Source organism: Vicugna pacos, chromosome 2 (genome assembly GCF_048564905.1).
Source record: "Vicugna pacos chromosome 2, VicPac4, whole genome shotgun sequence".
NCBI classification, from domain to species: domain Eukaryota; kingdom Metazoa; phylum Chordata; class Mammalia; order Artiodactyla; family Camelidae; genus Vicugna; species Vicugna pacos.
The window spans coordinates 53,528,538-53,600,626 of record NC_132988.1 but is presented as its reverse complement, the minus strand read 5'-3'; the positions used below and the strand labels follow the sequence as shown (position 1 = coordinate 53,600,626).

The following is a 72,089-nucleotide window of genomic DNA, read 5'->3' as shown; positions in this document are numbered from 1 at the left end:
GAACATTTATCTCATAACTTAAAAAGAAACCCAGATGGTTCAATATGTTATCAAGTATCAAGCTCCTTCCACTGGTCTGTTCAACCGTGTCTCCCCTTATGATCAAAAGATGGCCCAAACCTAAAATCCATCAGTGACAAAAGGGAGCAGAATTTCCATGATGGCGTTGGGCCAGTCATGGTCTGTTCATCTGTATTAGGGAGTAGTCTGGTCCTTGTGCCTTTTACTGCCTGAACTCTAGAGAAAATCCAGGATCTGTTAGGCAGGAAAAGAAGGAAATATTTGTTGTGAGGCCTTCAACAGGTCTGCTATAGGGAACTTACAAAGAACTGTCAATATTTACCTTGGACTTGATACATGCAGGACCTACCAATCCATTAGGCACAAAAGGTATAGTGCTAGGACCCACAATGTACTGAAGGCCAAGAAAATACTTTAATTTTAAGTCAGAAAAAAAATTTAGAAAGAGGAAAATATTTTAATATATAACATCAATATATCCATCTTTATACCAATGTGATTGTGAACCATAAATTTAAAATTTTTTCTATAGCAACAAGAGCCCATGGAAGTCATAATACAGCCCTAGTTGCATGAGTGTAGGATGCCAGGTGCACCAAGAGAGGAAGTGCATTCAAGGTAACAGGAACAGCATATGCATTCCTCACAGGAAAGGTGAACCATCCCACTTCAGTGGAAAGGACGTCTACATTCTCAAATGCCCAAGTGGTCCTAGAATCATTACATGCATGAGCAGACATCTGTAGTGAGGATATTCAGATTAATTTACTCCAAGTCAATTTCCTATTAAACTGGACATAATAAACAGATTTTCCCAGGGGTGCCAATGATAACACAGAAACACAATTGTAACAGATTTTCCTTTCCATTTTTCAAAATGATGGATTGATATTTCCAAAAGAAATGTGTGCCCTTTTTAAGATTAACTTTGTACTCCATAAACACTGTACCATATACATATGTGCACAGCCCACACACATATATTTTTGCTTTTTGACATCTTTTCCAAACTGATACATTTGATAAGTAGCTATCTCTGTATTTTTGCTGTCAAGGTCCTTTATTTGCCAGCTGGTTAGGAAAGAAGGAGGCAAAGGTCAATTTGCTTTTCCCCAGAAACAAATCTGTCACATCACTGATGTTCCACTGCAGTGGCCTTATGGGACTGGGGAGGCCAGTCCTCCTCCTTTAGGGCACTTCCCGCTCAAATACACACACAACAAATGTTCTTCTATATGAATCAGACATCAGGATCGCAATCAAGCCTGTTATGTTTGGAAAAAACAGTCACAAAATACTTGTCTAGATATTTCCAATAATCAGAGTATTTTAAGAAGCTTCTTATAATATATCCTCATGCATCAAAGTTTTCTGGCTTTTGTAGGTGCAAGAGTCTTATTTTAGAGAGCAAAACTGCAAAGCTGAGTGATCAAAAGCGTCAGAGCTTCTCTGGCAGAAATAAATACGGTTCAAACATTAGTAAACATGTATGCTGTAATGAAAATATCTTCTTATAATACACTTCCCCAGTCTCAGTTATGAATTTCCATGGGAATTATTTCCAAAGACAAGCTTCAGGGAAAACATCAATTAATCTGCTGAATGAATTTTTGAATCCATTTTCAATGCTGAGACCCCCTCCTGATGCTTGGTAATTACCCCAATATTTTCTGCACACTTGTTTAAACGGCTTCCTCTTGGGCTTCCTGTGAAGAAGGCCTTTCTCTCTGCTGATCTGAAAGGCAGCTTCCCTTATCACTCTGCTTCATTCCATCTGCAAGTCGTGGGGGGTCTCGCTAATCATTGTCATTGGAACATTGGATGAGCAGTCTGGGGACATAGATAGATGTGACACCAAAGGAGACCAGGGACTTTTCAACAGAGTGCTCATCTCTGTAAATGCATCTCGCCCTCCCAGATTCAAAGCAAGAGATGAACTCTTTTAAAGCAAAAGCCTGCACCTTAATTATACAAACACAGTGATCAAAGTTATTATCACTCTTTTCAAAGGGCAGGGATTTACTAGAATGGTGTTTTGTTACCTTTGACAGAAAATATTTGGTCCTTGTGAAGAGGACCAAAAGTAACAGAGAAAAATGCAATAGGGGAGGAAATAAAATAAGAGGAGGGGAAAATGGTTTTAAACAAAAATGCTACTGATAGAGAAATATAATTTAAAAAGCAGTTGATGCAAAAGAAAGATAAAAGTTGTACTGTTGGATTTTGAAAGAACTTCAAAGTGTATTCAAATGTCACATTGATTTTTCTTACATCTTTAAGTAGTAAGATTCAAAAGATAAATGTGATCCACAATTTATCCACACATGATTTATCTATAAACAGAGAAAATAAAACACAGTGATAGTTTTCATATAAAAATATCCTCCAATTGGAAATATTTATTCTTTAATTTTCTTAAAGATAACTTCCATAGTTTTGGAGATTGTGACATGTGTGAATATCATTTACCATATAAGTTAGTTCAGAGGTTCCTTGAAACTGTCTGAGGTCTCTGAGAACAAGCTCTGCTACTTTATTTACTGTATAATAAGTGAATGTGGGTAATTTAACTCAGAAAACTCAAAGATACACTGCAACAAATATGAGCGATGCAATTTTTTGATGGACAAGTATTTGAACAAAAGATCATTAAGTTAAAGTTTATGGGAAAATAAGTCATCTCTTTCAATATTAAGGATATAAAAAATCTCAGTTCAATTAATTTATCTCTGACCTGACTCCCAATATTAAAAAGATTTGAGATAACTTCTCATTTATGATGCTAGTTATTTCTAGGATATAAACTTACAAAATCACAAGCATCATTGTTCTACCTGCTATCGTCCAAATAAAGTAAAATACTTAGAAAACCTCTATATTTAGAATATTTAGAAAACCTCTGTCAGTATTTATTTATATGCTGGTATGCAGTTTCTATATATCACAGTTCAAATTTTTACCCATAAAATGGAATATTCAGTCATAATAACGGGCTGGAGTCTGAAAAACAAGACCAAAGTTAAGATTTAATGGTCTATACTCATCTCTCATTTGTCTCTTCTTCTGTCTTCAGAATCCACAAAATCAGGAATTGCCTTCACTTCTCCGAAATGTCCCCATGTTAACAAGTCGCTTCCAGTTGCTAAAAACCAATATTTAATTCTCATTTCTCACCTTAGTTGATCTATTAATGACATCTGTCATAGTTTTTCAGGCCTTTCTTGAATATTTGCTTCCTGGACTCCAGGTCACCATTCTCTCCCGATTTCCCTTCTAGATCATAGACTGTTTCCTCTGGTTTACTCCGATTTTGTTGGTTTATCTGTATTTTCCTGACATCTAATAATGTAAATATCCTGCTACTCAGTCCTCACATCTTTCCAGTCTATCTACACTGATCACCTTTGGAGCTCTCCTTCAGGCTCATAGTTTTAAATAACATCTAAATGCCTATGTCTCAGAAATGGAAATTTTCCATCCTGAATATCTAGCTTGTACTCCCAACTTTTATATCCAACTTTTTAACTTTATCTAATCATTTAAGTGAATGATAAACATCCCAAACTTAAAATCAAAACAAAACCCCTGATCTTCCCCTAGATATGTTCCTCCTGAGGTTCCCTAAACTCAACAAATGGAAAATCCATTTATCATTGCTGAAGCAAAAAACCTTGGATTCATCTGACTTCTCTGATTCTTTAACTTTCCACATTTGATACATCAGCAATGTTTAACACAACAGCCAGAATGAGCCTTTCTGGAACTCATGATCATGGCGGATCGTGGAAGATCATGACACTCTTCTACTTCAACTTGTCAATGGCATTCCATGTTGCTCAAATGAAAAAAAAATGTTTTCTTCCAATGGACTACATGATAATGTTTATTCTACTTCTCTGGATCCATTCTTCCTTCCTTCTTTCTTTGCTCACTTATATAACTGTCACTTTGATTTATAGTGTTCCTAGATCAGGCCCAACATACTCTCATCTGTGCTTTCCTGACTTGAAAGTTCATCATTTACATTTATGCTTAGGTTACTCCATCATTTTCTTCAGGTCTTTGTTTATAAACTGATTCTACTCTTGTTAGTGGCTGTATGTGACCTTGGGTAAGCTATCTTAATTTTCTGGTATACATTTTTTCTCATCTGTACAATATTGATCAAATCTATTTTACAGAGTCATTGTAAGATTTAAATGAGATAGTAACAGCATTGATAAAAGCTGCATGAATGAAGTACATCTCAGTCCACAATAAAACATGCTACTTGAGGTATATAAGAGCAGTCTATAAAAGCTCAAATTACACTAAAATACAGTTTGTATCAGCACTCTACACCTCTTCAAAATATGACAGATTTCCCCAGTCTCTCTAGAAAATAAGTAAAGACTAATAATAATCCAGACAATAGTCAATGTATTTGATTAGAATAGAAAAATCTGTTATATGTAAAAGCAACAAAGTGAAGAGAGTCTAAAGAGGGTATTCTTCAAAGTGAGGTGTCTCAGAAGAGTTCAGTGTTTATAGTACTGTGCTGGCTCAAATCAGGCTTTTTAGATTGTTTCAGAGCCAATTTTGTCTCCAGAGTCATCAGGTTACAACAATAGTCACATTGGAGAAGCAATAGTGTAGTTGATGACATGGACTTTGGTGGTTGATCATTTAGGCTCAACTCAAAAGTCTTCTACTTAGTAGTAAATAAGTGTAGCATGTGGTTGGGCTAGTTAGCCAGTCTCTCTGGTTACCTAAGTTCTCTCTGCCTAACACTCAGATTGGAAAGTGGGAAGAGTTAGACTACCTGCTGTTTTTATGAGAATTAAAGAATCAGTGATACAAACTGTGCAGTGTCCAGTCCATAGTAAGTGGTCAATGGTTATTAGTAAGATTAACTCAGAAACAAATCTTTTGTAAGACCCTGCATGGGGAATAAAGTAACTCTAAGGTATAGGTAGCATAGGTATACATAGAATCTAATATAAATAAATGACATCTCCCAGAGTTATATATCTCTAGCTGCAAGTATTTTCAATGGCTCCAGTGATTCCAATGTATCAGAATCACTGTCAGGAAGAAGACAAGAAGCTGTTATGCTGCATGACATCTATCTCCCTTCAGTCTCCCTGGAGTCTCGTTTTGTCACGGATGGATAAGGAGTCAACTGGAGTCCAAAGTTGAGCTCATTGCATTGGATAATCTAGTCCTGGAAGCAGATCAGAACCAAATCCATTTAAGGGGACCAAGAAATCTCAAAAAACATGTGTGAGCTTTGAAGTGCCCTGGAACTTTAAATTACCTTTTAGGTCCTTGAAGAATTTAGAACTCTTTAAGTATTACAGCTTCTTGGTGAGGCACTTGAGTCTATCTGTCCTAAATTTCTGTCTTAATGATTTCTCAGGGATAGTTTATTTTCAATGAGTCTACTTTTCTAGGAAGCAATCAAAATGATCTATTTCAGTCTGAACCAAAGTGTGGGTTCAATATATAAATCAGCTGAATCCTGAAGCAAGTGTTTCTCACTAGTAACTGAATTTTGATAAAAGGGAAAAAAAAAAGAATGGCTAATATCTGTGAATACAAGAGAAATTTTTCTCTATCTTTTTTAAGCAACTCTAACCTAGACCCAATCTCTCCTCACCAATCCTGTGTTTGGAACAAATACAGATTTCAATTAGTTTAAGATCATATTTTATATCTAGTGTTATCTAAAATGCAAACAGTTTTACTCCCATTTCTTATTATACTAACATTTTAGTGTGCTATTGCTTTCTTTTATATAGTCTTCACATCTTTGGGCTGGAACTCATAATGCTGTATGTATATATGAGTGTGTCTGTAACATAACTGCAGAAGCATAATGCATCATTACCATTTTTCCTTTCATATAAACCACATGCCATTTTAATTCTGAATAAATTATACATTTAGTTATGGCTCATATTCAGTAACTGGCTGTTTGTCCTTTATATGTGCTACAAAAATTGCTCTTTTATAATTTCTTACCACAAAAAATATTCACAGTTCTAGGTACAAATCTTTAATGGATTTATAAACTCTACTGAAGAGCTGAAAGTGAATATGTTGATTTGGGCAAATGAGTATATTACTTAGGTAACTTCATACTACTGGAATAAATTTAGGAAAACTAATGTGATGAATTTGAGAGACATAACGTCTGTTGCATTTCCTTTATTTCAGTTAAATATACCCAAATATAATTAACCAGTTGAAAATTTCATATTTATTTTTATATTAAAAATATTTTCTGAAATACTGATTTTGTGTTACTGCCATAGGTGACTTAAAAGATATTCTCTCTTTTTAGAAAGTAAGGATCTCAGAAGATACTCTCATATCCACTCCTTTAATGCTTATGACTGGGAACTTGCAGGCTACAGAGTCCTCCTTTTTCCTTAGAAGTTCTTAGAAGTTTGAACCTAACTGTTAATAGTGAATTAAAGAAAGAAAAGTATTATGTTAAACTAATGTCTGAGGAAGTCTTTGTGAACTATTTTTGAGAAGTAGAGAAATGGGGAATGAGAACATTTTGATCACTTAACTTGCAAGTGACTTTTATTACATATATATGTCATACATATGTATATCATATAAATATCAATAACATGTCACATAAATGTTATATAAATAGAATATGTTGTTAAGCTATATGCCTTTCTCTTTTTAAAATGTGAAATGTTTCACAAAATGCCTGAAAACTTTCTGAATAATGAAGGAATTTCTGTGATGTGATGGACTCAGATGGAGGTTACTTGCAAACAAATCATCAATCCACACAAACACAGAAAACAAAAGAATGCCAGTTGTTTTACCAAAAAATATTTGTTGAATGAGACAAGAGTCAGTAAATTTATCTCACAGAATAGACAGAATATCACATGTTTCTGAATGTTACGTTTAGAATGCACAAAATGTTTTCTTTCAGGTCTGCCATTTTCTCTTCTCCAATTCAATCTGTAACTTAACCTGTACAACTTTATGATTTGAAGGGTAATTATATGCATTGATCTCCCTGCATTCTAAACTATCACCTTGTGTTCTATTACTGCTTATACAGATGTGGTTTTTTATTTTCCTTATTTTGATACAGTTTGAAGAAATGCTTCAGTAGAAGAACTTTTTTTTTTCTTTTTTTGTCTAGGATTTGATTAGACTGCTTTTTCCCCAATATACCTGTATTGGAAGTTGAGACAAAAAGGTGCAAACTCACACTAAATAAACAAGGCAACCTAATCAGTTCTACAAAGTATATTTTGTAAAAGAAGTAGCACTAGTAACAACCAAAACAAATCAGAGTCCCAGCAGGGACTGTAAGAGAACTTTCTTTTTAAAATGTTGGATATTGCTTCTTTTGGAATCAGGAAACACTGTACATGGAACAAAGGTATGTTCTCATTTATTATTCGTTCCATAAACATTGTTCAGCATCTGTTATCTATAGGATGGTCTCTTACACATATTGGAGGATGGACAGCTCTATAAGACCCAGACCTCATTCTTTCCTTCAAGAAATCTTATCAGAATAACAGGAAAATAGTTGCTGCTGATTCCCTACCAGTCTGGGCTGGCCCAATGCTGCCAGGCAAACTGCTAGAATCACACCAGACGCATTCCATCTCTCCATCTCTGTTGTAGTCCAAGATTCCTGCTAATCTGAGCTGCAGACCTACCTGCTTAATGTATCTTTTGAAACATACAAACACACCGCACCACGCCACACCCACATCCACACACACACATACACACACAAACATCCCTTACCCTTATTGGACATTGGACATTACTAACAGAACACTGACAGAGTTGTTTAAACCCATTTTGATGAAGGAAATATTTATTCGACTTTCTTACATTTAGAAAACTATAATATAGTCAGAATAGTTTCTTTCTTTCCTGCTTCCTTATGTGGATACACTGAACTAAAAAATTAGGTTTCGTTAATTTTTGTTATGATCCTTGACTTTCCAATGAATGGTTTAAAAAAAAACTCATTTTAGTCAAAACTCATTTTTGTAAAGAATCTTTTTTTTTCCTTGAGTCTTTTTATTATATGCAATGCCAGTGAGCACAAGTGAGACAATGTAGGAGACAGAGCTACTATAAGATTCACTGCCTACACTAGCTTCTGAGTTGCAAATGGATTACTGTGAGACGTTAAGCAGGAGTCTTGTGAAAGAGATTCAGATCACAGAAACCTGATATGGGCCAAAAGACATAGAGCACCATAGTGTACTCTCCTAGATACCAGACTTGGGAATGAATAAAGGGTATCATTGATCGGCCTCCTAAATGCCCAGGGACTGGTTTAATCCCAAATGTCTCAGGTTTGAAAAAATGTACTGCTGAAGGAATAGATTAATATTTGCATTTCTACAAATGTGGTGGCAATTATTACAAGAGCATTATGCAGTTTGGCCTTGAGAAAAGAAAGGCTGTATCTTATCAGAACATTTGAGAAATTGAATGTGTACTCATGTGGAAACCTTTTGATGAGGAACTCTAATTTCTTAGATTCTTTTTTTACAGACTCTGAGGAAAGTTCACTTTAGGGAACAGCACGTCAGTTGTACAATGGGCAATAGCAAAACTAGACACAGTACAAAGAACTCGTAGTGCTTAGAAATCATTAAATGCAAAAATCAAAAGATGTAAGACCAAACCTTCTCTGCTTATCTTAAATAGCAAAGGAAGCAGATGCTGAAGGGTGAAGAAAAGAATTACAAATTATATAAATTATTTACCTTAGCTGACCATTCTCGCATGGTATGGCTCTGATCCTCATTAACCATCACATATCCCTTTGCTATTCACCCAAGAGATGGCCAAGTGAAGATACTCATATCCAAAACAAGTACCATCACAAGTAAATGACTGTTATTTGAAGAATCTGTCTCTTCTACCTCCTAACTCGGATTATATATTTGAAATCTGGATTTAGGACTCTGTCCCACATACTGATTCTGTAAGACACAGAGAGAAAGTGATGTAAATATATGCACAAGAGTGTAAAAATAAAGATAGTGTCATATATTTGGAAATAATTTTCTGTGATCACAATTAACTTTATATATTTATATATATATACATTTTTTCAGTGAATAACTTAGGGAAAGGGAGAAGTTATTTTTATTTAGATAATATATTTTTAAATGTAGGCATAGTTTATGTTCACTGTAGTGCAAGAGGGCATGACTGATTTATGTTGACAATTAGATCTCATGCTTTAGTATTATTGGACAGTCAGTCAACTGACATAAAACCTGCATTAGACTGTGCCTTCTATGTGGCAATTTACAACGTTATACAGTCAGACAAACAATTTCAATTTAACACCACTACCATGTTTGTGTACCTCATGGAGGTACCTTTCACATACAATATAAGGTGAATGGCACCTAGTCAAATTGTGCAACAGGGCAGGAATGCAATCACATAAATTGGTAAAATGCAACAAGGACTTTGCAATATAAATCATTTATCTGATTAATTAGAAAAAGGGAGAGTTTTCTGGCTGATCAATCTATAACCAAACCTCTGCAAGTGCTTTGAAATTGCTAGTTTTTGAACTGAAGAATATAATATATGTAAAACAAATTCCAGCTAAAAGGGACTTTAGAAGCCCTTTTGGTCAACATTAAGTGATTTCTTTGAGATAAAAGTATGTTCCTACTCTTTTGAGCAAAAACATTCTTTAATTAGCTCCATAAATTTGATAATGTTTGAAGGAATTGTCCTTCAAACATAATCTTTCTGCAAATATTTATTCCTATATTTAAAATATTTTTATTAAAGTATAATTTACTTAAATATACAATTAAAAAGGATGAGTTAACAATGGGTTTACAGGTCTATTAATTTTTATGAAGCTGACACATCAAAAAAAAAAACCACAAAACAAAAAACAGGACACCATTCACATTTCAGAAGCTCCCCTCAAGCCCTCTCCCAGTAGTAGCCCTCTTCTATAGAGGTGATCACTTTCCCAAAGATTAGATCGTTTCTGAACATTATTCAAATGGACTTTTACAGATTTTTCTGTCTGACTTCAAACTTATGATTGTGATATCAAACTATGTTGTTGCAGGTAGCTGTAATTTGTTCCTTTTCATTTCTATATTCATTGTATGACTATCACACAATTTATTCATCCACTACATTCTTGTAGACAATTTTGTTGTTTCTAATTTGGGGTCATTTCAAGTACTGATGCTATGAACATTTTTGAAGATGTTTTCTGGTGCACAAATATAGACATTTCTTTTGTATCTGTACTTAGAAGTGAAATTGTTTATTCATGGGGTACTCATGTTCATGTTTAGTAGATATTGCCAAAAGTTCAACAAAGCCGTTACACCACCAGCTTGAAGTGTACAGTGCTATATGTTGCTTGGTATCTTCTATTTCTTTGGAAACTTTTGTGCTATTTTTCTTTTCTTTTCTTTTCCATTTCTGCTATCTCAACTCATTTATTAAGTAGATCAGAAGGTCAGAAATATCTAAGACTCCAAAAAGATGTTCTGATGACACCTTTCAAGCTCTGAGGAAACCATCTGCATGTCCAATCACATCTCCAAATAGTTAATCTGCACTACATCAAAATCAGCCCAAAACTACACAAGGAGAAATTAAGCCACAGAGAAATGGAGCTCAGAGCCCTGATTTAGGAGGGAAAATATTTGATTTCAAAGAATAAAGATGAGTTCTAGTCCTGACTCAGTCACTAGTTATGGGCCATTAGGATCTTTAACTTCATTTCTTTTGTGTGTGTGTGTGTGCTATTTTTCTTAAATTTTATTTCCATCCCACTGCCTGTAGCTTCTGTCTTTGTTACTCTAATTATAAATATTAATTTTCTTTTTACAATGCCCCATATGTGTCTTACTCCTTCTTCTGTACTTTCCAAACTTTTTAATCTCTCTGTGCTGCAGTTTGCTTATTTTCACTGATTTATCTTTCAGATCATAAGTCCTTATTTAGGCTATGTGTAATGCACTATTAATTAAATGTATGAAGTTTTTAATTATAGGTAGTATATTTTTCTAATGTTAACATTACTCTTGAACTATTTTCTGTAAATTCTAATTTCTTGATGAAATTCTCCATCTTCCCATATATTATCATATGTGGGTATAGACATAGAGAGAGATATATAGATAAATAGATATAAATTTGAGTTATTTTAAAACCTGTGGCTGATATCGCCACCATTTTTTTTTTCCGTAGGTCTGATTCTATTGTCTGGCTTTTCAATTGGTTTTTAATTTTTTTTTTTTTTTGGTATCCTGGCTTACTGCCTTTGTTTGTTTGTTTGTTTGTTTTAACAACAAACCAGACATTGTATATGAAAATGTGTACAGGTTATTTGTAGGAACAGAAAATGTTATTTTTTTCTTCTTTTGCTCCTAACAAGCAGTTAGATTAAAGGAAGACTGCTTTAATGGTTCAGGAATTGAAATGTTTTGAGGATAGATTTCAGTCTTTGTGCAGTACTTCTTCTGATGCTTAGACTAAGGACAGATCATCATGATATAATCAGAAGAGAGCTGGATGAAGTTGAAGTTTGGCTACGACTTGTAAATGAGTGAATAACTCCTAAGCAAGGGCGACTTCCAGCATCAATCAGGCTCACTTCTTTTTGTTTCTCATCCTTCCTTTAAGATACTGACCTTTAAATTTTTGGCTGATTTGATAGTTTTCTGATGTTTTTAAATTTTTTTTTTAATACTTTATTCACTTCCCTGTTTTTTTTCAGCAGAAGAGTTGGTCTGATAGAACCTGATCTGCCATAGCCAAAAGCAAAAATTTTATGTACTTATTCTTCACACAAACCATGCTACATTCACATGTGTTTTATTCAACAAGAACAGCAATGTAGTGAAAGGCATAATGTATAAATTTTGGTTTAATTTATAAATGTGTCTTTTGTCATTTTAATAAAAATTTTAATGTAATATCTGATATTAAAAACACAAGTTTATTATTCATATATATATAGACTTCTTTATGTTCCTAATATCATCTTTGGACTTCATTTCTAAAGACTAATTTAGGCAAATTATTATAGAATTATTTAAGACTGCAGTCTAAACATAAATATAAAAGTTAAATAATATTTTCATAGAGTGATCTCTATTGGGTATCTAAATGTAGCCATATGAAACTGCTAATTTTTAGATGGAAATACACAAATATTCTGTATGATTTTAGGTCATCTTTACATGACTGTATTTTTCCCTTAGTTAAGGATAAATCCATTGAATAATTATACAATCAAATAATCTATTTTTCATTTGGTTTCAGAAATAGTGATTTCATCAAGTTAGAAATAATTAGTAAAATCATGTACTTACAAGAACTTTTGGTGATAGTATTTAATCACGGATATGGAGAATTTATAAATTTTAATCACAAAGTCTGTCTCAATTTTGAAGGTGTCTTACAGTTTTTGATTTATTTTAATGTTGGCTCAAAAACTTGTAAACAACTCTTTATTCACAATTTGAGAACAAAGTGAATATTTCCAACAAAAATGTAATATAATTATAGGTTGGAATAAAGAAAATAAGCACATTTTCTTGCAATTTTGCACAGCAAAGAAAACCATAAACAAAATGAAAAGACAACCTATGGAATGGGAGAAAATATTTGCAAATGATGCTACTGACAAGGGCTTAATTTCCAGAACATAGAAACAGTTTATACAACTCAATAACAATGAAAAAAAAAACCCAAACAATACAATAAAAAAAATGGGCAGAAGATGTAAACAGACATTTCTCCAGTGAATACATACAGATGGTCAACAGGCATATGAAAAGATGCTCAATATTGTTAATTATGAGAAAAATGCAAGTCAGAACTACAATGAGGTATCATTCACACCAATGAGAATGGCCATCATTAAAAAGTCCAAAAATTATAAATGCTGGAGAGGGTGTAAAGAAAAGGGAATCCTCTTACACAGTTGTTGGGAATGTAGTTTGGTGCAGTCACTATGGAAAACAGTATGGAGATACCTCAAAAAACTAAAAATAGACTTACCAAAAGATCCAGAAATCCCACTCCTGGGCATTTATCTGGAGAAAACTCTAATTTGAAAAAATACATGCACCCCAATGTTTATAAAAGTACTATTTACAATAGCCAAGACATAGAAGCAATCTAAATGTCTATCAACAGATGACTGGATAAAGATGTAGTATATATACACAATGGACTACTACTCAGTCATAAAAATGAATGAAATAATGCCATTTGCAGCAACACAGATGGATCTGGAGATTATCATACAAAATGCAGTAAGTTAAACAGAGAATGACAAATATCATATGATATCATTTATATGTGGAATCTAAACAAAAAAAATGACACAAATGAACATATTTACAAAACAGAAAAAGACTCACAGACATAGAAAACAAACTTATGGTTACCAAAAGAGGGGGGAGGAACAAATTAGGAGTTTGGAGTTTGCAGATACTAACTACCACATGTAAAACAGAAAAACAAAAGGGTCCTACTGTATAGCACAGAGAACTATATTCAATATCTTATAATAACTTATAATGAAAAAGAATATGAAAAAGAATATATACATATAAGTAAATCACTATGCTGTATGCCAGAAACTAACACAGCACTGTAAATCAATTACACTTCAATAAACAAAGAAAAGAAGTCCATCAATTAGAATTTAACTATTTACATGTGTACATACTGATGTTTACTTAAGCACGTGTCTTCTCACTTCATTTTCTACGTATATTGATAAAAATGGAACAACTTGCAATATTTACACTAATTCAATATTGAATAAAGTAAAGTGAAATATACTACATTGATTAAACAATTCAGTCGGTTCTGCCTTGTATATGCTCTCGTCTTCCATTCACCCTAGAAAAACTGATGCTCCTAAAGACTTCCATCTGATGGCCTTCTGACAGCTTAACCACTTTTATTCAAACTAGATTTGCCGAGCAGCTACACCATGCCTGTCCATCTTAGACTGACTAGGGAAGTATACCCCAGTGATAAACAGGAAACTCTGGCACTGCCTGCTGAACCACAGAGCATCCCTCCAACCTTCCTCTACTCTGGTCCTCTCATTCACATCCCAACAGTCCTGCTCAAGTCTCTGCCAGCAGCCTGGGTAGTTTCTTTATCTTTGAGTAATGAAAAGGTCCTGACTCTGATCTGGATCTGTCCTTAGAATCTGGATCACGACCCCCAGCTGGATCTGCAAACTGTCCTTGCTCTGACTCCTACACACATTCATACAAATTTATGGCCAGATCTCTGAGAACCAGCCTTCTGTGTATCTATGATAATTCTCCACTTACCTTTTGGGACAAATCACTGCTTTGCTTTATTCCTCTTTTCCATACTTTATGTCATTTGCTTGGATCATAACTAGAAATTGCCTCTCTCACTTGAGAGTGTCTTCCAGGCTGGATCTCCTCACACAACAGGATATAAGCACTGGGGCTTGTTCCATGGTGTGTCAGGCAACAGTCTCCTTCTTGCCTCTAACGTCATTTCTTACAAATTAGCTGCTGTGCTCTCTCAGGAATTCAGAGACACAGCAAATCTCACATACGCAATCCTTTGCTGGGTCATAGAATTGACTTCTCTTTTTCCCTATGTAAAGGATATATTATTTTCTAACTATAGGGACAAATTTATCACTTTAAAATAACAGTCAAATATTATTTTGTCAATCTTAAAAGTAACCAAACATAATATAGATATCTAACATACAAGGAAAACAGAAACCTCAATGAAATGAACATTCTTCATTCATTCCAGAAAATATAGCAAGGCTGGCATATTTATGAATTCTGCTACTACCAATGAAAGAAACTGAATTATGAAAAACCACCAAAATGAAGTCTGTAATACCAAACTCATATTAAAAATATATGACTATAGATAGTTATTCCATCTGACTCAAATTACAGCTTCAGGTGAGATACAAATAGAAGAGTGACGAAAGAAGTGTAGAGACACTAGTGAGTCTACCTTGATAATCAAGGAATGAAAAGTACTTTTCAATCAGATCACCTTCACCTACAAAACATGAGACTTAATATAATTATTCCATCAATGCATCCTCCTCCCCAAAATTGAAATCTATGATGAATAGGTATATAACATTCAGAAAAAATAAAATTCCGCTAATACTTATTTTCACTAGAATTCATTTTACTTAACTGTTTTATACAATCATTCTGACCAGAGATAATTTTGATGAAGTACATTAAGAAAACTAAGCTTCTAGCCATTTTTATTGCCAAGTAATAAGAAAAGCATATGCTCTTACCTTGTCTGAATATTAGCTATCACTACATTTAGATGTGTTTAGGATGAGCTGAGACTCAGGAATTAGCCGAACAAAATATGAAGTTTCCAAATCATGGATGGGATTAAAGTCGGGAAAATCTTATGAATAAGTCAGGGACGGAGTTAGGATCAGAAGAGGAGATGAGCCACAGGGTGAAGTTCAGATATAAATCTTGGAATAAATGCCTGCAGAATATTATTCTTGGTATAAAAATAGCCTTTAAATATTATAATGTCTTTATACACAAACTGTTGCAATACAATGTGTTGTTTAATCAACCATATCACTGTCCTGTTTCATCACAAATATAAAAAGGTTTACATTAAGGGATTCCCAAAGAATTTATTCCCCAAGAGTTAAAATATTAAAATATACACATAGAGATTTCTTTTTTTGCAACTAAATCAGAAACTAAATATAGAAATAGCAAAGTTTAGGCAAAACAGCTAGTGGAAGTCTCAGTAGAGCAGGATGAGAAGGTGAGTTTGAATAAACCTTAATTGTCATTGATTTCATTATTCCTTGGAGAAAAACTGTGTCAACAGAAAGACAATGTTTCAAAGAAGCCCAGAGAAAGGGCATTCGAAAGGCTGGACCCTGACCATGTGACTTAACATCTACCTAGTCTGGGAGAAGGTCCACATGGCTCAAATGGGAGAAAGCTGCCTCAGGCTATCCCAGTGTGATGACACCAGCCATTTCAATTATAAAACTAATTATCCTTGAACTGATTCTGTACCCACTGAGCTAACTCCTGTTTGGAATTTGGCTTCTCTAGGAAGACTTCCCTACAGAGAATGGATGTCCCGGCTTATCACCATGAACACCACAGTTGTATTGCTCATTAAAAATCAATACTCTGTCATTCTGGTTACAGCTGAATCTTTTAAAAATATGATTATTATGGGTTAGTTCTCAAGAGACTAAAGTACTTGAGCTACATAGACAAAATTATGTTTCTGTTCCAGAAACACTGAGAAGTAAACATACTCAGTGCATCAAGTCAGAATTTTTAGAACCTTTTTTATTCAGTTTTAATGTACACTCGGCAAAATGCAGAGATTTGAACTGTTTGCTTGATTGGCTTTGACAAGTCTATATGCCTGTGTATTCAACATTCCAAACAGAATGTTTCTACACCACATAGACTGTGCTCATTGTTCTTTTGAGTCAGTCTCTTCACACAGAGGAACTCTTTAGATCCCTATCACCACAGATCATTTTTGCCTCTTCTAGAACTTTATATGAATGGAATCATAGGGCATATATTACTTTTTCTTGACATTTTATGCACTATGATAGTTACAAAATGCATCTAAGTTGCTGCACTTATTAGTAATTGTTGGTTTCTTGTTTAGTTTATCCCACTGTATGAATGTACCAGAATTTGCATATCCATTTTCCTGAGGATAGGTAACTTGTTTCCCTACCATCTCTCCCACCTCCCAGTTTGGAGCTATTACAAATAAAGATGCTAAACCCTTCTTCACATATGTTTTGTGGGGGAATATGTACACAGTCATTTATTTTCATTATACACCCAAAAGTGGAAGTTTAAGATTATTGGGCAGATGCATGTTTCATTTACTTTAAGAGAGTATCAAACAGTTTCCATGTTATGTTTCCACTGGCAATGCATAACATGAGAGTTCTCAGTTACTCCACATCTTCAAAACACTTTTTTTAAACATTTAAAAAATTTAGTCATTCTAGAGAGAATCCAGTGATATCTCATTGTCTTAATTTTCATTTCCTTGATGAAGCACAATGTTGAGCTCCTTCCACATGCGTATTTTCTTTTGTAAAATCTTTGTTCAAGTCTTTTAATTGATTAGTTGGTGTTTTCAATTATAAATTGAAGGAGCTCTTTATATTACCTGGATACAAGTCCTTTACCAGAAAATTTGACAAATACTTTTTCCTAGTCTTTGTCTTGCTTTTTCACTTAACAGTGTCTATTAATGAGAGAAGTTTTCAAATTTTAATGAAGCCTAATTTTTAATGTCTTTTTAAAAATATATTGCTAGTGCTTTTGCATTCTAAGAAAATTTTGCCCACCTCGGGGTTGTGATGATATGTTTCTATGTTTCGTCTATAAACGTTAAATATTTTCATTTTCTATTTAGAGCTATAATACATCTTTAATTAATTTTGTATATATTTTAAGGTATGGAAAAAGATTCATTTTTCTTAATTTCAACATTCATTTGTTCCTACATCATTAGTTGAAAAGACTTTGCTTTCTCTTTGCTTTGCCACTTTTGTTAAAAATCAATTTCCACAATTATGTGAGCTTATGTCTGAACTTTATGTTCAGTTCTATTAATCTATTTATATACCCTTATTAATTTCTGTCCCTTTAAAGTACTTTGTAAAGTTGAGCAGTAGAAATCACTCATCTTCTTATTCCTTTTTTAAAGTTGTTTTGGCTCTTTTAAATCATGTGCATTTTCATATAATCTTTAAGTTTACCAGATACTTTCTCAAAAATCACTATTAGGATGATAATGGTGATTACATACTTAAAAGATAGTTATTTCTTATATGTATTTTTGCTATTATTTTCTATTTCAATTCTGATTTTAACAAAGAATACATTCTGTGTACTTGATACTTAAAATTTACAAACACTTTTTTTAAGGTGTCAGGTTTGTTGTATTAAATGCATGCACTTGAAAACTGCATTCTATAGTTATTGAATGTGATGTTCTATAAATGTCACTTTAGGTAAAGATAGATTATTTCGTTAGTTAAATCTTCTAAGTCCTTATAGACTTTCATCTACTAATTCTATAAATTACTGAGAGAGGAATGCCAAAACAACTATTTGTCAATTTTTGTTTTATAAGTTTGAATTTGTTAGTAGGTGACTAAACATGTATTATTGATTAATTTACTTCATTATTATGAAATTTCTCTTCTGAAAATACAGACAAGTACAGCCTGTCTGGTATTAATAAAGCCACACTATGTTTTTATGAGTAACATTTCACTTTCTCTGTCTTTATATTTAATTAATAGTTGTCTCTTATAAAGACTATGTAGCTCAGTTTTCCTTTTTTATACCAGGTTGGAAATTGCTGCCTTAAAATTAATATGTTTAGTCCATTTACAATTTACATAATTATTGGTATGGTTGGGTTTAATCTACACTACATTGCTATTTGCTTTCTGTTAGGCTTATCCTTTCTTTGTTTCTCTTTTCCCATCTCTCTTTTACTTAATCAAGTAGTTCCTACCATTTTTATATCCTCTATTTTGTATAAAAACAAAATTTTGTATTTATTTTAGGTTACTTTTATAGTGCTTATTCTAGCAATTATAATGTGCATCCTTCACTGACCGTTTTCCAGCTTGAATTATAGTACCATCTTACGTATAATGTAAAGCTATTGCCATCTTTACTTTTTTGCTACTTTTATCATATATTTGCAACTACGTATGTCATTAACTTCATAAAACACAGGTATTTGTTTTGCTTTATATAAATTTGCTTTAAAATTGCTTTAAATAAATAAATATTATTTTTAATAAAATTAAGAAAAAATAACATTTTATGTTTAACCCCAAATATATCATTTCTAGTGTTCTTCCCTCATTTGTTTAGATACAGATTTCCATCTGATATCATTCCCTTCATCCTGAATAACTTCTTTTAGCATTTCCTTTAAGGTAGGTTTGGTGGTAGTGAATCTTCTTATATATCATTTAGTTGAAATGTCTTTGTCTTCATTTTAGAATATTTTCACTATAGAATTCTGTGTTGATGTTTTCTTTTAGTACTTATCCTCTTTATTTGGCCATTGATTCTTACATATTGCAATTGGCTTATGCCTTTCTTTTCCTCTGCTATTTTCAAGTTTCTTCTGTAACTTTAATTTTCAGCAGTTTGACTGCAATGTGTCTAGATGTGGTTTTGTTTGTATTTATTCCATTTGGGGTTGCCTGAGCTTCTTTAATCTTTAAGTGCATTAATTTCACAAAATTGGAGTATTTTCAGCTATTAAATCTTCAAATATATACTCTGCCCTAATCCTTCTGCATCTAGGATTTCATTACACATCAGACTGCTTGATGTAGTTCCATAAGTTCCCTGAGTTTTTAATAAACTTTTTCTTCATTTTTCAGATTAGATTATTTCTACTGATCTGACTGCAATTTACCTCACTTACATTTATTTATTTATTTATTTATTTATTTATTTATTTATTTATTTATTTTGCCATCTTCAATTTGCTGTTAAACGTATCTGGTGAATTTTTCATTTCAGATATTGTAATTTCTATTTACACTTTGTTATTTTTAAAAACAGCTGTATTAAGATACAATCATATAGCATAAAATTCACCAGTTGTAGGTATATAATTCAATGCTTTTAAATAAATTTATAAAGTTGGGAAGCTAGTATTAGAACATTTCTATCATTTCAGGATGATTCCTTTGTACAGTTGATCCCCATTCCTACCTCCAAATCCAAGCAGCAACAAATCTGCTTCCATCTTTAAAGATTTCTCTTTTATATCCATATCTTATAAATGGCATCATACAATATGCAATCCTTTGCATCCAGCTGCATTTACTAAAGCCAACATTTATGAAGTTTACCCATATTACAACATACAACATTTTGTCTATTTTTTATATTTTTTTCATTCACCAGTTGATGGACATTTGGATCGTTCCAAATTTTTGCTTATGAATAATGTTGCTATTGAACTGAACATAAAATTCTTTGTGTGGATACACACACACACACACACACACACATATATAATATAGGTTTTATAGGTTTCACTTGTGTGTAGATTCATAGGACTCATATTTCTGTGTCAAATACTGAGTTTAGGCTTTACTTTTTAAAAAATTGACAAAATGTTTTCCAAAATGACTATACCATTCTACATTCTAATCAGCAGTACATGAGAGTTACAGTTCTTCCTCATCCTCAACACTTACAATTTTTGGCATTCAAAAATTATAGCCATTATAGTGAGTTTAAAATGGTATCTTCTTGTGCTTTTAAAGTTCATTTCCTTAATGACAGAGTTATTGAGTACCTTTTTTAAAAATTTTTTATAGTTTATATATTTCTACTGAGAATTTACAGATGTCCATTCATCATGACATTATATCCCTCTAAGTCAGATTTCTAATCAGTAATATTTTGAAACAGATAATCGCTTGTCTGGGGAAGCTGTTTTGTGCAGCACAGGATGTTTAGCAGCATCCTTGGCCTCTACTCATTGAATGCCAATAGCACACCCATCAGTTGTAACAATCAAAAATACCATCATAAGTGGTCAGACGTCAACTCGGGGGGTCAGAAAGCATCCCAGTTGAGAACTTCTGCTTTATTCTTTGATAGTAGTAATGAATTCCACATATGCTAATTCCAACATTATGAAGTAGATTTTCCTGTTTTTTCAAGTATACAAAGATATACTGTAATTATGGATCACACATTGTAAAGACTCTGGCTTCTGCTATCTTCTGTATCATCTGTATTAATTTTTGTTTGGCACTCAATTAAATTGATGTCTTACTGCCTTGTAAAACGGGAACTTGGTTTTTGTGCTTTATTAAGTTTGGCCTGTCTTATATTTTCCCTTATTCCTGGAGTGAATCCCTTAGTTCAGGGATGTGCTCTTTATACCTGATGTAAGTCTCTTTTGGTTTTTCAATGAAAAACCCAAGATATTGACAAGTACCTCCAACTTGGTAGGATTCAGACTTACTACTACATTTCTCATGAAATGGGTGGCAGCTGAATTTCTGCTCAGGGTTTTCAGCACTCCATCTGTGTCTTTCCACTTGGTTCCTTAGTCTCCCCAACAGTTGCATAATTCTGTGGTCAAAGATTTGAAGACACTTTTTCTCAGTATTTTGGGCTTCTCCATCCTTTTTGGTATTTTCCCTTGCTTAAGTTTCCAGTTGCTCTAGTACTGCTAAACTGTATCTTCTAGCCTTACCTCAAGCAGATCAAGATCTTAGATTACTGTTTGAGTTACAGCTATCACATGGAAAATGCTTTATCAAGGTAGACTTCACAACAAGATCTCCTCAGCTAGCTTTTGCCTGTTTGTGTCAAATCCCATTCAATTTTCTCCTGCTTTAGTCTATTTCCCATGCCTTGAAATAGTGTGTGTGAGTGTGCATGTCTATTTTTATTGAGTTTATAATCATCTGTGGGCATGTTAGTTTGACAGTATTTACTCTGATATTACCTCTGCATGGTTATCCTTTAATATCCAAAATTTACAACAAGATTAAATAACTTCTTCACAGTCACATAGTTAGTAAAGTAACTCTTTTTCCATTTCACTATACTTTTATTTCCTAACATTGTTTTTTCTATACAGGTTTTCTTTTTTTCATCTTTTTAAAGTCAATCATCTGGAGTTAAAAGTACATGATTTGTATTTTACTATTTATTAATTTACAGATTGTCTATAATACTCAATCACAGGTGTTCACTGTCAAAGAGTAGCATTAATATGTATGTATTTGATTAAAATAAAACAATTTAGGAAAAGCAGACTTCCATTCCTAATTTTGAATTAAATAGACTGCATCTTAAAGTCAACTTCAGAATGCTAACTCCAAACGCCTTTTCAGCTTTATCAAAATACTTGTACAAATATGTGTCAGTCTACTTATGGATTCTCTACTCCATTTATTTATCTGCCTATTTTTTAGTTTATACTATAGTGTTTTTATTTTTGCAGCTTTATAATAAAACTTAAAATTATCTGGTGAAATAAGTCCAGTTAAAATACTAAAGCCAAACCCACAGAAACAGAGAGTATAATGGTGGTTACCAGGGGGATGAGAGGGTAGGGTAAATCAAAATACATTGGTCAAAGAGTACAAACTTCCAGTTATGAGACAAATAAGTTCTGGGGATCTAATGTTCAGCATAGTGATTATAGTTAATAAAACTGCATTATACACTTTAAAGTTGCTAAGAGAGTTAATCTTATATAATGTAATGGTGGTGTTAGTTAATGCTATGGTGGTACTCATTTTGCAGTATGTAAGTGCATCAAATCAACATGTTGTATGCCTTAAACTTTAAAAAAAAAAAAGAAAGAAAACCCTAGTGTAATTCTTAGTTCTAAGGATTTCCAACACTTAAAAAAATACAGAAATCCCTCTGTTTTTCCTTCACTGCAAATTAAGTTAAATTAATTAATTAATAATGAATTAGTAGTAATACTATTAAACTTTTCATGCTTGAGTATATTTAAATCTTAGCTTCAGAATAACTCATGCATTTCAAATGAGGAATCTTAACATTAATAGATTAACTTTAGCACACAGTTAATAAATGGCAGAGTCTGAAATCAAATTCTGGCAGTTTAAACCAGAGCTGAGTTCTTAGCTACCTTACTTCTATTAGTAATAAAGCAGTTGAAAACAATGCTGAATTGTACAAAGAAAACAATAAATTATTTTAACTTCAGTCAGCAAAAATAATTGCTATTATTTTGGTGTGCATTTTTTCCAGACTTTTTTAAATTTAAATACCAATAGTATGCCAAAAATGAATACATTCTTGAATGTGATAACAAATATTGATCATTCAGTCCAGCAATCTGAATACAATATTATATCCCAGACTTATTTAACTCAAGAGTGTGAAGAAAATAAAGGGATTTTTGAAATAACAGAATCTATATTCAATAATGAGAATAACATAATAAGTTGTGTTTATATTTATGTACAATGAACAATAAAGGATATGAAAGATAAAAGGATATTCTTTTTCAGGTTTTTTTCTCACTAAGGCAATTGAAATGACCCTTAACCAACAACATTTGCTAAAGGATATCTCCTTGTTTTGTGATTTTGTTAAATTAACATTTGTTAAGCAAACTCCCTATCCCGAGGTATCTATGGGATACTGAGCTAGGTTCAACAAATGACCACACAGGAATTGAAATAGAAGAGTTTATTACTCACAGCAAGCCTTGAAGGGCCACATGAGGAGGCCAAGGCAAGGTGCAGGCAGAGGAAAACGTAGGACCCGGGGCACATGCCTTTATCAGGATCTGTGAGTGAAATGCTCTGGGGCTCACAGGATAAGGCCAGATTGATCTATTCAAATTAGAAAGAGTGGGGTTTTGATAAGTTCCCCTGGGGTCTTATCTAAGCAGTGCAGAGAGTAAAGGCCCTGGGAGGCAGGAGAGACTGTTGATCACAAGAGCCCTTGGATAAACCAGGAACCTACCTTTACTTGTGACTCTGTGGGCTGTTGTCTAGGGCACGTGTTTGTATCAGGGGCTAGTGTCAGTTCACAGGCTGCTTGGCCAAACAAAATAGATGCCATTAAGGCAGCAATGCCATGAAGTAGCTTAGCTAAACTCTGGACACCTTACTACTGAATCCTTGGTCTTCTCATTTTCACTCCAGGGAAAACGAGACCACACTTCCATATTGTTTCTCTGAGCTAGATGGGTGTATCTGAACTCTTTCCACTGTGATCACCGTTTTCCTGCTCTGAACATCTCTGCTCTATCATATCTACAGAGGTGCTAATTAAGCAGTGGGAAAAATTCTCTCTGCTTGGACTCAACTAAACATGGGTTCTGTATTTACTGGGGTCAGGACGCATCACTGTTTAATCACCTTCCCTTTAGTGATATGCTTGCTTACAAAAACATAGGTTTCTGCTCTGGCCTTAGGAATAATTTCTCTTTTGCCTTTTTATTGAGCATGTGATATAATGTATAGGGTAATAATTTGTATAGGTAATTCTGCTCTTAATAATAGGACTTCTTATGAACATACTATCCCCTCAGACACTGTTTCTTTTCTGAAGATAGCATTTCTCACAGAAGCAAGTGGGTACAGTGAGGAAAAGGTATGAGGTCATAAGCTAAGAGTAATTAGCTCCATAAAATGAAGTTTGTAGTGGGGAAACAGGTGCAGCCTTCCCTTGCTCACCACTACTCCTAAGCACAGCTGAAGGATTAATTCATTCCCGGCTGACAAGGATAATTGATATAACCAGCTGTCAAATGAAGACAGTTTATCATCTGTTTTACTTAGCATTTTTATCTTATAGAAGTTTGAATTACATTTTAATAAAACATCTTTGAAATTTTAATGTTTAGTTCTCTAAAATCAAAGCAATTTAAATAATCATAAAAGGATACCTAGTCTGTATACAAATAACTCCCCAGTACATTAAATATCCTGTGTTCTGAATTGTTCTGAATGATTAAGTGTGAGTACTTCAGTGATCTGTGTTTAAGATGAAATATGTGAAAGATAGATACGTTCTGATTAGAGGATGTGTTCAACAGACATTTAGCTTGCGTTAATCAGGAAATAAAAGCCCTTAACATATCCTCATTTGGGATAACCATGTAGTTTTAAACTCCTGCCTTCACGTGTACAATCTGTGAACACAGAAAATATGTTGGCCAAAATACAGTACAGTTTGTTTCCTATAAACCATATGAGTCTTACTAAAATCCTCTTAAATAAATATTTTAAAACATCAGTTACAATACATGTTAAGTATCTTACAAATGGAAATGGGAAATAATATACTTGGAGGTAGAGCTTGAAAATCAGAATGAATCACTTGGGAAAACTTCCAACATAGCAACTTCTTATAAGAGCTTTACTGTCACAATAGTCATGATGAGCTTAACTCCTCTGGGTGCATAAAAATCACAGAAGGACGGTATTGTAATTTTAGATGAATGAAAGTGTTGTGAAGGGGTGCAAATTGGCTCATGCACACATCTCCACAGCCCATAGGAGAAGAGATCAGCCTGAAGCAAAATTCTTGAGATTACAACGCTCAGTTTATGAAGCTTATATTTCATGTAGCAGGAAAATATACCTACCAGAAAAATCTTTTGTTAACCTTCTGTTGTGACTTGGCTTCACCCTAGCAAACAGTGAGATGCAGTCACTCACACAGCAAGCACTTACGTTTGAATAGAAATTGAACATTCCCAAAGGGTGAGAATATGGCTATTTACACCTTCAAAATGGAATTGTAAGCCTGAGGCCAAAAACATAGCTTTATAAGGAATAAATTTTACACAATGGTCCACCTCTGCCTCCTTCAAATATCTCCCCAATCTTAGAGATACTATCATGTGTTAGTACTTCTACAGGTCTAATTACTCCTCCAGCTTCTCTCAAAAGTTTTTCTTTTTCCTTTCTGCTTGATAAACTGGCTTTGTTATATTTAACTGGTGGCTGGACATTTTCATTTAGAAGTCCTAGGCTTAATAAGTAAGGTATGTCTAACTAAAATCACAATCTTTCCTTTCAAATTGTTCATCCCTCCAGGTTTCATTGTCAGTATCAAAGGTACCATCATTCTTTCTTTTTTTTCAAACCCTCAGAAATATGTCTGAATTTATTTTCCCCTACTCTAACTTATGATATCTCATTAGCTCAGACTCCAGAGTATTTTCATACCTATAACCTCTTTATTAGCTCTCCCTTTATAATATTATTGCCACTTTTCCAGATCAATTTCTCATGCTTGGATAATTGTAGTAGTCTTCTAATAGTTTCTAGCCTTCAGTAAAACCATCTCATCCTGCACATCAGCATTAGATTGATTTCCTGCTGCAGTGTTCCCATCAGGCGCTGACCCTTCATCAAAACAAACCTAAAAGGTTTCTAAATAACATTCAAAATCACGACTCAATGTCCTCCCTGATCAAACAAAAGTCTTTTTGTCTAATTCCTTTTCCTTGTATTTCCAGAAATATTTAGTCCTACTATGCACTACACCCCCACCATTTAACCTTTGAAATCCAGCACTATTTCAATATACATTCGTCATCAGTCATCCAAATATTGATCCTCTAAATGTACTGTCTGCATCAAGGGTCAGCAAATGACATCCACAGACCAATTCCATCCCTCTAACATCTCTGGATTGTCTCCAAACTAATTTTTTCTTTTTTCTTTTTTTTTTTTTTTTTTTTTTTTTTTACGTTTTTAAAAAGCTTGTCAAGCCCTGGTCTGTATCCCTTTGCCTTCACCTTAGTGTGAGTGAGTCAATCAGAAAACAATAAAATTGTTACAGGAAAGATTCAGCTAAATTTACTTATCTTTACTGTGAAGTCTGAAGGAGTGTAATATTGTAACTTCATTGAAGACAAAGTCTAATTATCTCAGGAATTAAGAAAGTCTGGGCAATATATAAGTGACTAAAGAGTGGGAGAGTTTTTCCAACTTGAATAAAACTAGATACTGAGAATATATTTGACAGCTCCACAAAATTCTGTTTGAGAAATTCTTATTCAAGAACCTAAAATCTTACTTTGTGAATATTACTTTCCAAATTCATATTTTGAAGTTCAATACTAGTTGTAAATTAGTATGTGAATATGAGTGTCTGTGTTCTCTATCATATTTCATTATGTTATTATTTTATTATCTAAAAATAATAAAAATTTCTGGGTCATTTGTGTAAACTTCTTGTGACTTAGTATTGCCATGTGGTTTCATCACTTTTATTCAGACTCTGGTTGATAGTGAGCAAAGCTTGGTCTAAATGGCGGTGTTAGATTTTAAATATTTTCCAAGCATGCCCTACTAGAAACTGAGCATGCCAGCATTAGGGAATAAACATTGCTGGGATTAGTGTGGCAAGCTTCACTCTTTAAGTTTGATTTTCAGATGAGCAACTGAATTTTATAATCATAGCATAAGACTTCGGATTCTTAAATGAATGGAAATTCCCACTTAAAGTTAATACACACAGAGTTCATAGCTGCCATGAATGTCTTGGGATGGAGATGGACAGACAACTTGCTAGAAAACAGAGAGATCTCATTATGTTATTCTTGGATTACAAACACACTCCTGTTTCTCAAGTGTAAAATGTAATATCCAGTGTGACCTATAATCACCACTGAATCTTTACCCTATGTCCAAATCCAGATATATTCTATGTCCAAATCTAAAGGGAAGCAAAAATGAAAAACATCTAAGGGCAGTTTAGGATTCAAAGGACAGAATTTTCACTAGCCAATGGAATAAAAAAAGAAGGAAAGAAATGATTCTGTGAAAGAAAGTAAAAACCATAAATAGTATCTTGATACTGCTGCTGAGGACAGTATATAGTTTCATATGGTTATGGAAACTTACTAGCCAGAGTCTAATAGATATATATTCATACTAGTAAACCCTAAAAGAGGAGGCAGAGTGTGTTCCTGTTCTTTAAAAAATTACTTATCAACCAGCAGCATACACTGTAACTGGGAATTAATTAAAAATGTAGGCTCACAGATCCCATTCCAAAATTGCTGAATGAGAATTTCATTTTAATAAGTTCCCCATGTGATTTTATACATATTAACATTTGAGAAGCAGTGCTTGAAAACATGAAAATCCTAAATATCTGTCTGGTCCCTCTTTTATTGAAGATTGTTTATAAAGAAAACCAAAATGTCCTCTTCCCTTCCCCACCCCATGATAGCTATTGAAAGCAATAACCAGAAAGAACAATATATCATTTAAAGGGATAGAGTCAAGTAAGAACAAATGAGAGCCTACCAGGAAAATTATATTCCATCAACAGTCATCATATTGCTGTGTTGTTTTATCTAAATATTATATATAACATTGGTTAACTGTCTCAATTAGAATAAGGGGATTATTCTGGGACAGACAGTGTAATTATAGTCAATCCATACAGACAGTGCTAATCAATACCAATTACATCCTTTCTTCACATACAGAAAAAAACTACGAAACAAGAGTCTCCTTTTTATCAGTAATATTGGCTAGTATCAATTGTTAACATTATTTAAACTGGCTATTTAAATATTTTTGACCTGCTCAATTTTCCAGTAAGTTTAAGTATATATATTCCTATGCAATTAATCTACCCAGTTGGCAAAGTAAGGGTCATTCTTTAATGCAGTTTCACATTTTGGGGGCAATTTTTAAGATACCAACTAATTTTTATTTTGATGACTTTTCTAATAATTTGTTTTATCCATTAACAAAAGCTATCCCATACAGAAGCACAGATTTAGTTAAGGACATTGAGAATTAGTTCAATCATGGTGGTATTCAAATAAAATTAAGAGAAAACAGTACCAAGGGATTCCAGAAATTATGCCAAAACGAGTATCATTCTTTTTTAAATGGATTTAAGTAGTATGAATACAAAACACAAAACGTGGTAGGATTATATATGTAGTAATGTAAATGGTTTTTAAGAAATACACTGGAATTTATAAATCCAAACATTCATTTCAAAAGCGTCAACTTGGATGTGTATACAATTAAGACTTTAACATAATTCAAAACTATATAGGATCCCTCTTTTAGAGTCATTTTAACAATCTATTATGTATTATCATTTAAAAATCACAAATGGTGTACTAATGTTCATCATTTTTAAATGGATTTGATTGTTGAAGATAGAATCTTTGATATACTAGTTAAGATAGCAATTTAGGATTCAGTTTCCTATGGAGCATATTTGTAGCTGAACAAATTAATATGTTGGGCAACAACTTGAATAAAATAAATTATTTAAAGAAATAAAGGTTGGGGGGAGTGTTAAAGCACATACTTAGTGTGCACGAGGTCCTGGGTTCAATTCCTTAGTACCTCCATTAAAAGAACTAAAATAAAATAAAAATAAAGTAATAAAGATAATACTTCATAGGTCTTATATGGTCTCTGTATTAGTTTAGTGAAGGAAGCATTATTGTATTAAGAAGTTCAGATAAACTGACCCACAAATATATGGGTGATGGATATAAGATTTTTTTCTTCTATTTCCTTTTTCCTTCCACTTAATACCTAACCATAAGGAAAACATAATTACATAGGAATATAAATTGAAGTCAATAATCCTTAAAATACATAGAAGTCCATTTTTTTAAATTTGTACAGATTTTTATTAATTTAATGGAAGAGCTGTATCAAGTTATTAAGGAAAGGGTAAGAATATGTGAATCTTTCTGGTAAATTAACTTGTTTTTCTGTTGTTGTATGTTTGCTTTTATTTAGGGGAGAATAGAATTCTCTAATAGAACAGTCAACAAAATGTGGAGTTAAGTCCTCAGGGAATTAAGCCATGTTTCTTTGCTGAAATTAGGTACAGATTCTAGATCAGAACAAGAATGAGGATGCATTTGACACTATATACACCACTTCACATACCCCACTCCAAGAAATACAAAGTAAATAGGGCATTTTCTCATATATTTGTGGTATTTTTCCTTAAAAAACAGCTAATACATCTATCACTAGAGCAAATCTTTAATGTTTTTGTATTAATACACTACAAAGCACAAAGAAACAGTGTGATGAGACAATTGTTCCAGAAAAATATAATAAACTCTTACTGTGTTGAGACTGGGCCACGTATTTTGGATACAGAATCAAATATTTCCCGTACTCTGTTTTCTTTTTTGGATAAGGAACAAAATAAGAATTATAATACATGCTATAAATATCAACAAAGGAATGTCTAACTCTGCATGCTAAATGCAGTTTCCCACAAGATACCATATTTGAATTAGAAAAAGGAAATGTCTTCATTGTTTTATGTATGTCTTTCCAGACCAAGCAACAACAACAGACGTATGAATGTGTATATAGTATATACTCACAAGTTTGTCTGACTGTAAAGGAAGAAAATATTTATCATTGGCCTTGGCTAAAAAGTCTAAACAGATAGCTTCCTCAAGCTTCCCCTATCCCTAATAGACAAAGTGAAGCTAGTTTTTCTGACTGAAGGTTTTCTAAAAACATTTTAGAGGAAGCGAATCACTCTGACATACTTCTCTACATCTTTTAAATTCATTCCAACTACATATGTTAAACTGTCAATTTATAAAAGAAATGTAGTGCCTGACTGATACTGATTCTTGTTTCTAAAACAGGTATATGCTTGATGAATGTGACACAATGAATGCTATATTTCTATTTGTAAAAATAAGACAAGGCATGAGAAATAATTTATATCAAATAATTTTTCTTAAATAATTGATTTTATTCAACTCAATGTCAGAATCCAAATAAGTTACACAGCAGGTTGTTTTTTAAGTTTCTAACCCAGCTACAATCTTTCGTTTGCCTCATTTGTAGTTTGTGTAATCTCACCTCTGCAGTTCACTTTTTAAAACTGAAAGAACACATTGCAGGGAGGGAATACAAAAATACTGAAGTGTATTTGAAATTAATAACCATTTCATGTCAGAGAGGCTATGAAGATTTTATTATGTGCTAGAATCTCTTATTTAACAAGAGCTACTGTGAATGTTATTTATCATTCTCAATGCTTATAAAATTATGAGGCAAATATGGCACGTTTCAAGAAAACAGTCATATATTTTACATCAAGTGTAAAAAGCACAGGTGTGTGCCTGCAAATAAACACACACTCCTCAACTGAAATACTCACCCACCCCAACTTTAAAGGACTAAATTGACAAATTAAACTCATTTTCTTCCTGTACTCCTTATACATACTGTTTCTGATTTTCTCACTAGTACATACAAATAGTGTGTTAAATACCTATTGCTGCATAACAAATTATCCCTAAACTCAGCAACTTAAAACAACACGTACTTATTATCTCACAGTTCCTGTGCATCAGCTTGGCCCTCTAAGGATCTCCAAGGGAACCATCTGAATGGTACTCCCATTTAGAGTCTCTTACAATGAGGCAATAAACATATTGGCTACAGTTACCTTAAGATTCCTCTGAGGAAGCATCCACTCTGAAACTCACTTACCTGTTGTTGGCAGGATCCAGTTTGTCATAAATTAGTGGACTGAGGACATCAGTTCCTTACTGATTGTCGGCTGAAGGTCTCGATCAATTCTTTGCCATTTGAGTCTCTCCATAAGGTAGTTTATGCATGGCAGGTAGTTTCCATCTGAGTAAGTAAGTGAGAAGGCAAGAGAAGTTGAACAAGACAGAAATCACAGTCCTTTTGTAATTTAATCTCAAAAGCTGACATCAGGGTTTCTTCTGCCCTATTCTATTCATGGGTAGTGGGTCACTAGATTCAGCCCACACTGGAGTGGAAGTGGTCACATGGTGTAAACACTAGGAAGTGAGGTTTTAGGACATCTTAGAGGCTGCCTCCTACTCAGTGCACAGAATGTAGTTAGCACGTAAGAAGCATTCCCCAAATAACTAAGTGAATTTTTCTTATCATAAAAAAATCTCAGAAAAAAAAAGGAGTTCAAATAATACCAAAATGAAATTATGTTTTCATACTGAGGAGTAACTCCCTACTTCTAAAACCAACCACACTGGATCCAAGTAGCATAATCTTTGCTTTAATCACTTAATCTAGTGAAGAATTCAATATAATGTATATAAATATCACTATTCAAACCCTGGCTTAGCCTGCTGACTTGTCAAGAAGACAGTAAGCTATTGACCAAGAAATCCACTTTCCATAGGTAACCATAAATATTTTGGTTTAATATTACCATCACATTTTTATGTGAAGATATTGTTGGCGGTCACTTTAATGCAGTGCTTCCTGAGCTAGTTAGTGTCTTGCTGGTATCAACAAACCTTGAAATGAATAGAGATGTACATCCTCAGCATCAAAAGTTGGGTATGTGCATATACATATATATATTTGAACATTTTTATGCTAACTTTCAAATATAGACATCCTATAAGCAGAAGTTTGTATCTGAAAGATTATATTTATAGGAAATAATGCTTTTATTATTGTTTTCTACTTTAACAGAATTTCCCTCAGCAATTTTTAAAATGTTGCTATCAGTTTCATCATGTGCTTTTCTGTGTAAGGCTTAAAAATTAAGAATATATGTAAAATCACTTATCCTTGAAGAAGAGAAACTATTAGAGTCAATTTTTGCACGTTTAACTAGAATATCTAGAAAACTAAGAGTCTAGACATTGAAATTACTTTTTGAACCCATTAGAAATTTAATGTGTCTATATTTGCTGTAAAGTACTTAGTAACAACATGGCTAACTTCAAAGGAAAGAAATGTAAATATCAACTGAAGAAGGAGATTAGACACAACATTGTAAAATTATTATAAATCAATAAAAAATGTTAAAAAAGATTAATTTTAAATGTTCTTCTTTGTCAGTAACCAATATAATCCATCATATTTTTACACATTTTCATGGAAATGGAAGAATGGCCAAATTGTGTCATTAATATCTCTAAGAACTCTAATGTTTATGTTTCTAATTCTAATATGCATAATTTAATGCTATTTTCCTGTTAATTGCATTTAAAATATTAGTGTGTTGTCCCTCTGTCTTCTGGTTTCTGATTTATATCCATAAAATTTTGTTGATGAAACTAAATATAAATTTGGTATGAGAACTAAGACTGATTAAACAACAGTAGTTAATGCTAACATCATAAAGAAATCTGATTTTAAAATGCCAAAATTTGTGTTTCATAGCTCTTTATATTTAGAATTTGTTTTATTTAGACTCAGCAACTATCCAACATTGTGCCTATAATGAGTAGGACAGCGTTCCCCCAAAGAGAAATATACAAGCCCTAACTCCTGCTAACTGGGAATGTGACATTATTTGGAAATATGGTAAGTGCAGATGTAGTTAAATTAAGGATCGAGATAGATTCTTCTTGAATTTAGATCCAATGATTGGTGTCCTTATAAGAGAAAGGAGAGGGATTTTTGAGATACATAGAGACAGAAGCAGAGATTGTACTTGGTGATATCCATATCACAAGGAATGCCAAAGATTGCCTGCAGCCACCAGAAGCCAGGAGGGAGGCATGGATTGGATTATTCCTCAGATCCTTCAGAAGGTACTTACGTTTTAATTTTAGTTATCTAGCCTCCAGAACTGTGAGAGATTAAATTTCTGTCATTTTAGTCAACCACGTTTGTGACTTTTTATTATGGCACCCCTAGCAAAGCAGCACAGTGCCATTTAATATACACACTAAAACACAGAGATTCTTATTTTACCAAGATGAAAAATAAGTATATAAATTGATATGTGTATCACTGGCTTAGAAACAAGAGTGAAATATCCTTTCACTATATGCTGCATTTCCATCTCTTCAATACACCACAGATTACTATAGTGTTTGGTTAAAGCAGTTATTATTAACTTTGAGTTGATTTTTTGGACACATCCCCTAAGGCAAAGGAAAAAAAAAGAAAAAGAAATGGTGCTCTTCAAACTAAAAAGCTTTGGCACAGCAAAGGAAACTACCAACAAAAAGAAACGGTCACGTACTGAATGGGAGAATATTATCTGCAAACAATGTATCTGATAAGGGGTTAATATCCAAATACAAAACTCATACAACACAACAACAACAACAACAACAACAACAACAAAAACTCAATTGAAAAATAGGCAAAGGATCTGAATAGACACTTTTCCAAGGAAGACATACAGATGACCTACAGGCACATGAAAAGATGCTCATCATCACTAACCATCAGAAAAATGCAAATCATGAGTGTAGCCACTATCGAAAACAATATAGAGTTCCCTCAAAAATTTCAAAGTGGAATTACCATATGATCCAGAAGTCCCATTTCTAGGTATATACACAAAGTCATTAAGATAGAAATCTCAAAGACATATCTGCACTTCTTGTTTATTCCATTATTACTGACAGTAGCTGAAATATGGAAATAACCTAAATGTCTTTATCTACAGAAGATGGGTAAAGAAAATGTATTTTACACATTAGATGGAGTATTATTTAGCTTTTAAAAATAAAATTTGCAACAACAACAAAAACAAAGAAAAGAAAAGGAAAGAAAAGAAAAGAAAAGAAAAAAGAAAAATGCAAATCAAAACCACAATGAGACATCATCTCATACCTGTCAAAATGGCTATTATCAAAAAGACAACAAATAACAAGTGTTGGAAAGAATGTGGAGAAAAGGGAACCTTTGTGCATTGTTGGTGGGAATGTAAATTGGTGCATCCACTATGGAAAACAGTACAGACTCCTCAAAAAATTAAAAACAGAATTACCATGTGATCCAGCAATTCCATTCCTGGGTATTTATCTAAATATAATTAGCACTGCTATATGTTACATATGAAAGTTGTTAAGAGAGTAAATCCTAAGAGTTCTCATCACAAGAAAACATTCTTTTCTATTTCTTTAATTTTGTACCCATATAAGATGATACATGTTCACTAAAATTGTTGTGATAATCACTTCATGATGTATGCAAATCAAATCATTATGCTGTATATCTTAAACTTATACAGTGTTGCATGTCAATTATATCCCAATAGAACTGGGAGAAAAAAGGAAAATAAATAGGATTTGGGGCACTCCAAGTTAAAATAATCTTTAAAATAAAAAAAAAAGTCAAAATCTGAAAGTGAATAAATATCATGACCATCTTAACCAATATTTTACATATGCTTTCTTTTTCAATAGAGTGATAAAAATCTAGTTAAACTACATCTAAAAGTGTTTTATTAATAAGTAAAAATTTTAGCAAATTGAGTGATAATGTACAGTAATAATTCAATTATCAGGTTTTTCCTTTGAGAGGAAATAAAATCTTTTAATTGATTCTTAGATTTGATGACATATTTGTTACTGTCATATAGGCTGTTAGTTGAAGAGGATTGAAAAGAAGTTTTTGCAAAATATTTTTCCAAGGATTCTTCTCTCTCATGCAGAGAGACCTGGAAATGTCACATTGTCACTTGCCAGAGTTGCCAAATATGTCTTTTTCCCAGAGAAGAGCAAGTTTATTCTGAAACAGATGCTAATGCTATTCTTAGGAAATTCTAACCTACAAAGAGGTAAAATATACTTTTTATTTAAAATGAATATTTTCTTCTAATTTCATGGTTATGTTTCTGGTGTTTCGTTTGTTTGCTTTTTCATTTAAAATTTTAAAACCAATAAGATAAAAGTTGATTTTCCAGCATAGGTTATTCTGAACTGATGCTTTTCAGAATAGTTGTGGTGGACAAAATTTTGGATGATCTGTTTTTATCCTCTGTATAATCCTCTAATCTTGAATGTGGACTGGATCTGGGATTTGCTTGATACCAATAAAACATGGCAAAGGTGCAGAGATACCACTCCATGATTACAATTACATTCATATGTATCTATATATTTATATATGTATCTATATATTATATAAATATATACAAATATATCTTATATAGATACATACATGTATATTTATACCTGTATCTACACTATATATGTATATCTATTCCTGTATAAAAACACATCCATACATATATGTATATGCATATATATATGTATGCAAGCATGCACTTCTCTGTAAAAGTATACAAGCATGTATTTGTATGCAAGCCTATCAGAAGGACTTCTTTCTCTTCCTGGTTTTGAAGAAATAAGCTGCCACCTTGTGAGAATGCCTACACAGTGGGCCTTGTGTCCAGAAAATGCAAGCAATCTTTAAGAGCTGAAAGTAGTCCCAGGCAATGTCCATCAAGAGAGTTCTGTAACTGTAAGGATTCTAATGCTGTCAGGAACCTGAGAGAGTCTGGACGTGAATCTTTCTCCAGTCCAGCCTGTGATGAAAATGCTGTTCTGATCAACACTGGATTGTAGACTAGACTTGACACATGGAAACTGAGATAGTAAGTGTGTTGTTTTAAGCTGCTAAATTTGTGGTAATTCATCAGGCTGCAGTAGGAAACTTATACAGCAGTCAACTAGTTAAAGAATATTAATAATCAATCAATTATTTTCTTCTTGATCTACTTTGCTGGCTTTTAGTATGAATTAAACTATTTTATATACACTAATATCTTTTTTCCACTCTATTTGTTTCCATTTTAATCTGTCAACCTGTTCTGGTGGTATTTTATTCAGAAATCAGCTCCCTTCCTGTTCTAGAATTGGAAAATATTTACATGGTGATAAGGATTTTTGTTTGTTTATTTTGATTTGGTTTCTAATATATTTATATTCATTCCTGTTGACTGTTATTTGATGATTCACAACAGCAAGTCATTAGCATACACATGCATTATTATCAATGAGAAAACTTATTTTGCAATTGTGTTACAAGTTAATTTTTTTAATAAAAAAGTTTTTAAGTTGAAAACTGCCTGTAGTCAAAGGAGTGATTGCCATGACGAGAAAATCTGAAAAAATTAGGTTAAAGGTTTTGGCAGCATCAAACATGAGACGTATCTGCTCAAGAGCTCTTCCCACAGACTGATGAGATCTCTGTCCAATATTCCTACTTTAAAACCTCATTATTATACAAATTATAATGATACTTGAATTTTTATTTCATTTTTGTTTTTAATTCATCAATTCTAATATCCTGGTTAACAGAATCTGGCAGATGTTTCTCTTTTGTTCTGTTGATTTGGCAGGTTTAACATACTCTCTCTAGAGTTCAGGTTTTTCTTTACTTTCTGGCATTTGTCCCAGTCCTTAGGGCTTTGCAATGTCCTGAGAGGTACTCCTGCCCATGCCCTCCTCCTTCCTCTTGGATCTGTCAGCCAAACCCAATCAGCAGTGAAACACTTTCCCCAGCACCAACTGATAAATCATGTGATGTGGTATAATGTGTGTTTTGTATATTTTAAATGGCACCCATAGTATTTACCTTGGTCTACAAAATGTCAAAACCATTTTTATTGGCTATAAATTTCTCTTTTTACATTTTGATCCTTGAATCCATTAAAACATTTCAAATTCAAACTTTAAGAAAATGAGGGGAATGAAGAAAAGTAGTCAAGAGTATAATTCCTGAAATCAGATGGCTGTGACTTTCTGGCTTCAAGTGCTTTCTCTCCTATTTACTGTTTATAGAGCTTTGGACATGAAAGTCAAGCTCTTGGAGCTCAGTTCCCATATCTCTAACATGAGCATCACAAGAGTGCTTCCTCATATGGTAGATAAAGTAAATGAATGAGGTGATACGTATTTTAGCACTTATCAAAACACCTGGTACATAATTTGTGCCCAATAAACAAATTTGTGTTCACCTATTTATTATTATTAAGACAACTACTAACATAAGAATACATTTTCAATATCAGTGGTTCTTAACCAGGGTAATTTGTCCCCCAGGGGACATTTGGCCAGGTCTGGAAAGATATTCGGATGTCACAACAAGGTTGGTGGGTGAGCGGATTCTACTGGCATCTAGTGGGTAGTGGACACACATGAAGTTAAATACCTTGCAATGCCTGAGACAGTCTTCCTCAAGGAAAAGTCATCCATTCCCAAGATGTCAGTAGTGCAGAGGGTAAGAAAACTCTGTCATAATTTTGTTTGTTCCTAGACCTTTGTTTTCCGGCACTGATGATATTTTCATTTAAAAGATCACACTATCAAAAGCATTTTAATTTTTCTTTATGTGCTTAAAGTCATGCTTATGTTTCTGCAAGTTAATTGACTTAGAGCAAAATTAATGACTCTATTGTATAAAATATTAGGTAAAAAACAAAAAGCCATGCCTGAATAAATAACTTCTGATGCTATGATGGCTAACTCTTTTCTTATAAAATGCATTATTCACTATTAACCAAATCATGATGCTTTTGGCCTTTACTAAGACATATTTATAAAAGAAAAATCATATTAAATATCTGCCATTTTTAGTAAGTCATTAAGAGATCTATGCAAGTATACTTAGTGTAATTAAAACACAGCAAAACGTTATGTTTAAGTAAAATAAGTTGCATAATTTTCAGAGTGAATTTTTTCAACAATGGCATGTTAAATAGTTACAGGGTTTAGCACTTATTTTTAATCAGTACAATTAATCATCATTAGTGAACACTTTATAATGATCAATCACATTCCATTTTATGACCAGAGTTGATCACCAAAGATTATATTAGTAATCATCTAGGAAGATAAGAAAACAGGCTGTTAGCTCCTATTTTAAGTCACTAATATTTTCCATTACTAACAATTATTTGAATATTTTGGATATTTTTCAGTTTGAATTAATGTTGACTGACAGAAGCAATTATAGTTAAACATAATATTCACAAGCTGAACAAATGTCCTGTGCTAATTGGTATATTGACTTGAAATTTTTAGCCTTTTTCATCTACTTAATTTTAAAGGATATATATATATCACATATACACATATATAAACACACATTATATACAGACAAACCTTAAAAATATAAATACATATATATGTACAAACATACATACTTTTTTCAACAGGTTTACTCAAATGTCACTTTCCTGATAGTTTTCCATACATAGTTTCCCTTAGTTTTCTTCCTTGTTCTATTTTACTCCAAGACATAAATAATTATCTAATGTCTTCCCTCAGTATCTACGGAGGATTGGTTCCAGGAACCCTTGCAGATACCAAATCAGCCAATGCTCAGGTCCTGTATACAGAATGGGATAGTACAGTTAGCTCTCCCAAACTGCACAAGCAGAACCAACAGGTATGGAGAGCAGGGTGCATTTTACTCCTTTATATTTAATGTGAACTCTCCTTCTCTCTCTCTCTACCCACTAGCACGTATGAAAACATGGCTTTGGGGTCTGATGTGCTAGGCTGTACCTACAGCTCTGCCTGTTACTGACTGTGGGAGTTGGGGCAAATCAATAACCTTTGTGTCTCAATGTCTCTGAAAATAATAAGGCTACCTATCTCATAGAGTGTTCTGAGGTTTTAATGAGTTAATATTTTTAAAATACTTAGAACTCAGTAAACACTACATGTGTTAGCTTTAATGATTAATCTTCATGACGGCAAAGCTCTGTTTTCACTAATGTATCCCCAGAACCTATAACATACCTGGTACATGGCGGGTAGTCAAAGCTTCACTTAAAAATTTAGTTTATCCTTAGCCATCAGAGGTTCTCTGATTTTCTTTTGCCACAAGCTGGTCTTCTGGAAACTATCATGTCCTCTAACTCTTCTCTCCAAAATGAGGCAAACGGGGAGTGGAGGAAAGGCAGCAACGTTTACAAATAAATTGGAAGGAAATATTTTTAAGATTGTACTTAATTTTTCCCTATTTTACATTTTTACTGACCATCTTGTCATTTTCATCAAAATATGGCTGAAAGGACAGTACCAAATAAAGTAAACAAAAAATACTGCAAATATAAAAAGAAGAAAATCTTCTGTGGAGGCAAATTACAACATGTTGATTAAAAATAGCTTTCTACTTAGACAATGTGTAATGTGAAAACTAAGCTTAGGTTACACATGTAACTAATAGAAATGAAAGCTTTCTGCTTTGTAGCTGACAAGCCATCTGCTTGGGAGTGCTTGATTTATTGTTGAATCTTGTAGAGGACATAGTAAATAAAATTAAACTTATGACAAACATCAGTTGATTTTCTTCTCATTTATACTTGAGAATGAGTTTTTTTAATCATTTAAATGAATTAAATTGCTCAAATTGTGACTAAAACAAATGTAAGCATAAACACTTTTAGATTACTTTTTTATTTTCTTTGATTTCATACATCAAATCTAGAGAGAGTGACAAGCTAAGATGTAGGCCTAATGCCTCATTAGATCCTCACAAAAATAGTTGAGGTAATTTTTTATAATAACATTTTATAGTTTAAGAAATTAAAAGTCAAAAAATTAAGTAACCTGTCTTTTGTGACAGTCAACATCCAAATCCAGGTGTATGACACTGTAAAGTCCATGTTTTCCCATTATCTCAAGCCTTGCTTTCACTGTTAGAACTAAGATTACATAGGTTTACCACTACTATAGGTCTTTAGTTTAATTCTAACATTGATTTTTTGGATCAGTTTTACATAACAAATTTCTACTTCTATCCATGAAGGAGAAACAAGAGCAGAACACTACACCATAAACAACTAGAAACTACAAAAAATATATGAAACTTCCTTGACACTGAACAACACGTAGTGCAGGCTTGTGACCCTTGAAAGATGGGACATAAGTAATGTGGGACATACATTTCCTCATTTCCTTTCCTAGAGACAATTCACAGACGAGTAAGGCAAGAGAGGGAATCCAAATGGCCTTGGCATTTTGACATGCTGAATTGAGAAGAAAGAAATCAGATTTTTGAGGACTCTGTGCCAGCTAGAAGTGTAAGTCAGAGTTCTGGAGAGGAGGGAGATATGTTCACAAAGTTCTCTGGAAATCTGTCTAGAGATTCTCAAGTCTTTGCTGAGTACCAGGCTGTGTACACTTGGAGTAAAGCTCTAAGAGTCAGAGCAAAGAAGACCAGGGATGTGTAAGCATAACAATTCCAAAGGCTCACACAGGGCAGGTAGACACCCATGCTGCAACCCACAACAAGTAGAGACCCTTCAGTAACTAGTGGAGATCCAAGAAAGACTGTGTCTCAGTAAGTGCTGAGGTTTCTCTGGAGTGAATATACTCTTCCATGCCTATGATTACTCATGCACTAGCAAAGCTTAAAAACAAACAAGCATAAAATTTATCCAAAAACTCAATTTTAGGGCAAAAAACTGTTAAAACACTATCTAATAAAATTGCTCAACATCCTATTAAACTTACTGCAAAAGTCACACAGTCAGAAGCTGTGACGCATAATTAGCATAAAACTGACTTAAAACAGACCCAGAAGTTATAGAGATGATAGAAATAAAACAAAAATGCTAAAAGAACTATTATAATTATATGTGAGTATTTAAAATAAAATAGAAACCTAACAGATAGAAATGGAACATTTTTAAATACCAAAAGAAAATTTCTACATACAAAAACTAGATTATCTAATATTAAATTTTTATTGGATGGGCCTAAGGGTAGATTAGATATTGCAGGGGATAAAAAGAATCAATGAACTTGCAAACACAGCAATGCACTCTATCCAAAGCGAAGAAAAAAGAACCCCCCTACCCAAAAAAAAAGAATTGAGCTTCTGAACTTATGGAATAATTCAAAGAAGTGTAAACATGATATATAGTTGGCCCTTGAACCACATGGGCTTGAAGTGCGTGGGTCCACATATATGTGGATTTTTTCCAATAAATATGTTGGAAAAAAATTTGAGATTTGTGACAATTTGAAAAAAAAAACTTGCAGATGAACTACATAGTCTAGAAATATCAAAAAATTAAGAAAAAGGTGTGTCATGAATGCATAAAATATGTAAAGACTAATGTATTTTATCATTTACTACCATAAAACACACACAAATCTATTGTATACAGTTAACATTTATCAAAATTCATGCACACAAACACTTACAGATCTTACATGGTGCCATTAGCAGTGGAGAGAAATGTAAACAAATGTATTAAATCATAAATGCATAAAGTTAACTGCGGGGCATATTGTACTATTGTAATAATTTTGTAGCCACCTCCTGTTGCTATTTGTGGTGAGTTCAAGAGTTGTGATTATCAGCTTAAAACATCATGTAACACTGATCATCTCCATATGAGCAGTTTCTCTCTCCAGTAAATCGTGTATCACAATAAAAAGTGATCTTTCTCAGTTCTCACGTATTTTCATCATATTTAGTGCAAATATGGTAATACTGAATAACACATGGAGCCCGTATGAAGTGCCACTAGTGATGCTGGACTTACTCCCAAGAAGCAAAGTCATGACATTAAGAAAAATGTATGTACTGTAGATTGAGGTTTGTAGCTGCCATTGCCCACCGTTTCAAGATAAATGAATCCAGCATAAGGACCATGATAAAAAAAAATAAAAAAAAAAAGGACATTCGTGAAGCTATAGCTGCAGCTATGCCAGCAGGCACAAAAACCTTGTACTTTGGTGGAAATACCTTTTTAACTCATATTGAAAATACAGCCTTTATGGGGGTGTAGGATTGCTATAAGAAAAGCTTATCTATAAATTCTAATGTGATTTGAGAAAAAAACAAAGTTATTACATGACAACTTAAAGCAAAAGGAAGGTGAAGGATATAAAGCTGGAGAAGTTAATGCCAATAAAGGAGCATTTGATAATTTTAAAAAGAAGCCTGGCTTAAAAAATGTGGAGATAACAGGAGAAGCAGCTTCTGCTGACCAACAGGCAGCAGATGGGTTCTCAGATGCCTTTTAGAAAATCATCGAGGAGAAAGGATATTTGCCCAAATAGGTTTTAAATGCAGATGGAAGTGCCCTATTTTGGAAACAAAAATACTACAAAATACATTTATTAGTATAGAAGAGAAATAAGCACCAGGATTTAAGGCATAAGGGGATATTCAAATGCAGTCATATCAGGTTCGCCATTACGTATAAAGCTGCTATCCCCCAAGCCCTGAGGGAAAGATACACACCAGCTGCCAGTCCTTTGGTTGTGCTACAACAAGAAGGCTTGGACAAAAACAGCACTTTTTCTGAATTGATGTTAGCCATGCTTTGTCCCTGAAGTCAGAAACACCTTGCCAGTAAGGAAACTGCCTTTTAAAGTTCTTTTCATATTGGTCAATGCCCCTAGCCACTGAGAATCCCATGAGTTTAATACCAAAGATGTCAAGTGGTCTGCTTGCCCCCAAACACAATCTTTCTAATTACATAATGTAAATTAACCACATAACACATACAGTATACATTTGTAATTTCTCATCATTTAAAAAAATCTTATATAATTCCTCTTGTGAGATCCAAGATGAAACAATAACTTTCCCATCTTATTACAATGGGTAAGACATTAGGAAGGAATCAGAAGACATCTGTCATTTTTAATTTCTCTAGTGAATAAGTGTCTAACTCAGGCAATATTTCCTTCTCCAAGAGAAAAATACATTTGAAACCTAAGAAAAGACTGTATTATCTATAATTACTCTGGTGCTTGAACTAAACACTTGGCCATTTGCTTATTACTAGTTTTGTTAGGCTCTCCTCTTCTGTCCCCACCTTAAGTGCACAAACATGTCCATGAATACCTATGTATATAATGGCTTTCCTTCCTCATTTCCATACCTCATTTATAAACCAATACTGTTATTATATCTAAAAATATTTAAAGGAAGTTCCAGAGATTGTGATTAAATACACAGTTTGACAAGTCTATTTCACTCAAATTTGAGCTCTTTATAACATGCTTTCATATAATGTATTATAATAAAGTCTAAATATCACTTGAGTCAACATTTGTTACTTTCAACAAACACATGCTGTGTGCCTGCCCTATGCAAAGTTGTGTGCTTGTCCAGTGGGAAATAAAATAATAATATATGATGCTCTGATAACAATCTGCTATAAAAAACTTGCCATTTGAGACATGAACATAGATGTTGGGGTAAATATAAAGAACTATAAAAATATTTTTTGGAGCTTAAAAAGCAAGTTGACATATCTAATAAAATTATTTTCAAAAATCTCTTAGAAGTTTTGGAAGTTTGTAAGTTGGAAAAAGAAGGAGTTTCATTACATATCATCTAGCTTCCTAAATGTACTTTAAATGTGCTATAAATAGCCAAAGTTAAAAGATCTAATTATCCTTTTTCAGTGCCCTTTTTCTTCTCCAGGTACAATTTTTTTGAAGCACTTTATTCTCATAAGATATTTCCCTCCTATCCAAAGGTCCCTCTCAAAATTATGCTTTGATTTCCAATTATAGAAAGGTACACAAACCAAAATATACTATCCACTTACCATTAATGAAGTTATTTCTTAGAAAACTGTTTCAGAATTATGGCCTATAAACTGTTTTAAAATTGTAAAATAGAAAGTATGTTGTGTATTAAACATAAATATCCAATAATTTTCTCTCCTTTCACAGCAGTGTGTAGCAAAGCATAGCTAAGAAATAGACATATGTGACTTTAAAGGAGGAAAACAGCATCTACTGACAATAAAGAGATGAGAAAATATTTACTACAATCCAAGGATTGCTTTTTAAAGATTTCTTGCTAAGGTAGCGATAAAATGCATTCATGGTAACTGCAATTTTCTTTACTGACTATTCATTTGGGTTAAGCATAGAATAGAAGAAAATAGAAGAAAAAAATGTCAAATAGAAGAAAAAAATTACTAAGTGAAAAATACACATCCTCTTTTAATTTAAATTTACTGCTCTAAATAATGTTGAACACTTTTGGTCTAATTTACATTGATGTTATACTTTTAGCTTCATGCTAGTGGGAAAATATCTAAAGGAAAATTGTTTATAGGTTTTCAGTTGTCTTTGTAAATAAAAAAACTAACATAGCAATTAGCTAAAGTATATCTAAATATACGTAAAATATACTGCATATATATTGTCAACTATAGGTAATATGTAATATAATATAAATATATAATATGTATTATATTTAGTTTTGAAAGTCCCTATCTACAACTCTTGTATTAAAGACAATTTATAACCTTTTTTTCTGCATTATGTTGCATTTTGAAATCCTAGAAACAATGCTTCTCTATTTCAACTGCTAAAAGGTTTTATCTAACAGATAATAAAACATTTTCCCATGTATTTCCAGAATCATTTTAAATGATCCAGGGCTCATGTCTTTTGATGACTTATGTTAATCTTCCAAGTGCTAATGTTGCTTTTCAGAAGAATCTATTAATAATGATGTTATATAGAAAGAATCCTTGGTATATAAATATGTAAAATCCAAGCAACATTCTTATGGACTTCATTTAATTTCCATACGTACGAGCCATGCACAGGCTTTTTTTTCTTCGTGATTGTTGGTATTGTTATTATTATTTTTACTTGATATAGCTTTTGATTAATCAGTTAAGAGTTCGAGAGTTGAGAATGTGTCAATAGCCTAGTTCAAAATTCATCTCAAACTTTAATTTCAAACCTATAGAAAGATTGAAAAAAATAGTAAAATGAACACTTTCAAACACTTCAGCCAGATTTACCAAATATTAGCCTATGCAATCTCTCTGCCCCCTGCTCTTCATATATGTGTTTATTTATATCTAATCATTTGACATTAGTTTGTAGACATCATTCCACATACTCCTAAATAATGCAATATATATTCTCCTAAAAACTAAAATACACTCCTATATAAGACCAATACCATAATTATACCCACGAAAGAAAACACTGACCCAATATGATCAGTTATAAGGATTATATAACATTTATATTCAAAACTTCCTAATTATCCAAATGATGTTCTTGGTAACTCTTCTGTTGCTGTTTTTTATTTATTTAAATCTAGAATCCCATTGTAAATCACACATGGCATTTTATTGTTTTGCCATGTCAGTCTCCTACAGAACAGCTCCCCAGCCTCATGTTGTGTTTTATATCCTTGATATTTTGAATGGTCCAGATCAGTTGTTTTGCAGAAGACCTCTCTGATTGTCTCCACATAAACAGATTCAACTGAAGTACTTTTGGTAAGAATCCTGCAAAGTACAACCACTACATAGGCACTTACCATTACGTCACCTCAAGGATAAACGTCAGTTTATCCTATTATTGAAGATACCGAATTAGATCATGTTGGCTTCTATCAAGTCCTTCCATTAAACAGGCAAAGTTTTCCTTTTGTAATTAATAAGCAATCTCATTGTGATGGCATCCATTTAGGTTTCAGCGTCCATTAATGATACTTGTGTGAATTGAGTTTATATTGAAAGTTATAAAATGGAAAAATCTAATTTTACTATTTCTTACAAATTTATAGCTATCAAATTTTGTCAAGAAGAATGTTTCTTTATCCTTATTACCTCATTTTTTCAGTATTTTTATGGATTCATGGATTCTTTTTTATTCAAAAAAGTATGATACATTATTGTGAATATTATTTTTAACTTTTGAATTCAAAATACTTTCAGGCTAAGAGAAAAGTTGAAAAATAATACACAGTTCACATTTGCCTTCACTATCTTCCCCTAATGTTAACAAATTCCTTAACCATAGCACATGAACAAAACTAAGAAATAAACACTGGTACAATACTTTTAACTAGAGTAGAAAGTCTATTTGGATATTTGGATTGCAGCACTTTTTCCCCCAACTAATGTCCTCTTTCTGTGATGGGATTCAATTCAGTATTTCACACTGCAATTTGTTGTCATGTCTCTTTGGTCTTTTCCATTCTTTCCCTGTCTTTCATGACCTTAACACTTTTGAAGCATACTAGTTAGTTTTTTGTAGAATGTTCCTCAATTTGTGTCTGACTAAATTTTCAAGATGAGATTAGGTTATGCATTTTAGGGAGGAGTACTACAAATGATTTGTTCATCTTAGTGTATTGTATCAGATGTTCAATGATGCTGTTACGTCTCAGGCTGGTATTTCAAAACTTGATCATCTGGTTAAGGTGTTACCTTCAGAGTTTCCCTAGTGCAAAGTTATTATTTTTCCTCTTTGTAATTAATCAATAATTATAGAAGAAATGTTGAGAGTATGCAAAAATCCTCTTTCTCCTCAGTTTATCTGCCCACTGATTTTTACAACAATTGGAAGACTTTTTCTGCAGTGTGGTATCCTAACGATAACTTTCTATTTCTTTCATTGCTTCCACATGTAATAATTGGAATTACCAAGTACTTTTGTGTTTGAATATTAATTTTTCTTCCCCTCGTTTTAATATCTAAGATTCAGATTGCTGGGATCCATGCTGAGAGTTTGTTTTCCACCATGGCTGTGCCACTTTGCACTTTCACCAGCAGTTTATGGAAATTCCAGTTGCTCCATGTTCTGGTCAGGACCTGGTACTGTCAGTGTACATGATTTTAATTATTCTAATAAATGTGAGTGCTACTGTACTGTGTGTGTGTTTCAACTCTGTGTGACCATCACCATAATCAGGTTTGGTTATAATTCCCATACACTCCTTCCTCCCCACACACTTCTAACTCTTGGCCATTCACCGCTCATCCGTTCTCCACATTATACTTGTGTCGGTTTGAGAATACAATATAAATAGAATCATATATAATATTTAGAGACTAGCTTTTTTTTTTGCTCAGCATTAGGCACTTGATATACTATATACAGTCATAACCATATATAGTGTTGCACATATTAAAAGCCTTTTTATCAATGAGTAGTATTCCACTGTTCGCATGCACCACAGTTTTTGTATCTATGCAGAAGCTGAAAGACATTTGGGTTGTTTCCTCATTGAGGGTTCGAACATATCATCTGCAAATAGACATACTCATTCTTTCTTTCAAATATATACTCTTTATTTCTTCTTCTTATTATATTGCACTGGTTGTGATTTCCAGAACTAGCTGAATGAGAGTGGCAAGAAGGACATAGCATGCTTCATTCTTAAACTTAGGGGCAGAAAGTTAAGATCTGCATTATTAATCATGAGATTAGCTAGAGCGGTTTTTATTTTTTGTTTGCTTGTTTTAAAGATATCATTTATTAGTTAAGAATGTCTCCTTTCATTCTGAGACTGCCAAGTGTTTTTATCAGGAATGGATGTTGAACTTGTCAAATAATATTTCTGCTTTTATCTTTAGCTTGTTAATATGGTGAATTATACTGATTGGTTTTTAAGTTTTGGACCAGTTTCCTGGGGTAAATCCTATTTCTTTGTCGTACATTATTGCTTTTACATTTTGCTGCGTACAAAATGTTAATATTCTACTGAGAATTTTTGTGTCTATATTCATGAGGTGTATTGATGTACAGTTTTTATTTCTCATAATATCTTTGTTTGCTTTTAGCATTAGAGTAACAAAAGACTCATTAAATGAATGGGTATTGTTTTCATCTTATCTGGTATCTATTTTCTGAAAGACACTTGTGGAATTTGGTTTATTTCTTTCATAAATGCATGGGTGAATTCACTGTGAACATATCTGAGATTGGTTTCATTGTTGAAAGATTTTAAATTACGTATTAAATTTCTTTAATGGATATAGCCCTATTAAATTATTTCTTTTTGAGTAAGTTTTGGTATTTTGTTCTTTTAAGAAGTTGGTCTATTTCATCTAGGTTGTCAAATTTGTGGGCATAGAGTTATTTGCAGAATTCCTTTCTTATCATTTTAATATCTATATACTATGGAGTGATTAATACTCCTTCATCCCTAAATATATGTTCTCAGAACACTCTACCTGAAGAAATCCTAAGGCCTTTTGTCCTCCTCTCAGATCTCTTTTCAATTATCTTATCGAAGAGAATTTTCCAGACCATTTACCCTACTCATTTTTTGTTCATACACTTTTATCGTGACCTAGAATATTACCTACGCTTTTCTGTTTATTTTCTTTCCTGACTTCCATTAATATTCAAATTCCATGAGAACAGAGACTTCAAGTTTTGTTTAATTCCATATCCCCAGGGCCTAGAGTTCTATTAGCAGGTGTAGGCACTTAAGAAATACGATTTTGTATATTTACTGGGTAAATTAATGAGGAGAACATGCTCTAAACTGATGTATACAAACTCATATTGTTATTAATTGCTGATGCACAGGTATGTTGAAGTACTGTATATCTGTATGCATGTACAAACAAATGCAACTCGAGTTTCAAAACAAAGCAAAACAAAAACAGTGCATGGTTACTCACATCCTTATCCGTAATATTTTTTCAATCCTTCAAAGGACAAGAATAATCATAAAAGGAGAAGAATAACACAAAAATTAGAAATCCTGTCTACCAATGAGAAAAAGAAAAAAAGAGACAACAATCTTATTATCTCCAACTCCTACAGTCTGTGAGTTTCTTTCTTCTTTTCTTCCCTCCCTCTCTCCCTTCCTTCCTTCCTTTATTTTGCAAGAAAGATTAATGGAGGCAAAGAAAATGCAACATGTCTGTATAGAGAACTAGATCCTGTACAAGTTACTAGGCTGTGGTTGAGATCTCTGACCATTTATTATTTTGAAAGAAACTGAAATGGCTCTGTCGGATGTTGTACAATGTACCAAGATCAACAAAATGCCCAGCCCCCTTGCCATGATGAACAGCAATATATTTGGGCATCTAATAATTATATTCACTCTAACTTGTTTGCTCATTTTTCATTGTCAGCACCCATAGAGATGAAAGAAATTAGTTTCATTATTGATGACTTTTAAATACAGACAAGCTTGAGGGGAAATACAGACAAGTTTGAGGAGGGATGAATCCAGACAGATGCATGTGCTCCATAATGAATGTTATATCTAAGTAGCTCCTGTTAAAGAACAGTAATTAAAATGGTGCTTTGGATGATGTCCTTACAAGTCATCTTCTTGAAGCTGTCATTTACTTACATCCATGTGTGTTAAAATGCCCTTACTATAAAGGTCACACAGAAAAACCACATAGATAATTTTGACGGATATCACCTTTGACTTTTGCTCACACATACACATAGAGAGACAGTTTGAATAGCAGATCCCTTTGGGGTGAAGTCCTGAAATCTTTGCATATGACTCAACTTGCAACTCTAATGTACTATTCATTCATCTATGGAGCTTTCTTGGGAGATAAGAAGCTTCAAAATGAAAATAGTAAATGTTCCTGCTTCCGAGCATCTCCCCAGTAATTCATACTGTCTGGACAGCTTTACACAGTTCTTTCCCCTAGTTTCTTTTGTGACCCTTGCTTGAGCAGAATAAAATGAGGAAAAGTTCAAGTTTAAAATATTCCAAAAGAAAAGTAACTTTAAAAACTTTTCATCTATACATAATAAAAGAATAATTTAATACAATGAATTCCTAGCAATGCTAATCAACTTCCTAAAAATCATCAGGCTAAAACAATCATTTGCCCTGTATTATCATTCTGACCTTTTTGTGACTGAGCCCCTACAAGTAAATGATGTGGCATTTCCTTCACTAAAAAGATTTTTTTGACCATTTCCATGAAACATACATTAAGTTGTTTTGGAAGTCACCACTAATAACCTTGCCCTTTAGACCTCAGCTTGCAGAGATAATGAGTCGGGGTTTGCTGAAAATTTCATCTTTGCTTCAGGTCAGGGTATTGAATGACCCAGCCCAGTAAAACATAGTGCTGTTTCTTTATTCTCATCACAATTGGGAAGTAAAATTTCATTAGCTAACTGATTGGTGAACTGTGGATGGTTAATTGAAATATGATGCATCAATTGGGAAGCTTTGCTGCTCTTCTAGCACTTTGAAGTTGTGAGGCAGACGGGAAGACTCAGGGAAGTTCCAGAAGTTCTTCAGTAGGAAGCTCATTTAGCCCTTAATAAATGCTGTCTCTAGAAAATAAATCTGAATTCATTGTATCCTTTTCCAAAAAGTTTTCTCAGAATGTTCCTCTAACTCTAAGCACAGGTAGAGGAAAGAGGGATTGGATCTTTAGCCTATTTATTATTTGAAACATAAATTTAGTTTCTTGAAACACTTATAGCTAAAATATAAATATCTTATTTTAAATACTGAAGAGTATTATAAAATCTGAATCTCCTGTCTAGAAGCTAATCTTGTTATGATTATTATGTGTAGGAATTCATAATTCCAATGATTAGATCAATCAATACATGACTTTGGTTGAACTGAATGGATTTATTCATCTACACATTAGTTAGCGCCCCTTGCTATATTAGGCAAGGTAAAAACACAGAAAAACAAAACATGGGGCCCACCTTTAAATTGAAGAGATAGGAAAACAGCCAATAATTATAATACTGTAGCAAAGACTGCAACAGAAATCATCAGTCCAAAAAAAAGAAAGATAGAATCAGTACATATGTATACATATATAATTGTATATAAAATTGGAGAGCACTTATAGTTCTAAGATTCATCACATATTTGCTTTATGATATTTTGTTTTCACTAAAGGTATTAGTATGCATGTACAGTTTTAAGAGTGCTTGAATTTTCATAAGTATGCCTTAATTTCATACATTTTACATTTTAATACAAGAATTTAAACTCTTCCAAACGTTTCTTGATAGCCTCGTTCACAAAGAGGTGCCTGCACACAAAATGCCAGCTTACTTTAGTCCAGGGAAGACTTGGAGTGAGACTACCATATGCCTGTCTCCAGCCTCTCACAGAATGCTAAGACACACAATTTGCAGTAGCCATGTCCAGGGATGAGCAATTTTACGTGATTCAACAGTTTCAAGTCATCCCATAAAAAGATTGGCCTCAGGTTATCCTGAGATATCTCTGGTTGTGCCTGGTTGTATACAGGTAGCGCTTTTAGTCAGCTCATCTGACTGATGTCTTCTCTCCTTAGTTGCCATCCATAGTGGTGCCTCAGTGGATGGCGAAATTGCTTCCTGCTCTGCTGGTAGGCACTCATCTCTCTTCTCCAGCTCGAATATTAACTCATGGGTGTCAAGGGGAGATGTCCTCTTCTGGGAAAAGCACCTACACTGCCTCACTGCAATAGTCATTTTTCCAAGCTCTCCTGGAAATGCCTGCTATCTAAAGTTCCTCTCCTATCTAATAAATAACATCAGGGAGTTGTTCTACCTTCCAGAGAAGTCCATCTTTCTCTACTTTGCCATTCATAAACAAAAGAGCATGCAAGCATTCTCACTGCTGCTGCCTGAGATCAAGTGAAAGTGCTTATCCTTGATTTCATTATGTACAAAAGGAAATAACCCTGAGTAATTACCATGTTTTATATTATCCAGCTCAAAGAATTATACTAGAGACCAAGATTATGGATGTTGTTGGGTGTGAGCATATTGTTTCACCTCTGAAGCTCTACACAGAGTCAGTCCCCTCTGTATGAAGACCCTTTTCCCTGCTTCTCCTAGGGCTTAATTCTTCAGTCCTTGCTTAAATATTCCTGTCTCCAGATTTTTCAGATACATGAATATATATCAGATGTTCCTGCTTTGTGCATGCACATCAATTTTATTCTTATTACCATAACCCTCATCATATTTCTATTGTACTTATTATTTTCCCTTGTAAAACTGACGAGAGCAGGGATTTTATCTAATTTGTTTAGCACTGTAGCTGCATGTTGAGTACTCAAGAAATATGTTTTGAATAAACACTGAATAGATCAGTAAATCTAATTACAACAGCACCACATAATTCATATATATTCAAAGATAGTAGAGAAATGTATGAAAATCAAATGCTATAAATGGTACATAATATCTGCAACTTACTCGCAGATAGTTGAGAAAAATAGTAATAATATGTATACAGAAATAATGGAACGGTAATTTTAGCAAATTTAACTACTTGATGACCCTAGGTAAAGGATACATGGGGTTTCTTTTTTAAATTCTCACATTTCTGTTTTTTTGAAACTGTTTTGAAATAAGTTACATTTTAAAAATATTTAAAAATCTAAAAAAATGCACATTAAATTGTATTTATATCAGCAGGACATTTTAATTACTTGGAAATATTAATGTATTTGTGTGTATACACATAAAAGTAAAATCTCATAAAAATGATTATTAGAACACCCCATTCTATAAATATGCCAGAGAAGAAAAAAGGTAATTCTATTTGTTTTGAAGGCATTCAGGACATGTTACCACAAATATGCCACTTTAGTATATCATTTATTTTGAACTTCGAAACACTTGAGAAGACAGCAGATGCAGGAAGAGACTTTCTCTGAACGCCTCTTTTTTAATTTAATATTGCTTTTATTGAGATATAGTCAGTTTAACAATGCTGTGTCTATTTCTGGTGTATAGCACAATGCTTCAGTCTGAACTCCTTTTAATTGCTTAAAGACAGATTCTCCAAAATGAACTCAACTGTCATCAATGTCCTTCTTGGTAGTCTCATCAATCAGAGAAGGTTGACTCTTACCACAGGAAAGGTCACTAGAAGTCCACACCACACTCCGACAACTTTGTCAAAGGTCATTCTACCCCCATCTACTCTTCCAAGGACTCATTCATCTTTCCCAAAAATCATTCACTCTTCTCCAAGTTGCCTACATCCCTCCTCCTTTTCCCCTATTTAGATGGCATGTAAGCCCCCAAATCTTACCAGTTTGGGGATTATTCACTTTTGTTTTCCTGTATGCCCTTATGTACTTAATATTAAAAATTAATAAAGTTGGGAGTTCTGGCTCAAGTGGTGACATAGGAAGATCCTGAACTCACCCCCTCCCATAGACACACTGAGTTTACATCTACATACAGAACAATTTTCTCTTAAAACCACCTAAAGGCTAGCCGGAAAACTACCACATATCAAAAGTCTAAGATCACACAGCTTCACTCTGAATGCTATAACATATTCAATGAATAATTAGTATAAATTCTTCTTAAACCCTTCCAAACTCATTTTATAAGGCCAGCGAAGTCCTGATAACAAAACCAGACAAGGATGCCACAAGAAAAGAAAATTACAGGCCAATATCTCTGATAAACATAAATGCAAAAATCCTCAACAAATGTTAGCAAACCAAATTCAACAATGTATTAATAGTATCATACACCATGATCAAGTAGGATTTATTCCAGGGATGCAAGAATGGTTCTACATCTGCAAGTCAGTCCATGTGATACACCACTTTAACAGAATGAAGGCTAAGGTTTATATAATCATCTCAATAGATGTAGAAAAGGCTTTTGACAAAATTCAACATCCATTTATAAAAAATGTATATAAACTTCTCAACAGAGCAGATATACAGGGAATGTATCTTTAGGATCAGAAACAAAACAAGAATGCCCACTCTGGTCCTTTATTCAGCACAGTATTAGAAGTTCTAGCCAGAACAATTAGGCAAGAAAAAGAAATAAAAGTCTCCTAAATTGGAAAGAAACAATAAAACTGTCATTGTTTCCAGATGACTGATATTATATATAGAAAACCCTAAAGACTCCATCAAAAAACTGTTAGAAGCAATAAACCAATTCAGTAAAATTAAAGGATACAAAAGCAATACTCAAAAATGTGTTGTATTTATATACACTAATAATGAACTATCAGAAAGATTAAGTAAACAATCTCATTTATAATTGCATAAAAATAAAAAAAAATCTAGGAGTAAATTTAACCAAGGAGGTGACAGACCGACCAGTATACTGAAAACTACAAGACAGTAATGAAAGCAACTGAGGAAAACACAAATAAATAGAAAGATGCTCATGACTGGAAGAATTAACATTGTGTTAAAATGTCCTTACTACTCTAAGAAATCTACAGATTCAATGCAATCACTATCAAAATTCTGATGGTATTTTTCACAAAACAGAAGAAACTATCCTAAAATGTGAATAGAACCATGAAAGACCTCAAATAGTAAAAACGATCTTGAGCAAGAAAAACAAAGCTAGAGGTGTCATGCTACCTGACTTCAAACTATATAACAATAATATAGTAATTTAAAAAAATTATGGTATAGGCATAAAAATAGACACATAGATCAATGGAAGCAAATAGAGAGCCCAGAAATGAACTCATATATATATGGTTAATTAATTTATGACAAATAAGCCAAGACTATACAATGGGGAAAGAACAGTCTCTTCAATAAATGGTGTTGGGAAAGCTGGACAGCCACAAGCAAAAGAATGAAACTGGACCACAATCTTACACCATATACAAAAAATTAACTCAAAACAAATTAAAGACTTGAATGTAACACCTGAAACATGAAATGCCTAGAAGGAAACATAGGTGTAAGCATAGATCTTGCAATGATTTTTTTCAAACCTGACATCAAAAGCAAAAGAAACAAATATATATAAAAAAAGTGGGATAATATCAAACTAAAATTCTTCTGTATAGCAAAGAAAACCATCAACAAAGTGAAAATGCAACCTACTGAATGGGAAAAATATCTTCAAATAATGTATCTGATAAGGAGCTGATAATGTATTTATTATCCAAAATACATAAAGAACTCATATAACTCAACAGCCAAAAAGCAATCCATTAAAAATGGGCAGAAGATCTGAATAGACATTTTTCTGGAGTACACATATAGATGACCAACAGGTACAGGAGAAGACACTCTATATCATTAATCATCAGGGAAATGCAAATCAAAATCACAATACAACTTACCCTTATTAGAATGATTATTTATCTAAAAGATAAGAAATAACAAGTGCTAGTGAGGATGTGGATAAAAAGGAATCCCTGTGCACTGTATGTGGGAATGTAAACTGGTACAGCCATTATGGAAAATAATATGGAGGTTTCTCAAAAATTTAAAAGTAGAACTAACATCTGATCTAGTAATTCCACTTCTGGATATTTATCTAAAAGATAATGAAAACACTAAAAAAGATATATGCATCCTCATATTCATTGAAGCATTATTTACAATAACCAAGATAGTGCCAATTGATGGATGAATGGATAAAGAAATTGTGATCTATGAGTATTATTGAGTCATAGAAAAGACGGAAATCTTCCCATTTGCAACAACATGAATGGACCTCGAGGGCTTTATGCTAACTGCAATAAGTCAAACAGACAGAGACGAATACTGTGTGATCTCTTTCATATGTAAAATGTAAAACTAAATTAGTTTTTTGAAATCTCATAGATACAGAGAACAAATTGGTGATTGCCTGAGTTAGGGGTTGTGATGTGGGAGAAATGGGGGATAAACTGCTTTTGTTTCCTTTTTTATTTTAAATAAATAGATTTTTTTAAATAATAAATTTGTATACCTTTTCTGCTGCTACCCTGCCTGTTGTCAGTTTATTTCATAGACCCATAGATGCTAGGAAGAAAAAAATTTCCTCCATACAGTTTCATTAAATAAATACAATTGAAAAGTATTCAAAATATAAAGTAAAAGTGTTAACAAAAGAATAAATAAAGATATGCTTGTCATGAATATATTCACCAAATCTTTATGGGATTTGTAGTGACATGTACATTCATATTCTGACAATTATTAGCTATGTAACCTTGGACAAGGTTCTTAACTTCTCTATTAATAAAATATGTTTGTTAAATCTTTGCCACCTAAGTCCTGAAAATGTTAGTTTCCTAATTTTCTCTTCTATTAAGCCACTATTATTCACTACTTATGATAAACCAGGATATATTCTAAATGCACTTGGGAAAATCTTTTAAACAATCCTAACACAGTCTAATTGGAAATACATAGAAGTCTAAGTAAAAACTTACCCCAACAACAAAATAGAAATTTCAGTAGGGTTAGTCAAAAAATACAGACACACACACACACACACACACACACAAAGTAAAACACTACAGATTCTACCTTGTTTGAGAGCTTTTTCAAGTGGAGTAAAACACTTTAAGTGAATATAGAACGCTAGTGATCTGAGACTCTTTCCTAAAATATTAAGTACTCTGTGTACTTTTATTTTCTGTAACTTTCTACTAGTGATTTTTATTTACCTTAAGTTTAAATATGGCATTTTTAACTTCATGAAATAAAAATGCTTCTTTAAAAAAGAGTTGATTACCTGAATTCAAGAAATTAATTGTTTTCCCATTTTTCAGCATTACAAGATCAAATGTATAAATAAACAAATAAAATAATTATTCTGGATAATATATTTCATTTATACAAGTTTAAATAATTGATCAAATGTTTGCTGTTTAAGACTAATTTAATAGAATTTTATCCTTTATCCTCAAAAACAGCAATGTGCAAAACACATACCTATTTGTGAAACCTTGTTAGAAATTAGCTCGTCAACCTAGATCTTGCTATAGTTTTAACTGTTATTTATTTTTGCCAAATGTTTATCATGGTCATAAATTATATTATATATTTATTATTTAATTCAACTAAAATCCCATGGATCTTGTAAATTTCTCAAAAACATAAGAATTTGGTTTCTAATATGTAGGGTCTAATTATGGAAAATTTTGGTATGAATTTTCCACTTTTATTATCTGTTTCACACATATCGGCAAATTTTGTGCCATATTTATATAACCTATTTAGAATTTATCTGCAAAGTTTTTTACGCCAAATTTTATTCACTACTTATGATACACCAGGCTGTATTTTAAATGTACTGGTAAAATCTTTTAAGTAGACCTTTAATACAAGATTATATTTTTATTCACACTTTATAAATGGAGAAATCTAGTGTAGATCAGGGAAATTCCATAGAACAGAGTTTAAGGCCAGGAAGACTAGCTTTAGAATCCATTTTCTTAACCCATTTGCTATACTCTAGCTTCTTCTAATATATTAAGAATATACAGTGTTATGGACTAAGTTGTACACCATCCCCCAGCCAAATTCTAAAGTTCTAACTTCCAGTACCACAGAACTACAATTATATTTGGAGATAGAGCAAGCCTGTAAGATTAAGTTAAATGAGGTCATATGGGTAGGCCCTAATTCAATATGACCAGAGTCCTTTTAAAAAGAAATTAGGACACAGAGAAGACAGGCCAACGGATGACCAAGTGAGGACACAACAAGAAGGTGGCCATCTGCAAGCCAAGGAGAGAGGCCTCAGAAGCAACCAAACTTGTTTACACCTTGATCTTGGACTGCTAGTCTCCAGAATTGTCAGAAAATAAATTACTGTTGTTTAAGCCACCCAGTCAGTATAGTATTGTTATGGTAGCCCTAGCAAACTATTATAAAACAGTTACCTATAATCTAACTGATAAAAAAGTTTATATTAACAGTAGTCCCCCATATCTTCACTGTCTCAGGCCATGACAGTCTCATTTTACCTTTCAAGCTGTGTGCCACTGTAAAAAGCATCTGAATTCTCTAAATCACATTTTATCTATTCAATTGGAATAATAATTAAGCCCCCCAACTAGAAATGTTGCAAAAAATGAGACAAGGGATGTAGAAGTTTCAGCATGTAGCATATCACGTAGCAAGTACACAATATATGTTGTTATTTTTCTTAATCATTGATTACAAAATAAGCTATTTCACAGGATTGGAATAAGTTATCTCCTATTCAGATTTAACTACTAAGTGTAAGTTCAGATATAATTTCATATGGGTTAATATCTATTTTTGTTTATTTTTGGTTTTTTCTAGTATTTTTTATTTATTAATTTTTTTCTAGTATTTTTCCATTTTTTCTGCTTTAAATTTTTTTCCACGTGAAGTTGAAAAAAATCAGCATTAAGAATGCTGTCAAGAATATTGGACTAGATCCCACATAATAGATAAAATTATTGAGAAGTGGATAATATTAATGGATTAGTAGAGAGTATATATCTTCATTCACAACAAATTAAAATTTACAAAAATTAGAAATCACTTTCCTCCAAAAAAAATAGTATCCATATATGATGCAAATAAAAATGACTCTAGGTATTGTGTGGTTGATACTAAGTAGGAAAAGTTAATCTTGATGTGGATCCAAGGAACACTCCCATTTTAGTGGTTTGGTAATTGTTAACATTGAACAATTACAGTAGAAGACTGTAATCCCAGGATACTACCTGGCTCTGCAATGAATACTGTTTATACAGTCAAGATGATTCAAAAGCTCCTTAGTATTTGTATTTTTTAGAATCAGGTTGTAGACAAAGTATGGAAGACTAAAATACAGATGCTGAAGAGATTAATATAATCAATGTTGAAAATACAAAATTAAAGTTACAGATTATTGAAGATGAAGGTAGAAGGAAGGGTACACATATCAATATCCTCATCTCCTGAGTAAGAAGTTAGGAAATACTGTTTAACTTTAAAGTAAGAAGATGTAGGCCTTTCTTTTCTTTCTTTTTCTTGTTTAGAACTTCACATACACATAAAATTAAGTTCATGGCATAATAGCCACATCATATGTCCAAAATCCCCCTTTAACTTATTTTAATTGTATTTTTTTCTTTGTCCTCCTCTTTTCCAAGTCACATTCCTATATCTAGTATGTTGAATGCATGTTTTTTAACCCATTCCATTGCTAATTTACTTATTTAGTTGTAAATGTATCCTTGAAAATATACAAAGTGTTTTGTAATATGTGTGTGTGTGCCTATTTATGTGTTACTTATTGTGCCAAGTCTTCCATTATATGCTCATACTACACTTAATTTCTCATTTTCATAGCACAGGATGCGTAGGTTGCTTGTAGTTCTTCGTTACAAAAGCTAAAAGCATTTTGAACATCTTTATATTGTCATCTTATGCACTCTTAGAGAGTTTCTTTAACATCCAAGTGTGACAAACTTCCACCCAAACTTCCTTCCTTTCCCCTAACCTTCATTCAAGATCACAGTTTCTTTGTGGTCTGATGACTGTGCCAGCATCCCTTGACTCACTTTCCATTTTCTCTCACAGGAATTTCTATTCATACATTTCTTCATGATTAATACCATCTTGGTGTTTTCTTTTCAGAGAAAATGGATGATACAATCTCTGGTACAGTGCTTTCTTTCTTTTTTTTTTTTTTTCCTTTTTGATTAGCTGGTTCTAATTTCAAGCATTTCTGTGACTCATTTTAAAAATCAATTCTGTTTCTCTCATGAAATCCTTACTCTTTTCATTCATGTTTTAACATCTGCCACTATATATCCTTCAATATACGAACTATAATTCCTTCAAATTCCCTGTCTGATGGTTTCAATTTATGGGTCCTCAGTCTCTGGTCTGGTTCTACTGATTGATTTACTGCATAATAATGAATTAGTAGACTTGATTTTTTTTCGTATCTTGTAATTTTTGTCTGAATGGCAAATCTTGTGTAAAAAATAAAAATAGAGACAGCTAAATATAGTTTATGTCTAGAAGAAGACACATCTCTTCTTCTGTCTGGCTGTTAACATAGGCATTGGAGTTAATCTGATGAGAAGCTGGATTTGGGGTTTTGTGTTGCTATAGTTATCTCAGTGCACCACAGACTCCAAATGACTTCATTGGCAGGACATGTGCTCAGTGTGCAACTTAATGTGGGGCCTTGAATGCCAGAATTTTCTCAATGTCCCTGCTTCACTCTTAGATTTTGAGAGTCCCTGTATCATGAAAGCTCATAAGAAAATAAATATTGATAATTAATTATGCTTTTCAACAAATATTTAGTTTTACTATTTTACTTCTATTTATAATGCCTGTTCTCAACTTTTCTGTTTCTATTATGTCATTAACTTAGCATGTACATTTATTTTAATCTAGTTAAGAATTTTTTGTGATATAAAGTGGGTTAAATTTTTAAAATAGGTATCATTACTCTTCACTTCACTTTACAAGTGAGAGATGAGAAACAAAGTAATTGAGTACTTTATCTAGACACATGCTGATTGATGAGTAGAGTCCAGTTTGTAGCTCAACTAAATTCAATAGTAGTATTTGTGCATACCTTGAAGAATCTGTCAAATTGGTCAGATTGATTCAGTCTGTTTGCATAAGGAACTTAAAAGCCTCTTAAGAATGTGTTTATACCAAGAAAACAGAATGAGGAAGACATATTTGATCTAGTATTAAAACTTCAGTCGTTAGAGGCAAGGGACAATGAAAGTTTAGTATAGTGTTTATAACTCAAATTCATCTTCAGACTCACTCTCTGATAGGGGATGGATGATCCCTTCAAAACCCTTAGGCACCAGTTCAAGATTACACTGAAGGACACAAGCAGAAGCTATTATAGATGACATAATTAAAAACCCAAACATTGACAACTCCAATATTTTTCAACTTCTCCTAATGTAAAAGTAGTAGCCACATCCTTTATAGTTCTTGTACGGAAGAAAAACTTTTCCTTCTTCCTTTCTAGGTTTTTTGGCTGGTCTAATAATTAAATTGACATAAGGTAGATTAACAGGAGAAAAACAAATTTAATTTTGTACAAATGGAAACTCATAAAAATATGATATTCAAAGACATGACCAAAGCAAGCAACTTTTACACCTTTTAGACAAAGAAACAATAAATCTGTGAAGAATTGACAAGACAAAGAGATTTGGGCTTGGAGTGATAAATTAGTGAAGAAGTAACAAGGTTTGTTTACACAGGCTTCTCAGCCTTGAATTTCCTAACTGTGGTAATGAGGATACCTCCTTCCTGCCTGGCACAGGGAGGGCACCTTTCACATGATGGATTTATTTCTTGCTTTCAGGGGAACAAAGAGGGGTGAGATTGTTCTTCTTGGGTGTTTCATAAATAAGTTTAATTCAAAACAATTAATATGCCAAAATGACATATTTTGGGGTGGCCTATTCTCCCCTTCACTCTATATAGCTATATATAGCTTTATATCATATATAACTCTGACATGGTATTTTTACCCTTTATCCAGTCGATCATCAAAAAATGTTTATTGAATAATGAATGCATTAAATAACCTGTACATCCCCTAGTCATCTCCTTCTGATGAATACAGACCACTTTACTGTAAGACAACACCCTCTTGATTTAATTCTTGAATGAAATCTCCTAAATGTACAGTGTATTATAGCACAACAACACATCTCTTAGGCACAGTGGTACACACACACTACACACTCGTGAATTTTTGTTTTTCATATGCTTATACCTGCTCTTGTTCCTCTTCCCTTGCAATCAACTTAAAATCCAAGAACAAATTATCATGCTTTTATCACAATAATTAATTTTTGTTTACTCTCATTTCACCCATTCTTACGTTTCTTAGCAAAGGACAAGGAGAAATGGTATGTGTATTTATGGTGGGTGTATGTGGCAGTAGCTACAAAAGAAAGCCAAAAAAATTATTTCATAAAAGTTTTGTAAGATACTGCAGTATAAGCACTAAGGCTTTTGGTACCCTGAGGATAAAAACAACACTCAAGCAGAGAGAAAGGAAAACTGCCAGCTTCTATAAGATTCACACATTGACTTTATCAAAGAAAGGTCTTTAAAAAGCACAAACAACAGTGGATACTGACAGTACCAATGGTGATACCCAGAGGGAGCCAATGACAGTGATGCCTGACAGTAAATAGCACAGTGGGAGAAACAGAACCTATGAGAATGGCCTCAAATATGAGTGCTTAAGTGAGAAGTGGCTGTTACTAGAGGTGACCAGAGTATTGAAGATAGTTAAATGTTAATTTTTGTTCATATCTGAAACATGCACAGGAAGTGCAAAGAATTAATTGGGATGGGAGATTTCTGAAGGTATTGTAAGTCTTGCAATAGAAATTGGAGAAATTACCAAGAAATATCAATTTATAAATGGTTAAAACAAGAGGCATAATTAGGACATTAACTAAGATATGTTGATTATAAATTATTTGTTCTTACTATAACTTAATCCTTTTAGTGGTGGTAAGAAAGAATATTTTCACTATCTCCGTATTTTTCAATAGCCTTGCTCTTCTTTATAACCTTTCTTTCTTCTGAACATAGTACTTAATCCTTGTGATAAGAATAATATTACTATGTTTATAGAAGTTAAAAATTTGAGAGCTGGAAGGGATCTTGAATATCATCTCATGTCATCATCTCATATTATAAATAGATTATTTTAGCCAAGTATATTATCCAAATCACGTATCTGGTAGCTGAGCGAGAATGAGTAACTCAGAAAGTCATACTGTCCAGGCGCTGTGCTTCTTATGACACTACACTGCAATCTTTGGAATATCACATCATTTTAGAATAGCTATTTTTGACATGAGGAATATATTTCAGAATCTAAATTTTACATACAAAAGAGTCATAACAATTAAAATTGCAAAAAACATCAAAATACCAAAAAAAAAAAGATAAGAAAATTTAAATCCACATCCCTCACAGGCAGAATTTACAGAGGAAATATTTGAGAACCAGTCCCATGATTCCTGAACTCCATTTCATGGGCTTTCAAACTGCACCATCAGCTTTCCTGGGTCTCCAACTTACAGATGACAGATCTTGGTACTTCTCAGCCTACATAGTCATGTATACCAGTACCTTATAGTAAATCTCTTCACATACATGAATGTACAGTATATGCATATATATAAAACCCTCTATTGGTTGCATTTCTCTGGGGAGGTCTGACTAATGCTCACTGGAAAAAAAAAAAGCACAACTAAACAAAATTCTGCAACAAACATCTGAAAATCTTGGCATAGAGCTATTTAAAACCCTTGTAATTTCCTGAGTGATTCAGGTGATAAGATCATCTTTTATTATGATATTTGGTCCTAGTCCCAGATTCCTAAACCAGAGCTCCTAAAACCCTTAGAATCTCCAGAGTGGGAGTGAGGAGAGTCACTGTGTATGCTAATGAGATGACCGGTGCCTGGAGGCCCCTAGATAGCTTCCTGATGTGGGCTGGTCTCCAGAAAGGCCAAAACATGATTAGAGGGTTGGAACTTTCAAAGTCAACCCTTCACTTCCTCAAGGGAGGGGAGAGGGGTTAAAGACTGAGTTAATCAGCAATGGACAATGGTTTAATCAATTGTATCTACCTAATAAAACTTCAATAAAAACTCCTGAACTATGGGTTTGGAGAGCTTCCAGGTTGATGTGCTAGGAGCGGCAGGGTGGTGTGCCTCAAACTCCACAGGGTCAGAAGCTCCTGCCCTTGGGACTCTTCTGGACCTCACCTTACGTAGTCTTCATCTGGCTGTTCATTTGTGTCCTTTATACTAAACCAGCAAACACAGTAAATTATTACCCGAGTTCTACAGACCATTACAGCAAATTATTGAACCTGAAGAGGGGGCTGTGGAAACCCTCAATTTATAGCTGGTTGATCAGAACTATAGATATCAACCCGGGACTTGTGACTGGCATCTGAAGTAGGGAGGTAGTCTTGTGGGACTGAGCTGTTAACCTGTGGGATCTGTGCTAACTCCAGGTAGTTAGGGTGAAAATTGAATTTAATTATATGATACCCAGTTGGTGTCCAGAGAGTTGGAGAAGAGAATTGATTGCTATTGTGGAAAACACATACATATTTGGTCTCAGGATTGCTGAGAGTAAAAACAGTTCATAGCCCATCAGATGATATAGCTAAATTCAATAATTAATAAAAACATCTCCAAAGAGAGGAAGCTTTGGTAAATTCAGACCTCTCCAGTTTGTTAATCTCCTACATGCTGAGGCAGCCATAAAAATAAAAGTGTGTAACAGAATTATATTTTTTATTAAATGTGAGAATTGTTATTAAGACCATGTTGAGAGACAATGTTTCTTAATAAATTATATTTTAAGTCCGAAAGGCCAGATACATTCTTGCATGGGCTTACTGAAGGTTGCAGAAAGAGTACTCCTCTCTCATCCTCTACTCTCACGGATGGTATCAAAGGAGAACTATGAGGGAGAAAGAGTAAGGACAGTACAGTTTCATGACACGAAAGAATGAGAAACTCACAGAAATTGCTCATAAAGCTTGAGATTAAATGATGTAGTAGTTCAAGTCAGTGTTATCCACTCACTCCACTATCAGCTCCAGGTCTAGAGGACCTCCAGTGTCTGAGTTCAAGAGTATGAGCAACAAAGAAATGTCTCCAGAGGTCTTTAACTATAAGTAAACTTTAGGTTAGCCGGAAAAATGTGGTCAAATCTTTTAAAGGACCACTAGTATCTAGAGGAGCTGTTTGGGAGGAACCTTCCATCAGTGGTGACTATTGTATTCACCATCTTTCACATCATTTCCAACAGCAGTGTGGTAGGCATGGTGAGGTGTCATCCAGTTCTTTCTTTCAGGAAGAAATTGTCGCCACAGCTGCTGGGCATTGCTGGTGGTAAACAGCCTTCATCTGTCAGCCCCTTGAGGGACTGTTGCAGGTATAGGGCTGGCATGCAATGACTGTTCAAGGCAGGGGGGATAAAGGCCCTGTTTAGGAAAATTCTAATTCTGGTCCCATTTTAGGTCCAGAGCTTTCTATGGAGTGTGCAGTAGCTGTTTCTTGGCCTACATTGTAGCTCAACTTCCCTTTCTGACCAGCTATGCTTTCTTCTCAAGAACATTTCTAGATGAACATCCTGTAAACTAAACTTATCTAATTCTACTTTCCAGAAACTCAATCCAAGTGACAAGCAGTTACAGCTAACTGGAGAAAGGACAACAACCTCTTCTTGGGCAGTTTAGTAAGTAGGAAATGTGTCTCTCTAACCTTTTTTAAGGTATATGCTAGTAGTATTTGCTGGGAAAGGGAGGGAGGAAATGTGACAGAACATTCTTGCAGGGTAAGGTTTAATATATGAAAGAGACAATTTATAATGACTAAGTCTTTGAGGTAGCAATAAGATTTTTTCAGATTAGATTAATTATTGAAAAGTCATGGTTTCAGACTGATACACCATTAAAAAGCCTAATTCCAAACAGGAAAGAGGAGATTTGGGTAGATCAGGGTGAATAAACATTGCTACATTTTAAAAGCCATTTCTTATTTATAAACAAATGAATTGAAACTTCTCTAAGCTAGTAGTTTGTGTGTGTGCACATGTGTGCTGTAGAAGAACTTGTCATGAAATCAATCTTGTGTTATCCTATACAAAAATGCCATATTCCAAATAATGACATTTTTCCCACAGTCAAAATATTTGTATCTACTTGCTTATTTCAATGAGACTCATAATAATAGCATATTTATTTATTCACAATAATAGCATAATATTCAGGTGATTATTCTACCATGCCAGATATTGCACACACATTATTTTAAAAATTCATTACAAGTAGATTAGTGTCTTTTTCCAGAAGTATCCTGCAAACTGCAGTTACGAACTGTCCAACACCACTAAAGACAAATTTAAATGAACTTTTGAATCTCAAAATGTGAAAGACAAGTTAAACACTGATGAACTATAAACTATAATTTTACCATGAGGGAACACTGAATCCCCTTTAATAGAATTTCTCAGAGTCTTTTGGTCTTTCTTACAAGTGTTCAGTCTGTTACTATTTTTGTAGCAATCCTACATGCAAAAGTAAATTCGGAGATACAGATAATGAAGAAGCATAAAGTCAATTAATAAAAGATTATAATTGATGGTGGCCATATAAGCATAGTATTCCAAGATCCTCCTGTCATTTTTGATCAGAAAAAATTTAAAAATTCAAGAAAAAGAAAAATAATGCTAATGCTGAGAAAAATTTGACTGCTAAGTAAAAATACATAAACAGATAAATAAAATAATTGAATAACAGGTGAAGAAATCAGTTAGGGCCTCAAATCATCAAAAAGATTAGAACTATTATATACATGTGTGTATAAACCCAAAGCCTATGATTTATATAATATATAATATTTATATATATAATATAAATCTCCCAAGTATGTTTGATTGTAGGGTTGTAAGTTGAGCAAAAAGTCACCAATAGAAGCACTATCTTGGACTTAATTATTTGTCTCTTCTAATAAGAGCCAATAAATACATACACAGGTTAGAATACCTAAGTAGTTACTTAATTAACTTTGAGAAATGCACAAAGACCAAATAAATACAGGAAATATGTGATTAATGTATTGAGGAGAAACAACCTGGAAGAAGGCAGATGCTGGCATATGGCACAGTTGGAGGGCTACATATTTCATTCACATCCAGAGGGATCCAAACAGGGAATGTGACTACTTCTGGGATATGGATAAAAATGCAAATAGAGCCATTGGACTACATCCCTGGAGTAAGATGCATACTCCAGAATATACAGATGCCAATTTGGACAGTAAGGGTGATTAGTGTGATCTAGTAATCAAAAAGAGACAGCAAAGGCAGAATCTGAATTCTTCTACATTTAGGTCCTGTGACATGTTGTTATTGGACTCAATTAAAATAAATTACTGAGATGTAACTAAGTTAGTTTTATCATGAGGTATGAGTCATCCAAGTACATGCCAGTTAGTAAGGAAATTCACAGTTTCCTTAACTGTAAATTAAGAGTTAATGGGAGTCAGTAAACAATATTTGATCCCAGGATACAGCTTTCTATTTTCTTAAGGAAGACTAATGGCTTAAGATGGCATCCTGCCTCACTGGTTAAACAGCAGAATGAGAGAACAGGGGCTGTGAATTTTAATTCTGAATAATGATTCATCTCACATTAAGTGAAGCAATTAAATTTTGTTTCTTTGTGTATAAAATGGAACAAATAATACCCAGTTACACTGTGGGAATATTGTAATGAGAAACTCAAAATGCATACTTATAAATAACCTCAAAAATATAAAGTTCCAGATCATTAAATAGTAATATTTTAAAATTTAACAGTCATATGCAAAATTTATTATTAGTTTTATGCTACATTATTAAGCTAGTAACATAAAATGGTGTGTGAATGTGTAAAAGTTGTCTTCACTTTCTAGATAAAATGACTATGAGGCAAAATTAAATTTATTCAAATAATTTTAAATTTACAAAATTTAAGAAAGAATGGCATTCGTCCACAGATAGAAAAACTGACCAATGGCACAGAAAAGATTAGAGAAAAAGATCCATACATAGACAGTAACTGAATGTGTCAAAATAATTACTGAAGTACAGTGAGGACAGAATGGTCTTTTTAATAAATGGTGCTGAATATTTAGATATAATATAGGAAAATAAATCAGACTGTACCATACCTACAGCTATACACTAAATAAAATGGACCTAGCTGTGAAATGTAAAGCAGTTAAGCTTCTTAAAAAAATAGAAGAATATTTTCATGACTTGGGGAGGATTCAGAGATTTTTTACATAGGACAAAATAAATATTAATCTTAAAGAAAAGACTGATAATTTGGACCACATTAAAATTAAGAACTTCCATTTGTCAAAAGATTCTATTCAGAGAACAAACAGTAAGCCACAGAATTGATGAAAATATCTCTAAGTCACATTTGACAAAGGATTCACATCCAGAAAATATACCTAAAGAACTCCTAAAATCAGTGGAAAAAAGGAAAGAAAACACAAAAGAAAAATGAGCAAAGTAATTAATCCTGCACTTCACATACACAAAAAAAGGTTAAATAAAATAGGACTACAAAATATGTAAAAAGGTCCTTAACCTCATTCCATCAGATAAATGGAAATTAGAACTACAGTGGGATAATTTCTACCAGGAAGGCCAAAATTGAAAAGACTACTGTTACGGACTGAATTGTGTCCTCCAAAATTCATATGCTGAAGTTCTAACCTCCAGCACCTCAGAATGTGACTGTATTTGGAGACAGAGTCTTTAAAGAGGTAGTTAAGTTAAAATGAAGTGATTAGGGTACGCCTGAATCCAGTATGTCTGAAGTCTTTATATGAAGGGGCAATTTGGACACAGACACACAGACAGAGGAGACACCATGGGAGGTCACAGGGAAAAGATGACCATCTACAAGTCAAGAAGAAAGCAACCCTGTGGATATCTTGATTTCAGACTTCCAGACTCCAAACTCATGAGAAAATAAAACTTCTGCTGTTTGAGCCAATCTGTGATATTTTGTTGTGGTAGACCTAGTGGACTAATACAATGACAGTATCAACTGCTGGAAAGATGATGGAAAAAACTGCATACTCATACATAGCAGGTGTCCAAACCTCAAGCTTGCTGTCACTTCAAGGGGGCCTTTGCACAACTGTATGACTTGCTTCCTCACTTATAATAAGTCTTTGAGCAGATACTACTTTCTTGCGAGGGCTTTCCTGACCTCCATCTAATATCATATCACCCTTTCACACATTCTTTATTTTCCTTTTTGCTTCATTCTGAGTAATTATTTACCACTACATTTATTAGATATTTATTATATGCCCTTCACACTAACATAAAAGCACTTGAAGGACATAAATTTTATCTGTTCTTTTTTTTTCTGTATTCTATTCACCTGAAATACTGCCTGATATATAGTTGGCAATCAGTAAATATTTGTTCAAAGGGAATAAATGAATCAGTTTTATCTTACTTTTAATTATTAGGTGTCAATATTACCCTATTACCTGTAACTTTTAATAAATGGATAATTGTCAAATGAGAATAACTTGTAGGTTAGCTTAAACTATGAATAATGGTGTGAAGAAGAATACAAGATAGCCAGTGTTTACTAACATTAGTCAAATGGCTCAATTTAACACTTTTTATTTTAACAAATCACAACGATCTTTGTAATGGTCTGGTAGAAAATCGCCATATCAGAGGGAACAAATAGATTGTTCTTTTCTTCTCAGAGTAGTTGTCTCCTATTATGTAAGTATAGATTGCATAACTATATGTCTTTCTCAAAAACTAAAGTTGTTTAAGCAATGTAATTGGAGGTCAGCTGCTCAAATTAAAATTTAATGGAATCAGTGGGACTCATGAAATGCTGGAACAAAGTGCTTTTTAGCAATTGCCCCACTTCTGCCATGTATAAGTGTTTTATTTCCCCACATATATGATCTTTATAATTATTCAGTGCAATTTAGATACTACATCTTCTCTAGAGTCAAGAGAAATGTGGATTCAATTATTCAGTAGAAAATTACTTTCTCCAATTCTACATATTTTGTCCAAAACAAATCTTATTCCTTCTGCAAATATATCATACACCTCATTTGTTTTTTTAAAGATACTAAACATTATGTTTTATTAACACAGGTGCAAATTCTAAGTTTGGAATTAGAATTTCTTTTTTTCTAAGGAGTTCTATTAAAATACTCTACCCTAACCACTTGCTTCATGAGTTTCTGTCCATAGATATTTCTCATTCATAGCTTGCTGATTTGTTTCTTCATTATGAATGCTCCAGCATTTTTCCCCTTCATCAGAATTGGTCCATGACCTGCTTGAGAGCATTTCCATGGAGCTACAGATAAACATGACAGGTCACCTTCTCTGATTTATTATTTTTATTAGGATTTGAAATCATTACCATGGAAGAGTGCGCACGAGTTATCTTATTAAATCAAGTTCAAAATTTAACTCAGTAAGACATTCTTATCTCGTTCCCAACTTGCTAACTTGTCATTTTCATCTGTTTTGTTTCTTTTACACTTAAATCTCTAGCTCTGAGGCCCCTTATCTCATTTTTCCCCCTTTCCTTTAGGTACTCCATCAATTTCTCTTCTGTGACTAGATTTGTGTTTTTTGCTTCCATTATTTTTTAAACTTTGTTACTGTGGTTAGCCTTTCAAAATGTAAATGGGAACTAGTCCGGAAATGTTGGCTATTTCCATGCTCCTATGTCAATATTTTGTGAATCACGATTTGTTAAAAGGTCAGAAGCCCAAGAGTCTGTAAGATTAAGTAGCTAGCATTAGATGTTTAGCATAAGGCTCTATCCCAGACTGTGATCTTTTTGTGAACATGATCATCTCTGTATTTTCATTATGATATCTCAGTAACTACCTCAGTGCCTCTCACATAGACTGTGCTCAATAAATGTTTATAAACAGATTGTTTGCTTGCTTTTATTTGGTACTCATAGAGCACATTCACATTTCAAATATTCTTAGTTATACATTTGACTCTATTGACTGTTTGAATCTCTAACTAAAATAATTTCAATTGAAATGTGTCCTTTGAATGCTCTTCTAGTCAGAATATGGAGCTTTAAATAACTAGATTCTATAATTTTATTTTCCATTAAAGTCTGTATCTTTTCTCCTAAGATATGATTCTCAATAAAATGAGAGAAAAATGCATCATTTTCTATTCATCCTTTCAACCTCTTATACAAGAGAAAATATAATTGTCAAAGAATTAACATTGACATCAGAGAAAATTATAAGGGAGAAAGTAAGTTAAAACATAATTGCATGAAAATTATTTTGTTTACATTTGTAAAAATCATTTGCAAATATTAAAGCTGTGACACTGAGAAAAGATGCAGCTTTCATTAACCTATAATGAAAAGATGCTTAGCAAGGAAAAAACTTTCAGTGATTTGTGAAACAGAACTCCTCTTACATTTTTTTGGAAAATTGACCTAGGCTGATGCATAGGTTAAAAAAATAAAGATACAGAATTTCAATATCTTAACTGCTCTGAGGTAGATGTATAAACAATATGAAATAGTTTTCTCCTCCTTTAAGAAAGTCATCTCAAAACAAGAAGAAACAAAGAATGCAAGAAGGGGCTTCAGAGGATTTACACACTCATTTTGCCCTGTTTAGTTAATTAAATGACCTCAATAACATGGAGGGCATCCATTTTTAAATCTCAGGATCTCAGAACAGTAGATCATATCTGAAAATCAAAACACAAGTGGTCATCTCTGCTATCAAGGGGAGGGCAAATTCACGGGTGGATTAATGTAGCTTTTTGTTTCATCTATTTCTTTCATTAACCCTTTGTCTTTACACTACCTATTGCTTAATTTTTCTGTTTCAATGAGAGGGAGAGATTGAGAGAGAGAGAGAGGGGGCCTATTAAACTCTTGGTTAAAAAGAAGTTTCTTGCTTGTCTCTTTTATGTTTTCTCTCCCAGCTGTCTATTAGACTATAAAATCAATGGATTATTTTAGAATATTTTAAAGACCTCTATAATAATCACATGAGAAAAGAAGAGTTTTTTTAAAATATTAAAAGATAGGAAAAGGTTGTTGTTTTGTCATAAAGTAGAAAAGCAGGTATCCTGCAAGGCACATCTAACAGATGGGTCCATAAACCTGGCTTTCAAGGATGCCTTGTGTTGCTGAGTGTGAAGGCTGCCAAGAACAGTTTCCAGCTGTGGGAAGTTCTACGTACTGCCAAGGAGAGAGCCTGACTCCAGGTCTACAGAGGTGGAATCTGCATGAAGAAAGCTTGCAGAAGTCCAAAGAGATTAAAGAGGAAGATGAGACTGACGGACCTGAATAGGTACATAAAGCACAGAAAGGTCTGGCATATAAAAAAGTGGTGCAAAGGTTGATTGAGTCAATCATCCATGAACCCAACTTTCTTATGTGCTTGCGTCTTATAGGCCACAGATATAATTTTTAAAGAACTGAATCAGAGGAATGGGTTACTTGTCATGATTAACTTTATGTTGTCCTCAGTGCCTACACTGTTTTGTAAATAAGTACTCGTTCAATATTTGTTTAGTTTAATTTAATTATAGGTAGAATCTCCCAGCAGCCACAGAGCAAGCAAGAGAAATGATTTTTCCTTTCTTTTTTACTTTAGAATAACATTGACACTTTACCTTCTAGAAAGGTGGATTTATTTAAACAGCATTTATTTAACTGCTCAA

General features: G+C 33.2%; 1 long non-coding RNA gene across 1 annotated transcript; it reads right to left on the bottom strand.

Moving 5' to 3' along the window:
• Positions 1-14,418: 14,418 nt before the first annotated feature.
• LOC140686401 (uncharacterized) lies at positions 14,419-39,192 on the bottom strand. Its single transcript, XR_012060192.1, has 3 exons — positions 39,133-39,192; positions 31,127-31,270; positions 14,419-14,676 (listed from the first exon to the last, which is right to left on the bottom strand). It is a non-coding gene; the product is annotated as an uncharacterized lncRNA (long non-coding RNA).
• Between the last annotated feature and the right edge of the window lie 32,897 nt (positions 39,193-72,089).